Source organism: Coturnix japonica, chromosome 29 (genome assembly GCF_054131305.1).
Source record: "Coturnix japonica strain WE chromosome 29, WE-NBRP24, whole genome shotgun sequence".
In the NCBI taxonomy this organism is placed as follows: Eukaryota; Metazoa; Chordata; class Aves; order Galliformes; family Phasianidae; genus Coturnix; species Coturnix japonica.
Window position 1 is genome coordinate 5,311,798 of NC_140691.1, and position 69,793 is coordinate 5,381,590.

The 69,793-nt window shown below is 42.9% G+C and overlaps 3 protein-coding genes across 3 annotated transcripts; all 3 read right to left on the reverse strand.

Annotated features, from left to right (window-relative positions):
* Window positions 1–8,524: 8,524 nt before the first annotated feature.
* LOC146755885 (kinesin-like protein KIF20B) lies at window positions 8,525–12,287 on the reverse strand. Its single transcript, XM_085525094.1, has 4 exons — window positions 12,129–12,287; window positions 10,448–10,574; window positions 9,765–9,907; window positions 8,525–8,751 (listed from the first exon to the last, which is right to left on the reverse strand). Exons 1-4 carry the CDS (start codon window positions 12,285–12,287, stop codon window positions 8,671–8,673), a joined length of 510 nt encoding a protein of 169 aa, XP_085381220.1. The 3' UTR covers window positions 8,525–8,670.
* Window positions 12,287–19,234, reverse strand: LOC146755886 (kinesin-like protein KIF20B). Its single transcript, XM_085525095.1, has 5 exons — window positions 18,984–19,234; window positions 15,338–16,541; window positions 14,764–14,902; window positions 13,913–14,035; window positions 12,287–12,313 (listed from the first exon to the last, which is right to left on the reverse strand). The coding sequence occupies exons 2-5, from the start codon at window positions 16,483–16,485 to the stop codon at window positions 12,287–12,289; spliced, it is 1,437 nt and encodes a 478-aa protein (XP_085381221.1). The 5' UTR covers window positions 16,486–16,541; window positions 18,984–19,234.
* Window positions 19,235–33,675: 14,441 nt separating this feature from the next.
* On the reverse strand, window positions 33,676–43,791 carry LOC146755887 (obscurin-like protein 1). Its single transcript, XM_085525096.1, has 4 exons — window positions 43,747–43,791; window positions 40,784–40,844; window positions 35,476–35,751; window positions 33,676–33,998 (listed from the first exon to the last, which is right to left on the reverse strand). Exons 1-4 carry the CDS (start codon window positions 43,789–43,791, stop codon window positions 33,676–33,678), a joined length of 705 nt encoding a protein of 234 aa, XP_085381222.1.
* Between the last annotated feature and the right edge of the window lie 26,002 nt (window positions 43,792–69,793).

Genomic DNA, 69,793 nt, shown 5'->3' on the forward strand with positions numbered 1-69,793 from the left:
ATGCAGGCTCTGAATGGTGGTGAAAAGGTCAGAGAACCATCTGCTGCCATGACTTAGGCGTCCAGCCCCTAAGGTAATCCAGTCTGGACCCATTAGGGTCTTGAGACAACAAATGTTTAAAGACCAGATTAGAGCAGGAGTTCAGTTTAAAAAGATCGATGGACAGCATAATCAGGAAAAAATATCTGTTAAACAGGCCCAAGCACTGAGTATTTATAGTCCAACCTTTTCAGCCAAACTAGATGTGAATGTAATTCAAGAAGGGTCTGGATGGGGGCTCTGGCAGAGCCAGAGTTCTTTGTGAACCCCTATGAGGTTTTGGTCACAGGTTTGGCATGGAGCAGAATAAAGATACATCACAGTTGAAAAGCATTTATTGGCTACCTATTCTACACTACAGGTGGTAGAACCAGTAACTCAGATTTCAGAGGTTATCGTTAAACAACAAGGCCAGTCCAGGGGTGGGTAAAAGATCTAACACACATCTCTATGATGGGGGTGGCCCAATCACAAGCAGTGGTGCGCTCAGTTGTTCTGCTTGCCTGCTCCTCAAGGAGTTAGGAGAAATCTGTGCCTGTTGCGTGTTCGAGTGTATGTGCAATGCCATGTGGAGGGCTTATCACAATAAAGATTGGCGGATTTGCTGCGTAGACCGGTCAGAACTCAGATCTGCGTTGTGCTTCCTGCGGCACCAAATGCCCAACAGTGGCAGTTCCGTGTATTGGCCAACAGGTGGCAGCAGAGACCACGGAAAGAACGTCTGCGGGACAGACCCTGGGGATCCGTTCTCTTTTGATTATAGGGGAAGAACACAAAGATGGAAGAGGAGGGAAGGGGGAAAAAAATAAATAAAAAAAGAAAAAACCAAACCACAGCAAACAAATAAAAACTTCTCCAAACGTAGCAAATGTGAATGTCTGTCAATAAATAAATGAGTAATTGAATTGATGTCTGTTTCCCCTCTCCCCCGCCCCCCCCAACTTCCAAGATGAAAAAACACCTGGTATCAATTGGACAGATGCACACAGTGAAGCCAGGGATGGTCTGAAACGCAAAGCAGCTGAGCAGCTTTTAGAAGAAAACAGAGTAGTAACAACTTCTGTACCTACATTCACCACTCTGAGATCCTGTCTGGGTCACCCAAGGCTTGTAAATAACCACTGGGTCGGTTCTGATGTCGAGTGATTTGTTGTCAGTTCTCTCATGGTTCTCCGGTCAGTTCTCCGGTGCCAGGATCTGCCACAGGGCATTCTGACCACGGGCATCATGTTTCTACGCTGCCGCCTGCATTTAACAGGCAATGGGACTGCCCAGCATGTGCAAGGCAGCACCTCTTTCACACCACCAGAATGTTTAAGGCTGTTGGGATTGTTGTGAGCGTCCCATTAACACTGAGGCTAGAGATACCCTTAGGGTTGACATTACTATTAGCATTACTTTGATGGTGCCCTATCTGGGTCATCTTCAGGGATGTCAGGAGTAAGGCACAGTGTCAGGAGAAAAAGAACAGACTCTGTTACTTTATAAAAGTGATAATAGAGAGAGTTCATTGGAAAAAATACAACTCTTAAATAATACAAAGCATGCTTCTGATTGGATGCAGGCATCATCTGGGCTCTGATTAATGTTACTCTTAAGGTAAAGATTATTGTTACCTTAATGATTGTTTTTTGGCTTATGATCAGGGTTAAGGTTCCTTTTGCTACAAACTTCTAGCATCATTTTTGTTGTTACATTTGGAGTTAGGGACGATTTTAGAATCAGGGTAAGGGTTAGGATTAGAGTTACATTGCGGGTTAATGCTGTTGTCTTTACAGCTCCTGTAAGGGTTGGGGTCTGGGTCAGGTGTTTAAAAAATGAAATGAAAAAAGAACAAAAAAAATATATTGAAAGCTTCAGATTTCCTTAATCTTTGTGGAAATCATATAATGTGCAACTCAGATCTACCTCTGAGTGCAGTGACTGCCGGTAAATTTGCTAGAGCCTAATATAATATGGCCTTGTGCTTCCTGCTAACTCACCTTCATTTCATTTTCATTACATTTGCTTGGTAGTCAGATTTTGGTGTGTGGATATTTTAAAACAATCTAAATGACACTGGGTAAAAATTAAAAATAAAATTTAAAAAAAAAATGCACAACAGCATCGTATCAATTTTTATAGATAAGATAAAGAAGAGCAGTTTCCCTTAGTTTTCTGTGCCTCTTTACTTTCTTACCCTCTTCCCTTGTGTGAGAAACTCTCAAAGTCAAAGATTTCTAGTTAGGCAAAGATGGCAGCGATAGCAGCAGTGCTTATTCATTACTGCAATACTGCGCGCACATCCCCTGTTGGCAAGGGAGAAATTGCACACCAGTCAGTGAAATCAATTCAGTTCTGTGCCCTAAACCCAATGCAGGTGATGCTCTCATGGCTCTCATTGGTTGAGCATCACAGGCTCACAGACTCCTCGAGACTGTTGCTAGGATTCATTTCCATATAAGGTCAATTACCAACCTCTTGTTTTTAGGTCTGCCTCGTACTTTTCTGTGGAGAGAGAAGGGCAATGTTTCCAAAAGTCAGTACATTCATTCTGTCCTGTGCTGGGCTCTACCCACCCTGCGTATTTATCTTGTGCTTGTCTCAATTCTACCCATGTCAGAATGCCCCCAGTCTGAACTTAACTCTGTTCAGCAACTTTCTTGGTGGAAAAACTACTTATACAGCTGTTTTACAAGAGGGTTATACATTCAGTTAGGGCCTACACTATGTACTGAAAATACTGGAAACTTCCACTGCAAAAACACAATCTACCTCTCCCATCTGTGCAGCCTTGCAGACCCAGAGCATGCCAGGTTATTTCTGCTTTCATAGCATTTGCATGCTGTAGGGTGAGCAAAAGGTTCTGCTGCTTGATTCTTCTGCAAGAGCTGCCTACCGACAAATGGTTGCAGGGATGGAGGATGTGACAGAAAGCATTTGTCTCCACAAGAGTAGAGTTACATTCAGTGCAGAGTGTGAGAGTCAGGTTGGTGTGGAAAAGCACTGACACGCTGGGGATGATGCAGTGCTCACATGTCTAACACTCACAGACATTACTGTCAGAAGGATGGTGCTGTGTTGTGCTTCTACCTTTGGCAGCCCCTGGAGAAATGCTGTGGCACACAGAACACCTTTGTATTGCACTGACTGCTGCCATGCAGCATGGATTTAACACACCAAATCCAGAGGAGCATGACTGCATCTAACTGCCCTGAGAAAAACTACTGTAGCTGAAGAGATGAGGAGGCAGCTGCTCATCTGCAGAACAAGCAGTACTGCCAGACATTGGGCCAGGTGAGCACCTCCTGCTGCAGCGTGATGATGACAGGGCTGGAGATGATCTGCAAAGCCAGCTTAAAAGTGGGAGACATGAGTCAACACGGCAGGAGGACAGAGGTGTTAGGGAGCAGCCAAGGCATCAAAGAGTATCAAAAGGCTTTGAAAAGTATCACAAAGCAACATCCAGGAAGACTGGAATTATCATGAGCAGCAACCTGGATGCTAGAGATTATTTGCTGCCATACAAAATGGTAGAGATCTTGCTGCAGACATCCCAAAGCCAGGCAAAATGGGAACCCAGAGCTCTGCCTGCACGAACCCCACAGCCAGAGTGTTGCAAGCTGAGCTGCCTTGCTGTTTGTTGCATTCATCCCAATCCCTGTGAATGAAGACTCGGAATTCAGTCAAGGCGATGATTGAGCATGAGTGACTTTATTCAATAAAAGACAGGAGGGCTTGAGAGGTCAAGGGTGAAGATGGGACTCCTCTTGTCAAGATGAGAGTGGCTCAGAGCTTGTGTTGCTGCCTGGTGCCTGGGACTGGCAGCCTGACTCTAAGTCCCCATCTAAGATGCTCAGCTTCACCTCACTGATGCTGCCCTGCTCCTGCATGGTGGTGCTGCTGTTGGGGCACTCGGGCTGTGCTTGGGATGGGCAGCACTGCAAAGGCGCTGGGTCACAATCCAGGCAGGTGACTGCTGTGTCTGGCAGGCTCAGGTCAGCATCTTCAGCAGAGCCAGGAGATATGAGAGCATGAACGTGGATGAGCCCCTTGTGTCCATCACTGATACCATGTGGAAGGCTGTCATCCAAATTGCAGCAATTCGTGCTTAATAAGAACTCTCCATTGATGGAAACACACTGCACATCACTACTTAGTTTGGATCTTTTGGGTTGACAAGGGCTCGAATCACCTAGGAAGGCATAGAAACACAAGGGTTAGAGTCAAACATTTGCAAGTTGAATCATGAAAGAGGTTGTTGATATTTGGTAATAGAGTGGCGGTAGGAAGAAGCAAATAGGCTTCAAGCAACAGAGCCACTGTCTTGAAAGTGATCCTCACGCAGGTCCAGCTCGTGTGTTGTTTCACTGTAATCCGCTTCTTTGGGTCTACCTAGTGGGCAGCAGCACTCGAGCTGTTACTGATATCATTGAAAAGAACTGGAGACAATTGTTCTATTCCTAAGAGCTTCAAGGTGCCTAGAAGCACAAATAGAAACCAGCAGTATTTCATCACTTCACCAAAAGGAAGGTCAAACACCTGAGCTGTGAAGAGCAGTTACAGAACCTATGCATAAGATCACACCAGACATACTTTGTTCTAACAACAGTTATGGCACATAGTCCATTTCCTTCAATATTCCCAAAATGAAATGATGTGGAGCATTACAGGGAAAGAAACACTGCACACAGACACTATGACCCTGATTATACTCAAGCAGCAGACTTAAAACAAGTCAGAGTTTTAGATTCCAGGATATTTCAGGACCTATCATGTATGAAATTCAATTACACAACAGTGCCTGGGTGACGGCATTTCAAGCAACTTTCAGATCACAGCCATGTAAAATAAAAACAAATTCAGTGCAGAAATAGCAATCCTGTACCTTAATACTCATGAGATTATCCATTTTTTACTGCACTCTGACTAAGTTCTAAAACTTGCTCATCCCAGTTCACTTCAACAAGTTCCACCAGTTCAAGCAACGCAGTTCTGAGATCCTGTGTATGTTATGCAGATAGAATTGAACAGTGCAGAAATAATCTCTGACAGCTTTAAGAGCTCCGTTCTGCTTACAAACTCTCAGTCCAAAACTATTCTCAGTTTTAAGGAAATGAACACCTGAAGCAGTTGGATCATCTGCCATTTGCCGCATTATGCTTCTTGGCATCATGATTAGCACAAAGGGTTTTCTGCTGTCCTGCAGAGATGGACAAAGTCCTGCTTACAAATGGACCAAGTTCCAGTGTACAGCAGAGTTTTTACCAGACTAACAAGCCACGTCATTCAATTCATTTGCTCAGGTTGTTATGCACTCAGAAAGGAAACAGAACTGTTGAATTCTGAAGGTAATCTGTGGGGTCCTGTAGAGAGTGTTTTTTACAGCTAGTTATCTGAGAAGGGTCGTAAACACGGTGCGGTTAATCAAGCAGCCATAACACCTGCAAGGACAGTGAGAACATCAGGATGCCCTGTGATGGTGAGAAACTAGCCATGGTTCTGGGAACTCAGCAAGGGAGTATCTTTCAGGATGATAACAACAAGCTGTTAAGATACTCGGGGATGGTATGTAATTGGGAACCAATGATGAGCTCCACTTTTGCAATATGTATGAGCTAATTATCCGTATTATAAAGGTACACGCAGCCAAGGAATAAATGAGATTCGCTGATCATGTCAATGACAGGTGTGGTCGTCTGCTTTTCTCCCTCCGTTCTGCAAGAATTGGTGATCCTCGACGTTGCCTGATGATACTTTGTTTGGAGCAGGAATGACAAATTTCCCTACAGCGTACTGTGATGTCTTAGAGTAAGGCAGAAAAGAAACAATATTAAGGGGTGATGCTGACATGTTGCAAGCCTTTCCTATGTTGTATCAGCCGAATCAGGTCCCCCGTTGGGAATCCCTGCCTTATGAGGCAGTGAAGGAGCTAAGGGAGTCAGCGAGAACATACGGAGTTCAGTCAGCCTTTACATACAATCTTTTGGTTGCAAACAGTGACAGTTACTCTATGACCCTTCACAACTGGAAAACTGTGTTAAGAATGATCCTCTCTCTTATGCAATACACCATGTTTATGACTGAATACCAGCTACATAATTTGACTAATATCTTTTTGCCTCAAATTGGGACAAATCCATGTGGCACAGCACCTCTTCAACTGTGTCAGACAGATGTCACTCACGTTCCTGAATTTGGCTGTCTAAAATATGCACATGTAACAATAGATACTAATTTTTCTTACGTATTTACCACAGCACATACAGGTGAACACAGTCATGACACCCGTAAACACTGGTTATCTGCTTATGCTGCTATGGGAATACCACATACTACAAAAACAGATAATGGGCCTGCGTATACCTCTAAGGCCACTCAAACTTTCCTCCAAGAAGTGTGTGTTAAACATACTACAGCCATTGCTCATTCTCCCACTGAACAAGCTATCACTGAGCACATTTATCAAACATTGAAATCCATTCTTATTATTAAACAAAAAAGGGGGAATATGGGAGACATGCTACAAGAAATATTATGCAAGGTTTTGCTTGTTTTGCTTGTGCTGAATTTTTTGAAAATATTATGTAAGGTTTTGCTTGTTTTGCTTGTGCTGAAGTTTTTGAATCGTGTTCATAGAGATACAGCTTATGTGGATCGTCATTTTGAGGCTTCCCCAGTGCTAAAGGAACAGCCTATGGTTAATGTTTGGAATATGGCCATAGGACTTTGGGACTGTCCCCTACCACTGACAACTTGGGGTTGTGAATATGCTCGTATTTCCACAGGGACTGGCCCTGTGTGGGATCCAGCATGATATCTTCGGTCTCATCTGAAGGCAGAAAATAGCATCCAGCCTTTATAGTAATTGTAATTGTGTGTTTCTTACTTAGTGGTATTGCTTTGTAACTTGCTGTGTTATAGATAACATTAGTAATAGTTTGACATAGTGTGTGATTTTCTGTTTTACCAATGCAGTCTCAAGATTTAGAGTTTTAGGCATTAGCTAGGATGTTGTGTGCTTCTTCTATTTTAGTAATAGATCAGATGTGTATTAAACAGGATTTGATCTAATCAATGCTAGAATCTACAGGAATAGCTCTTTTAATGTTTTAGTACTGTTTGGTTATGATGTTATTAGCCTATTAATTAGCTTTTCTTAATTTGCAAAGACAAAACCTGAAAAGGAATCCCAGGCAAAGAGATGACCCTGTATCATAGAATAGATACCTCTCTTACATCCAACTAATTGGGATTTTTGAAATATAACCATGCATCGTTTTAGACAAAAGTGCATGCTAATAGAATTAAATTTGATAGTTTATTCTGTTTTCCAAGCAGGTGTTCCACTTGGGCTCTATATCACGCACTGGCCATGCGGATATGGTGTACAACTGGAAGAAATCCTTCAGACCCTGAATGCAAGAGAGAATCTGTGATGGGTGAGAGAGGAAATGTGCACCTTGAAGCAGGGGACGCCCTGCTGGCACTACCTGTCGCATCCACCACCAACATGGCTTGCTGTTTCTCAAGGGTCAATAAGTAATAATGCCCCTAGTGATACTCTAGTACGTTTGTCCTCTAAAATTGGTTCTATTTGACATGCTACTTCATAAAATTGCACGATCATTAATCAATTATTAGCCCGGATAAGTCAGTCGGTAGAGCATGGTTATGAGCATCTTAAAAGCATTTATTGCACAAATTTTAGTGGTCATTAAAATCAATACATCAGAGTATATGAAAATTGAAGACTTTTCCTGATCAGTTACAGATTAACACAATGGGACCCTCATGGATTTATTTTCAGTTTACAGAAACTTAGGTTGCAGTACAAACATGTTTGTTCTTCTTAGTGGGTTTAACAGTAATGTTGTTATGTTGTATTTGACTTGTCTCTTTTTTCACTTTTAGAGTATTGTCAATCGAGGCCTTGATTGAGTTATAATAGTTATGTTATTAATTTAAGTAGTGTTGCTATTCTATAGGCAGTATTGTAAGAAGAATTCTACGGAGCGTCCGTCATGGATCCACATGAGAAGTTCACAGAACAGCAGCTACGAAGGAGGATAAAACTACATGAGAACTGATTGAACAAATGAACTGAACTGCTTGTTAAATATGATTAATCGGTCGTTAAATCAAACCCTTTTTCAGCCTAAAAGAAAACGGGGGAAATGAAGAGAGTGTTTTTTACAGCTAGTTAGCTGAGAAGGGTCGTAAACATGGTGCAGCTAAGCAAGCAGCCATAACACCTGCAAGGACAGCAAGAACAACAGGATGCCCTGGGATGGTTAGAAACTAGCCATGGTTCTGGGAACTCAGCAAGGGAGTAGGTTTCAGTTGATAACAACAAGCTGTTAAGATATTCGGGGATGGTATGTAATTGGGAACCAGTGATGAGCTCTACTTTTGCAATATGTATGAGCTAATTATCCGTATTATAAAGGTACACGCAGCCAAGGAATAAATGAGATTCGCTGATCATATGTCAGTGACAGGTGTGGTCGTCTGCTTTTCTCCCGCCGTTCTGCAACAAACACCTATATACAAATTTAAGAACACAACGGAGTAACTGTTACTGTTTATTAACAACCAGTTTTAATAATACGATAAAAGTATGTCCTGAGAAAGGGGAACAAACATGCTTCTTCAAGGTTTTTTAGCTGTTCTGGATCTCAGCCGTCGCTTGATGATCAGATGATCACTTTCCTTCTTTTGTTCCTCAGATACCTGAAGAAAACATTTCAAAAGTTACTCATCTTTTCACACAAAACTGACAAGCTCTTCTTGACCCACGCAAACATATTTCTTCCCCTAAATGGATTTCAGAATGGCATTTGCTTATTATATTTTATTCAGAAAACTATGGGATACCGAGATCATTTTAATGCAGCTTAATCACAAGGAACAAATATGGAGAATGTACAAAATCCTGTTTATCTTAAGAAAGCACACACATCTGAGGAAAGCCTGAAGGCAGCTTTCATTTTGAAATACTTGTTTTCAAAAGAGTATTATAATACTTGTTTTGTGAAACATGAAGCGTTCAGAAAACATTTTTAGCCTCAATCCCTGTAGCTATGACTTGCCCAGAATTTCAGTTCTCGGTTCAGTTCCATGTTCTCAGAACTACAGTGAGAGAAGAAATTGTCTCATCTTCTTCATCCTCTAACAAAAAAAAATAACATTTTGGTTTCTGCCCCTATCATTCGTCAAATCATCAAAAAATTCAGAGGGATATTACAGTATGGGCAAATGATCACTATGCTGAACAGAAAAAGGACTCTAATATAATTAAAAGATGCAGTTCCAACAGAGCAAGAATGTTCTTAGCACAATAGCTGCCGACAGAGTCATGAAACTGGCACATCAGATCCTTTGCAAGTTGGCTTAGACAGGAGATCATTGTTTAAGCATACCTAAAAAGCTGTCTAAGTTGTGCTCTAGAAAAGCGTGTAGTAGAATAATGCCACTCCAACACACTGAAATTATCTATGATTCCAAATTAGAAGACATCTCCGTGACTGCTACATCACCTACTTAGTAAACTGTAAGCCAGCCAAACACAGAGATCTTTGAGGACAAACTAAAACAGAACAGCAGGAAGACCAACAAGAATGACTTGGTAGAATAAAGAAATACCTCAGTACTTTCAACCTCCTCCTGCAAATAGATGAAACCTCCAGTCTGTTTGGACTCCTTAGTAGTTTATTTTAAGCCAAGACTACAGTATAATCGCTTACCGAAGAAGCAGGTATATCTAGAGGGCCAGAAACGACAGTGGAATACAGCTTCCTTTTGGATCGTTTTGGCTTGGTCTCTCCTTCTTCGAGACTTTCAGGTTCGTTTGATTTAGGAGAACTTACTGCTGACATCAGCTTCTTGGCTAGAAGAAATTTGTTTTGATACATAAACCAATCAACTTACTGGTTTTGTGAGTCTTTAAATCACTGAATGCAAAAAAAGCTTCGTAACAAACTTGGTTTATAAATGACACGTAAAATTTAAGTGAAAATACTCAGAAATTGTATTTGTTCATCGAGGTTCTTTATTGCTTCTATAGCTGAAACAGTTTATAGCTTCAGGTACGGCAGCTTAAAGCACGCATTAAAATGGAGTATGAAAGACAATCATGGCTCAGAAGTCGCTGGAAGTCAGAAACTTCAGCAGGAGTTAAACAACAGGCCTAACTTTCGTGCTGACAGAAGCACAAGACAGAACCAACTTTCTCTGTATACTTGTAGGTTTTCACAAATGTAATAATGAATCTCTGAAGAGACGAATAAATGCATTTACTTCATAAATCAAAGGACAACTTAACATGGCAGACAAGTTCTCTAAGAACACATACATTAATAGCCTACAGCAGAAACAAGCCATTCTACAATGTCTAGAAAACATGGAATAAAACTTATTGTACACCAACCTTTAGAGTGTATAATAGAAGGAGAGGTTTGAATAAAATCTCCAACTTCTTGCAGTGTTTCATCCTTCTTTTTAGTCAGTCTTGAAGCATGTACTCGCTTTCTCAGGAAGTAGTCTTTTCCGGATTTCTGTTCAACAGAGATGTGAACATGAGAAACAAGAGCATTGTTTAAACTTCATTTTAGTTCAACGTTATTTTAAGTTGACATTTTGAGCTTTACTACTGACACCTCTGTTCATTATGCTGATGATACCACAACGGCAAGTAATGCAGACAATTTTATACCCTTTAGGGAGTTGTCAAAATCTCAGCTATTTCAAGGCATACGTTTCTTAAAGTTTCTTAATAAGGCAGTAGTTTCTTTAATAGTAGCTCCCAAGCTGTGGAGTTGTTTCTTACATAAGCTGTTCTAATTACGTAAAATAAACAAACATACAAAACAGAAGACAACAGATGGGAAAAATCTACTACTCATACTCTGACCATGCCAAGGATACTGCTATCACATGTGAACATCTGTTTTTAATAACTGCCATGCATATTAATGATATGAACCTTAGTTTAATACAAGGGCTTCACTTACAAAAGCACACGATAATACACTAAAGCTTCTCTTCCCAACTATTCAGTGTGCAATATCCTTCCCTCCAAATCATTACACAGTACAGCCATTACACGCTATTGCTATCTTTTCCCTGGAGAGAATACAGACATTCAAGCAATGACACCGTACTTAAGCTGAAGGCTATCATGTACCTGCTCATGGTCAAATGGCAGCAAATGCACAGCTAAGTGACAGGGAAATGTCAGTATGCATTTCCCCAGCAGCACTTACTGTCCACAATCCACCCAGTCCTGTTTTTCTCAACAGGAACAACAAAGTCAGAACTGAGATCACCTGGACTCCTCCTTCTCTATGGCAGGAATTCAGCTAGCATATCAAAAATGAGTTCAGATGCTGGTTGAACACATGGAAGACAGGCTGCTGGGGACATCAGAAAATGGGAGATGGCTGCTTCTACTGCTGCTAGTAACTAGCAAACTCCAGTGTCCCAAACACAGACTAGCAGCTTTTACTACTTACACTGTTCCGACCCCCTGAGGGGAGTCTTCTTCCTCTCAAAAAGTTACCAAAGATTGTAGAAAGACAAAAAGTAGTCAGAGCCACTTTATCAGGCTCTGCTAAGAATCTGAATGGAGTATCACCACCCACTGTATTTCCAAGAATTAAGTTGGTTAATAAATACTTTGTTTTTAAAATATATGTAACTGCTATTTTATGAAAGTTAGCAATTAAAAACTTATATAGGAATGATTAACATCATCTGCTAACAAAACAATATCCAGAAATCCTGCAGAGGAAGAAAATAAGTTCAATTTGCTGTGCCCGTTTCAGTGGCTCCATGAATTTTTTCCAAGTAACTTATCTAATCATGATCCACTTCATAAGCATTAACATGAGGAGAGTTTTCAACAGCACCTGACAAAAATTCATCACACAATTGTTTCAACAGCTTTTATTCCTATCAAAGGCTATAAAAACAGGTGATCTGATCACCTTGAAAGGGATAAATAAATTAAAACTTGGGAATTGTTTAGAGAACATGAGATCTTTTCCTACTCATTCCTTATCAAAAGCAATACAATCACAACATTTTCAGATCTGAAGTTTCATACTAACCTCAGATTCATTTAATGAAGTGAGGCTCCTAGAACATCGACGTGACAAATAATTGTCTTCAGCTTTGCATCTTAATGGAATACTTTCTCCAGTTTTAGTTTTGCTTTGTTGTTTCCTAGGCTGTAAATATTTAAAAGGAGTAAAGATTAGGCTATGCATTAGACCTCCAAAATATCTCGAGTTTTCTAAAGTTACAGTGTAAAACCTCAAGCTCAGACGCCACATGAACACGTAAGCTGAAACACAGCACAAGTGTGGGAAGGTAGTAACATCTATTCATTGTGTGATCTTCAGATACACCCTACTGGGTCTCACTAACAGTCTCAGGCAGTATTCTGCCTCCAAAAGAGAGAAAGCGAGACATTATTTAGGGACAAAATCTGTAACGCTGGTCGTTTTGTCATCCATTCCCCCCATACTCTGCACGCTCACAGCTGCTATGTTAGAACACCAAAGGCTAAACCTCTGCCTAATCTTCAGCATCCACATACGAATACATGGAAAACTGCATGGAAAAGTTCCATAATGTACACAGAGAGATGGTGCTCTAGTAAATAAAATATTTTTGAGAAGATGAGAGCTCATGTTTGAGTGGAAGACAAAAAGAACATACAAGTACTCATCACTGAATATGTAGTTAAAGGACTATATGCTAAGAAAAATGATTCCAGCTCCAGTATCTCCTAGGAAAACAGAAGAACAAAAAGGGGTTAACAAGATGTTAAGTACTGACTTTCTATAAATATAATCATACCTTTTCATTTACAGAGTCATTCCTTCTACTTTGTCTTTCTTCAAGTAAAGGTATTTCTGGCAAACACTGAGGGCTACTGTGGTTAATGCGTTGTTTTAATTCCTTTATAAAGTCATCTTTGTCAGCCAGTTCTTTTCTTAACTCTTCTATCACAGTTGCATTATCCTAATAAACAGTAAAAACTGCTGAGTTGTGGGATTGGCAAAAGGAATTAACACACACAAGCGGTATTGCAATTACTTAGTAGCATCAGTTTTAGAATTGCAGGCTAGAACACTTAACTATTCAAGAACAGTAACATTTCACGGATTTGTACGGTCACTGTTACAAGTGCAGTAGTCACAGAATTGCCTGGGAAGTTGTAATACAATATATTTTGATTCTTCTATTTTACTTATGTGCTTCAGCCTTCATCTTTCTTAAGATATAATAACCCGAGCTTTTATTTGTTCCCAAATCCTCGGTACTGTGAGAAAGTCGGCAGTTGTAGGGGAAGTTTTGCTATGAGAACATCTTTCTTCTCAGAGAAAGTGAATCCAAACATTCTCAAAAGAGCACAACTCATTTAGTCGTCTGTTTAGCTTCTGAAATTCTATGCTACGGCTTAGATTGGCTATCCTGATTAAAAGCCTGATTTTTGTATGGCAATAGAAGCCAAAGTTTTGAGCTGTTCTTCCAAAGCTTCTACTAACTGATCTCTCTCCTCACGCCACTTTTGAAGGTTATGGTCCTTTTCATTTCAATTTTCAATTCAATTAAGACATTTCAATTAACATATCGTGATGTCACTCAACAAGATCAGGTTATATGCATGTATTATATATGTATTTACTATGCAGATTATTGTATTTAAAGCAATCTGCCAGTGCTCTGTAGTGACTAATTATTTGAATATCTTTCATGGTCTACCACTAATTTCAGTTGGCCACTTTCATTTTGCTCCAATTTTTTTTTTTTTTTTTGACCTTTTTCCTGTTGCTTGGAAAACCTGCATCATTCATTTAATAAAAATTAAGAGCAAGAAAATTACCTGTTTAAGTTGTTGGATAGTATAGTCTTTATAATCCAGCTCATCCTTAAACTGGTTATTAATCCTTTCAAGTTCATCCATCTTATTCCTGAGGTATTCCTCCACAGAACGCATCGTGAACACCTGTAATGTAAGCACAGCACACGGTTCATTAAAAGACTTCTGTAATCCAACCTGGCCAAATACTTCTTTGTTAAATAAAGAGGAATTCACAAACAAGTTCTGAGTAGGAAAACGACAACAAGTGCAAGGTTACCAAGGAAGACATGAATTCATTTTTAAGCTTTAATTTTCCACCCCAAGCACACCCAATAAACTTTCAGACTAAGATCCTGCAAAATGGGTTTTAAAATATCTACTTGTTTAATAATTAAATTTTAACTATTAAAATCACTGAAGCTGAAATTGAAGAAAAAAATATACATGCTTATATTAAAGAGCCTCTGGAAATTAGTCTATTTCTCTTCAAGTAAATAGCATTCTTCTTCCCAGTTATCAGCGTTTTTTCACAAGATTTAGGTTTTAGGCTTTGGAGTTACCACGGATACCAATGGCAAGTCACCAGTAACGTAGAGATAATAACAAGTCCCCTCCAGAGGCAGATTAGCTATTCTCTTCACAAACCTTATTCCAGACTACCAACCAACTTTACTTTCCTCTGTTCATTATCTATGTGAAACCATGTTTTAACTTCTGGTCCTCTCTAGAGCTTCAATGGCAACTTTACCTAAGATTTGCTGCTAGCCACACTAGTGTGAAATTTCCAGCTTCACAGTTAAAGTTTGAGAAGTTTTAACAGCAGAAAGCCAAGCATAATCTTACAGAAAAAAATAGCTCAGTTGACTACAAACCTCGCTTTGTACTTGCTGAATTTTTTTCTCGGCATCAGAATGTTTGTCTTTTAGATCTGCATACTCTTCTTCTTTCCTCTGCAAATCTTTTTTCAAATTCAGTACAAGGGCAGAACTCTCAGAAAGAATATTTTCTAGCCTTATGTTAAAAATAAAGAGACAAAGAACATTACTGTTACACATCTCATGGAAACAGCAATTACAGCTTAATCCATGCCCTGCCTGTTGGTTTCTATTTGTAAATAGACTCTTAAATCTATCTAGACCAGTGATTTAAACAATTACTTTTGAATTTCAGCTTGCTTCTCATAATCAGATGCTGAAGCAATAAATTATTCAGATGCTATTCTGAGGGATGTACAACAAAACCACCAGAAATCCCCATATTATTCTTTATTTCCTTGCACACTCCTGTTTTCCCTTGGAACTCAAGTAGCATACCAAAGCATCCTAAAGTAGTAGTTTGGCCATTGATAAGCATGCAAATGCATTAAGTCAAAGGGATGTTCCCATTAACTATTTTTAACTCTAGTTCATTCTCAAAGGGCTCTAAGTTAACTCAGTGGTTACTTACGATTCTATACGTTGCACTTTCTCCATTTCACTCTTTTCCTTTTCCCGAAGAGAGTGTTTCATCTGCTCCAAGCTGTTTTTCAGCTGCAGAACTTCTTGAATCAGATTTGCTTCTTTGCTACTTAACTCTTCAACCTTTTTGTCTGCATTTGCAGACTTCTCCTGCAGAGTTGCTGTAACTGTCTCTAGATTAACAATAATAGATTCTTTTTCTTTAAGTAATTCATTGAGTTTTGACACATTGTCTTCCATTGTCTTGGAAGCCTCCAGGAGATACTCAAGCTCTCTTATTTTTACCTCACAGTTGGCAACTTCCTCCTGAAATTGTGCAATCACTCTCTGATCTTCTGCAGTCTTTTCTTCAAAGTCCTGAGTTTTCTTTTCTATTTGCTCATGTAACTGATTCACAAGATCATCTTCCTGACTAGTGTGAGTTGTAATCTCACATAGCTTCATTAAAAGTTGATGATTATGATATTCAGCATTATTCAGTCCTGCCTTTAGGTTTTCATTGTCTTGAAGCAGTGCTTTGATGTGCTGACTTTTTTGTGAGGAAACATCAACAATACTTCTGCATACTTCCCAAATCCTTTCAAGACTATAGTTAAAGGAGAGGTCCTGCACAAGATCTGAGATGGAAGAAGTCTGTGACTGAATGCATGCAGAACTAATTTGAGATGTCCCTGTCTCATCTTTTTCACAGTCTGAGGAATCCTTTGCACTGACAAAGTCAGTACTGATCGCATGAAACTCTAAGTGACATTTGTATAATTCATCTAATTTGGTCCGCATTTCTTTTACTTGTGACACTTTATCAATTATATATTCTTTGGCAACTTCTATGTTGTTAGTTAGTTGGGCATTTTTGTCTTCTAGTGTCATATTTATAGATTTCTGTTCATCCAGTTCAGAAGCAATTTCCCGATAGTCAGCTTGACCCTGCAGAATTTGTTCACGGAGGACATCAGCTGTTTCTTCAGAAAAAGAAAGCTCAATACGCAGGCTTGTTACCTGCTTACTGAAATCTTCTTTTTTATTTTTTTCTCTTCTGCATTGTTCTTCAAGCACAGCTAAATGACGTTCCAAGATTTCAGTTCTTTCCCTCAGTGCTAGTACTTCCTTTCGGTACGTGGAGCACTTTTGTTTCATGTGTTCAATTTTCTTTTGCTCTACAGTGTTCTTTTTCTTTCTCTCATTTACAACTACTGTAAAACAAACAAACAAACCAAAAAAAAAAGGGGAAAAGGAATGTAGCTCAGATTGATTAAAATCATTATTACATAGCAGTTCACAACACCAAGTAGCGACTTCTAAGTGAAACACTGTCGTAATATGCAAGCCATACCCTCACATCACATAGTATTTGATACTAGTGAAGGAATTAAAGTCCTCTGAACACGTAATCAGGTGCCTCAGATTTCTATACAGAATTAACAGCAAAAGGTTTTCAGTCTGGAAGAACACTTCTACCATGGCACTACTCAAACCTTCCACTCCACACCAGTAGAAAATCTAATTAGATTTAAGAAACATGGGAACGAGATAGATAATTCACAGCTATATTCTTTCTATCTTCCGTGCTTCAGCAATCCCTATAAGGCAGCCAGGAATCACTCCATCTACATCTAAATGGTAGATAAACAGTTCTCTAAGAAATTTCATTCCAACTCACAGTCCTCTTACTTTCAAAAGAAAGATAAAACCCTGGACAAGTTGATCACTTAAGTGTTGATATCTGTCTCTCTTATTCAGTTGATCTCTAAGCAAAATATGAGGATTCCTACTTCTGTCCACACTTACTCTTTTGCATTTAAGTTCACTCATAAAGTTGTACAAATTTGCAGATTCAAGTTTCCATAAATATTCCGTTAGCTTGGGGCTGTTTTTTTCTTTAACTGGTGAGCAATTAGCTAAAATCACATGCATTTTCTTTCTATCAAAAGCAACTTCTGCTGTATTTCATCACTGCTTTAGAATCCAGTTACGTCCATTCCATAATATGCATACATTAAGTATTAGAAAAATAAATATAAGTCAAGACTTACTAGGGATTGGGTCACCACAACAATATATTCCATGGTGATTCTTGTACAGTCCTTTTATTACTACAACTACAGAAATGCAGAATTTTATAGCACCCACGTGCAGCCTGCATTACATACAGATTCACATGTACTGCATGGAAACAGCCTCTTAACTCATCTAAGGAGTTTTATATACAGCCCTCAACTGATTTAAAAGTCACACTGAAGAAACAGCAGTGGCATATTCCACCCCAAACCAGGTTTTGGGTTTTGACTGCTGCTCCCAGCAACACTAGTGAGGGGAATATGATTTATAAGTAATCTAAACACTTTATGCTGAAAACAACAAGCAAGCACTAAAGCAAGATAAATAAGACTAGGGAGAAGATGTGTAATGTTCAGTCTAGAAGCTCCTTACACAGGAAGTAGGGAAAAAGCATTATTACAGAGCATAGGAAACAAGACCTAAAAGCTCAGAGAATGGTGTAAATACCCTGAACTTGAAGCTGAGATAACCTAGCATCTCCTAAAACACTTTTGCTCGTGCTACTTATATAACTAATTCTACAAAAGAACCAGCACAACATACCTGTGCTCATTGTTCTACTGTGTACATTTAACATAGCTAAAGAATATATATTAAGCGGTTTTTGAAATTGGATGCTATTAATACTCACAAATAGAAGAAAATTTTAACATGATTGAATACTCAGTACTTCTTAACAGAAAACTTCATGCTGACATTGTGACTATAGCTACCCATTTTAATTCCCATGTGGAGCATTGCTGTCATTAATTTTTAAATGAGAGCTTTGGTCATATGATTAGAACAAACCCACTACTATTTGGAGTATGGAGGAGTCCACATCCCTCCCTCAGTCTCTGGTAAGATGCTTATATGTGATGCCATTCAGTGGTCACATTAGGATTCAATATTTATGCCAAATAAAGGCAGCAGGGACAAATCATCCAAGAACAGCATCTCATCCAAAGAAGGCCTTGACTTTCTCCCTTGCACATATTTTGCAAGAGGAATACAAGAAAGGAAGGGAATACAGCTAAGTTTTAGATTTTCCCTTCTACACTGTATATGTCTTCCGTAATTCTAGGAACACTGATGCTCAGCTGTGCCCAGAAGTGAAGTTAAATGCATCAGAGCTTATCCAAACCATTTTGCTCAAATATTGCCCATGAGCGAGCAATTAGCAGGTCGTCAACAATTTTGATAGTTGCTTCAGGAAAAACAAAACAAACAAACAAAAAAAAGCACTTGAGCAGCTGATGCTACTCAGAAGATCAGCAACAGCAGTTGAAACAATACTAAAGAAACTGCTTTAAAACTATTACCAAATCTGCAAGTGCATCAACAGATGAGGAAAAAGCAGCAAAAAGTAAAAAAATAGTGCAAAAAACTTCTTTTCTTAAGCATTCAAAAATGAACAGCATAGGACCTTCTGAAAAAGGGATATTTACATAACAGTTACTTCTATTTACAGTTTAACACAGTGGCTTTTCTCCTTATACCATAAGGTACGTGCTTCACAGCCTTTTGCTTCCTATCCGGAATAGGAAGCAATTTATTGTTTTGGAAGACACCCTGTTCAACGATGGAAGAAACTGTACCTTTCTTTGGAGGTGGCTCTTCCACAGTAGGCTTATCTTCATCAGTACTGCGCTTTCTTCCCACTTCCAACTCAGTTTTCTCTTGTTTCAGTGCTTTAACTGAAACCACTGAAAATTGGCTGCTTTCAGTTCCTTTATTAGTGTTCTCTTCTGCCGGTTCTGCTTTAATGGTAGTTAAATGGTAGGTAGTCTTTTCCTGTATTGATATAAGATCAGTTACATTGAAGCTTAAGAAAAGGAGCACTTAAGTCTCAGTAATCTTCTGTAGGCAAATATTTACACAAAACCATACAGCTAAAATATTTACCCGGTGACTCTATAGACATCAGTTACAAATCTCAATAGCAGACAGAACAAGTACACCTTCAGATAATGACAAGTGCAATACTCGGTAGAGTATACAAGGGAAAGCAAGAGCCTAGCAGGTTACAAAGTAAAAGACTTGCACACAATCAAGAGTTTACCAGTTTATCAAAGAATTTCCTGTTTCCAAGAAGTCAACAAAATTACAAACATGGTCAAAGAGCAAATGGTCAGCTCTCATACAAGTTCATCACATCACACTTCTGCTAAGCTGCTAAAATCACTTTCATCGTGACAGATATAATCCAACCTTAAAGCTTAGTCAGCTCTGTCACGCATATTGTAGATTGTGTCCTTGACCACAAGTGAAGCTTCCTTACTTACAAGATGACGATTGTTAAGCCATGCCGGCACTGCCAAGGACTGATTATTCATCTTTAGTAACTTATGAAAAGAAAAGCCTCAGAAGTGTTCAGGCCACACAATCTCACAGATAGAGTTGGAGCCTTGTTCTTGGAAGAAGTAATAGGTGAGGACATGACTACTCTCGAATCCTTTCATTTTGTGCATTCATTTTCTTGGAAATAAAAAATAAAAAAAATTCAGTCATCAGTTTCTAATGGAGTGTTAAGTAGCTGAATTACACAATGCATTAAAGGCAAATTCAGTTAAGCTAAGCTCGGTAAGAAATCTATTAATGGAGCCTACTGGAATAGCATTTTAAGCTACCACAAGTTGGTATTAAAACAATTTTACACAACATCTTCTTGATAAAGTTACCTCAGTTGCTTCTTTAAGTTACTCATCAGACTCATCCAATTTAATCACCTGCATTTCAAAGTCTGTAACACACAGAAAAGGTTGTATTACATAAGTAGACAATAGATAGTTTATTAAGTAATCAATTTTTCCAGATATTCTAACGTTTAGGTAGCTTTTGAACAGATTAATTAATTTGCATGTGGTCTTCACTTATTGGGAGTGATTCAAAAGTTTTCTATATTTCTTGGAACGAAAACATTGCATCAACAAGACATAAAGAAGAGTAGAGATTACAATATAAAAGTAAAAATCAAGATATAGACATTTAACCCCATACTTACGAAAGCGTAAAGCTGCTAGTTGCAGTTTAAAGGAGAGGGGGAAAAAAAGAAAAGAAATAACCAAAAACCGTGGAATTGCTGAACCTGAATATACACAAGGAACAAACTATCACTTATCTACAGGCTATGGTTCCAAAGGTAGAACATCTCCTCTAATTCCTACTCAAACTGGTTATTTCTTTTTTAGATTAATGAACTATTTCTGTCTTCTACCTTTCACATCGCATAACTCACCTTTGTTCTTCTGCATCAGCTCTTCTTCAGTTTTAAGTAGTTTGGTGTTTTTCTCTGTCAGCTCTTCTTTGGTCTCCATCAGTTCAAAGTTAGTTTTCTCCAGCTGCTTTTCAAACCAGCCAGTATCTTCCTTCGGGTCCTCCAGGGATACAATGGAACTATGTGCTGCCTCAGCTTGCTCTTTAATATCCATGACATCATAATGCACAGAATCAAGAATGCCCTCAGGATCAACACAGGTGTCAGGCACTATGCTATGTTCTCCACCCTGAAACGTAATTTATAATCAGTTAAAACTGGTGAATAGCTGACTACATAATAGCTGTTATTTCTACAGATAGTCTGGATAGCCACTATGAAGACAGCCATACAAGAAGTTTTTAATTTCAGCTTCAAAACCCACCTCACAAATTCACATACAACATGACAGTGATTCGTATGGGGGGAAGATAAGTGGCATTCTAGTAACAGCTAATATATTTTATAGTATTTGATGACCACACTCCTTTTTTTTTTTTTTTTTTTTTAAATATTACCCCAGATTGATCTCCTTCAAATTTAACGTACAAGTTCGGACTCCCCTTTTCTTTGTATACAGCGTAAATTTTCATTTTGTGTTGCAGAAACAAGGAAAACGCCCAAATTCCCAAAGCTTTCTGAAACTGTTCTTAAGGCTCAGCAACTATTCCTGCTAGATGAAGAATAGATGTATCTTGCTCATCATACAGCAACACAGCATGCACTTCTTTGTAAACAGCCTTGTGTTTCTATAAGATGTGCCCATAACATTTAAATAGTAAAAAGGAAAATATTTAAGAAAAAAAAAAGGAAAATATTTAAGAAAAAAAAAAGAAAAATACCAGGGTGTCATGGTTTAATAATTTTGTAATTTTGCTATCAGTATCACTCCTGTTAAGGAGCTATCTTAGGTTTGCGATTCTGCACCTGTGAGCTTGACCTTGAAAGTCCAGGCGGACTGCCAATACTCCAGTTTATTTTATAAACACTGCTGAGCTTTGTTTTTTTTTTTTTTTTTACTTTTTTTCCCTCTCTATTGAAAAAAAAAAAAAAAAAAAAGTTCCCTCTACTAAGTGTGCTTTATAAGGTACTGCATTTCATTAGTTCCCCTTTTACGATGCTCCAAACATATTGGGCCATGTTTAAGCTAGCCTATTTTTCCTATGAAGTTATAGGAATGTATAATAGATTGAAAGCATGGTTAGCAACGCTTATTTGGTATTTGCATGCAGCTCCAGAGGGAGCAACTAATGCAACTAATGCAACCAATAGTACGGATATGGTGGTTTTTGAGCGTGCTTTTCCTTTTTTCTTTGCATCTTTTAAGCAGTCTTCGACTGACCAGTTGTCCCAGTGGACCACACTGTCAATCGTATTAATCTCCCTCAATTTGCTGTTGGTTATTGTAGTGATCTCACTCGGTATCTGGATTTATAACATCAGGAGGAAGTCTTCCTTAGAGTCAGAGAATACTGAGTGGCAGGGAGTGTGGAGAAACTTTGGAGAGACTTTTAGAGGACAGACATCTTTAGTGTCATGGAGCTTTACTCCTGAACACTTAAAGAATCCTGAGAGTTTGACTGCATATTTGAGACAGGAATGTTGTGGCTCAGGCAGATCTAAGGAGGCACAAATGACTTGGGGCCTAGCTAATGCTTATCGGGCCTTATTCAATACCATTCCTGAGAGGGAAGATTTTGAGGTTGAGAGAGAGAGTCTCAGGGCCGAGAATGAGAGTATCCAATCCAAACTCGACACTCTCCAGTCCAAGCATAACGTCCTCCGGTTCGGGTACAACACTCTTCAGTCCAACTACGACAGCCTCCAGACTGAGTTCGGTGCTGTCCAGAAATATAAAGCCTTGGTGGACACTGGTGCACAATGCACCCTAATGCCCTCAAGTCACCAAAGGACACAACCAATATATATCCATGGAGTGACTGGGGGTTTACAAGAACTATGACTATGTTGGAGGCCGAAATAAGCCTCACTGGTAAAAACTGGCAAAAACACCCTATTGTGACTGGTCCAGAGGCTCCATGTATACTGGGAACCGATTACCTTAGGATGGGATATTTTAAGGATCCCAAGGGGTATCAATGGGCCTTTGGGATAGCTGCTGTTAACACAAATGGTGTTTATCTGCTGTCAGCTTTACCTGGTCTGTCAGATGATCCTTCTGCTGTGGGGTTGCTCCAGGTAAAGGACCAAGAGGTACCAATTGCCACCAAAGTGGTTCACAGACGGCAGTACCGCACCAATAGGGACTCATTGCTCCCCATTCACAAGCTAATTCGCCAATTAGAGAATCAGGGAGCGATTAGCAAAACTCACTCGCCTTTTAACAGCCCCATATGGCCAGTGCATAAAGCCAGTGAAGAATGGAGGTTGACGGTGGATTACCGTGGCCTAAATGAAATCACACCTCCATTGAGTTCTGCTGTACCAGACATTCTAGAACTCCAGTAAGAACTGGAGTCAAAAGAAGCTAGGTGGTATGCCACCATTGACATTGCTAATGCCTTCTTTTCCATCCCATTGGCTGCAAAATGAAGGCCACAGTTTACTTTTACCTGGAGAGCTGTTCAGTATACCTGGAACCGTTTAACTCAAGGGTAGAAGCACAGCCCAACAATCTGCCATGGGTTGATCCAAGCTGTCTTGGAACAGGGTAATGCTCCCGAACACTTGCAGTATATTGATGATATTGTTGTGTGGGGCCATAGAGCAGCAGAGATTTTCAAGAAAAGAAAACAGATAATCCAAATTCTTTTGCAAGCTGGTTTTGCCATTAAGCGCAGCAAGGTGAAGGGGCCTGCCCAGGAAATCCAGTTCTTAGGTGTAAAATGGCAAGATGGACGTCGTCACATCCCAGCAGATGTGATTGAAAAAATCACTGCTATGTCTCCTCCCACCAACAAGACAGAGACCCAATCTTTTCTGGGAGTAGTGAGCTTTTGGAGAATGCATGTCCCAAACTACAGCCACATAGTGAGCCCCCTCTATCAGGTAACACGGAAGAAGAATAATTTCTCATGGGGTCCTGAGCAGCAGCAGGCTTTTGAGCAGAGAAAACAAGAGATAGCCCGTGCCGTGGCCTTGGGGCCAGTACGGACAGGACAGGATGTAAAGAACATCCTCTACACTGCTGCTGGAGAGAAAGGTCCCACTTGGAGTTTGTGGCAAAGAGCTTTAGGAGAAACCCAAGGCCAACCCCCGGGACTTTGGAGTCGAGCATATAAGGGTCTGAGGAGTGCTACACTCCAACTGAGAAGGAGATCTTAGCCATGTACGAGGGGGTTTGGGCTGCTTCTGAAGTAGTTGGGACAGAGGTTCAGCTCCTTCTAGCACCTCGCTTGCCTGTGGCCCCCCTGTCACGGACACAGGTAGATTTTTGTTTAAACCGTGACAACTACCCAGAATGCAGCATAAGGGAATTTTTGCCTAGAACTCTGGAGGACTATTTGTAACTCAGAAAGATCAGAGATAGAAAGTTCACATTGATTTCTGGGTCACCAGCCTCACCGTACATCAGCATTTTTGGTTTTTAAATGATACATAAAGTTCTCAATGGCACTGCTCTAGTCGGTAGTTCTTTCCCTTTCCGTGCATCTCGCTCTGTGCATGGCTTGTGAACCGCTATTCAGGCCAGACAGCTGCAGCCCCAAAGACCTGCCATAAATGTACAAATTCTACCAGGATAATGTCTTGGTAGTAGAGAAACAGGATGCGCAGTCATATGGCTCTCACACATACCTTGTACAACGAGCTTGGCTCTGGACTGGGCATCACCAATGTCACAGGTGTACACGTCACTGTCACTTTTCTCCAGATTTTTTATGCTCAGCTGCAGGTCTCGTCCTTTCTGTGCCCTCTTGTATTTCCTGCCAGGCCTGAGCACAGCAATGCCTTTCCTCCATATGACGAAGGATGCGGCTTTCTCGCTCTGACATGTAAAAAGTGCACTTCCACTTTCTTCAATTTTCACATCTGAAAGTTCCTTGATAAAGTAATTAGGTTTTTCTGGAAGGAAAAAAAAAAGGATGAGGGTGTAGGACAAAGGGATTTGTTACCCCAACAAGTCCCAAGCATACAGAGGTGTCCTGAATCTCCTTTGCCCTCATTTCAGAATATCACATAGAGATGCAAAGAGTCTAAGAAGACCACAGAGTCCACCCATTTACATAGGTTTGATAATTCCAGTAGATATCTGGAAAGTTCAATACCATTATACATGCGCTGGTAGGATCTCATCTGATAAACTGCATATGGTTTTGATTACACATATTCAATATAGACTAATTTAGATTGCCATCTTTTCTTGTCTCACTAACACCCAAGATCATAGAATCATAGAATGATCACAGAATCATAGAGTGGCCTGAGTAGAAAAGGACCTCAAAGATCATCTAGTTTCAAACCCCCTCCAAGGGGTCACCAACCACCAGACCAGGCTGCCCAGATCCACATCACACTGGAGAATCATTCAGTTTCCAGATTATTTTAAGGAAAAGATTTTAATCCATCGTATTTTCTGAAAACTAAGAATTGATCCTGCTCAAGGAAACAGAAGAGAAAAACATCACCCACAGGCTGCAGATATTTACCTCGACTTCTCTACATGCCATCCCCAGTGTGCTTTTCAACTCACCTTGCACAGTGACCCTGGCTTTTGTTATGGAGTCCTCTGTCTCACAGGGGTACTCCCCACTGTCCTTGGCAGTAGAGTCATGGATGATCAGAATGGCCCCACTTCCCTCCTGCTGCAAGTCGTACTTCTGGCTTTTTCTGATTGCTTTGCCATCCTTGTACCACCTGATGTTCAAATCCGGTTTTGACAGCTCACAGCTCAGGCTGATGTCCTGCCCTGCTGCTGCTGTCTTATCCTCCAGCTGTTTTGAAACCTCAGTAGGTTTTCCTGGAAGAAAACATTGCTTTTTGAGTAACATACACTTAGGGTAGGATGCCTCTCTCAAAATACATGCATCTACATGCTGGAGATAAGTTAGAGAGGCACTTGCAACAGACGCCATCCTACAGCCAGCAGTAATCTGCAAAGTACAGACAATAGAATTCCAGGCAGCATTTATTCTCTCTTAAATCTACCACATTGAGGATGATGAACCATGTCTGAAAACTGCCTCTTTCTTCTCTCCACTCATCACACTGGGAGCCTCGGATGATGCTCTCAGATGCACATGCTCTAGATAGGAATTTGTTGTACAGCTAGATGATGTGAAGGCCATCCCTTCAGCTTATACTTAGAGGATATTTGCTCCCACAGTTCCCTCAACAGATCATTCCTGATTTACTGTTAATGGAACAAGCTGTAGTGAGATCCCCATTTCCAACACTACCCCAGTGCTTTGGGTAGTTCTCACATTTGTGTAAAATGTTTCCTCCTTTTACTTATTTTTAAGAGAAATTCTCAGTGCTTCGAGGTTCAAGTAGAAGGTTGCTATTCACTTTAACCATATTATGAGTTAGCTCTCACGACAATCTTATCAGAAGACAGTTGAAGGATTCAGGCCCCAGAATCTCTCCCATCTCATTACCTTTCACAGACAGAGAGGCTTTGGAGGTTAGACCATTGGCAGTAAAAACGACTTCCTCAGTGTCAGTAGGAGTCACACTTTTGATAATGAGAGTATATTTCCGACTCACGTTAGAAGCTTTAAATCGCCCACCACTTTCCACTCTGCTTCCATTCAGTGTCCACTTGAACTCATCAATGCTTTCATGGGAGAGAATGCATTCAAAATTACAATCTTCTCCCTCCTGGATTTCAGTGTTTTTCAGCCATTTGGTAATGCCACTATTCAGCTCTGGAAGGTAAGAGATAGGTTAGTATGAGGTTTATATGGAGAAAAGGCATTTGTGACTGACAGGAGTAGCAGTACTGGTGTTTTAACTCAGGATTTGCAGAACATGGCTGCATTCCTTACTGATGTATTCTCTAAGACATTCTCCACTCAGAATTTCCAGAAAGCTATAAAAAAAAAGAGACGTAAATCTCTTGGCTTTGCTCTGGAAGAACTACAATTAGAGCAGCTCAGTCCATGGAGCAGAATGAAGATTCAATGAGCTACAGAGGGAACAACCTAACAGAGAGGACAACTCTAGGATGCTGCGTGAGAAAAAGGGTTTTGCCTATGACAAGAAATTAAATGTTTCTGTTAGCTAATTTGTTACCATCCTACCCCTACTGGTGTTCAAACCATTTCTCCATTTTAGGGATGTTTAGAAAGGAAATATTTCCAGGACATTCTTGATGTGTTTTGTGATTTTCATGGCAAAATGAGATACATTTACATTAAAAGCAATGGGAATTTTCCAGACATCACTATGCTAAATTGCAGTAATACACTTCTATTGTAGAAACTATTAAGGCTCGTGGGGGAATAGGTGTAAGACATAGTGACCACACTGAATGTGCTTTCAGCACTCCTTTACTTTCCACAGTACTTACCCTGAATGCCGACCTTTGATTTGGCAACATCAGTGCCAATATCTCAGGTATAGAAACCTGCATCTGACTTCTCGAAGTCATGGATAAGGGGATATAGGGTCTTCCCAGACTGTACCAGCTCATACTTGTTGCCAGAAGTGAGCAGAACACCGTCCTTCTTCCACACTGGTTTGACCTTCTCTTTAGAGACTTTGCATTCCAATTTAATCACACCCCGCTCCTCAACAAAAACATCATCCAAGGACTTCATGAAGACAGCAGGCTTCTCTGCAATTAAAAAGGCAAAACAGAACAATGTGATACAGAAGTTGAGACATTTCCAGTTGCTTTTAGATTTTTAAAGAGGGATAAATAAATCTTTACCAGCACTGACAACACCAATATAGAACATAAAGCGGTTTCATGTGTGTTGACTGAATGCACTTTATGGAATTCTGAACTAATCAGTAGGAGAATACAGGGAACAGGAGGGACAGCCTGCATTGCCTTGGGTGGGACTGATATCATATGAAGTAATTGGGATGCAGCTCTTCTAAAGCTGGAGAGCTGGCATTGCCCTCACATGGAGCAGAGCTCATACAGCAGGCCACAGGATTAAGAGGATAAGCTGCTGAACACTTTTGATTTTCCTGTTTTATTGACTCCTTTTATCTATCTTCTATTTCACACATCAGATGTTTATACTGGGGAAAAAACTTCCACCAAATGCAAAAGAAAGGAGAAAGAGGAAATCCTTCAAACTCTGAGCGCATAGAGTAAAAGAGCTTAATTGCTGGGGAGAGCAGATTAGAATCACAGTACCCTTAGAATTGGAAGAGACCCTTAAAGGCCATCTAGCCCAGCTCCCCTGCAATAAAAAGGGACATTCACAGCTAGATCAGGTTGCTCACAGCCTGGTCATTAGTCATCCCAGAGGCAAAACACACACTGAATGATCTCTCCCTGCAGTCATAAATCCTTGGAGACAACAGCATTGACACTGCATGTTACTGAAGCAGTAAAAGAAACTGCTCTTGTAACTCTCCTTGTGCTAAATAAAATGATGATAAAAAGCAATGGAATGCTTTGGCAGGACACCAAAACCATCCTCCTTCATTGATATCTGCTGCAATGGAACCTTCCACTGGAAGAAAGCCTCTGATGACTTTTCACCCCAGAGAGGTCAGCTTTAGAAGCAGGATTGCTGCACAATAGAATGAACTGGAGCTCCTTAGCATCTCTTACATCCAGGAGGGGTGTGATCAGACCCACCTATCACCTTCAGGTGCGCTTTCTGACACCTTGTCTGACTTCACTGTCACTGTGCCAGCATCCTCAGGCTTAACCTGCTTCATTGTCAGTGTGCAGCAATTGCCAACGTTCTTGATGTCATTGTAATTGTTGCTGTAAAGGAGGTTGCCATTCAGGAACCATTCCATGTCCTCGTCATCATGGGACAGCTCGCAGGAGAAGACAGCAGAGCTCTCTTCTTCAATTTCCACATCCTGCAGGTGCTTCGTTACTTCTACATTGCGGGCTGTGGGGAAACAAGGTGAACTGTTACCACTGTTACTATAAATCATACTGGGATGTGGTAGAATGGTTGGACTAGATGATCTTTGTGTAATCTTCTCAGTGAAGATTATACATTTATAAAGTTAGCAGGAAAGAACGGCAGAAATCAACCTCAAGAAGAGAAATCCGAGGTGAAATAGGACATGGAAGAGGCCACCCTCCCTGCTCATACCTTCAGCTGTCAGCGTGGCCTCAGTCTCTGCAATTCCTGCCTTGCACTTGTACACACCAGCATCATCGGGCTTCAGCTTCAGAATCTGGAGCTCTGCTGAATGCTTATCCCTCTTGATCTTGTACTTCTCAGAGGGCTTGATGAGTGTGTGGCCTTTGAACCATTTCACAACCTTTGGAGAAGGCCTGAAGTCACAGGACAGGATGACAGAATGACGTTCCAAAGCTGTCTTGTCCTCCAACTTCCTGGTGATTTCTATATGGTAATCTGCAAAGCAGGGGTGGAAGAGAAGAAAGGATGAGGACAATTGGAAGAAGAGGAAAGTCTCTTGCGTGTATTCCATTCCAATTAATGTCAAGTTCACAATGGTTCTCTGAACCACTCTAAAGATAAAACAAACAATTGTCTATAGGGAATGCCATTGACTACATTTCTATAAAGTAATACTGTATATTATCTACCAAATGCAAGGTCCAGCTCTTGCTCTGTGCTTATTAAATTGCTCCCAATTGTTGAGGCTTTTATTCAAATAAGAGTGAGTTGAAAATATAACAAGTACTTTAGGATGTGAATGGAGACTCTTATGCTGGGGACAACAGCAGATAAAAAGCCTGCAAGTTTCTTTCAGATAAAATCAATGACAAACTGCATCAAATTTAGGTGCTACCAAACTTAACCTTGTCTAGTTCAGAAATACAATTAATTTCACCTGATTTGACTTCTTTGGTATAGCCAAGGACAAAACCTCAGCTCTGTAGATCTGAATAGTAAGCACATCACAGCTATTCAAACAGATCTTTTACTGAGATGCAGCTGTCTCATTTAGTGTCCAACGACTTTGAACTGGAAATGGAGCAGACCCTCCAGACACACACACAATATTTCAAAGACCCCAGTGAAGGAAGGCTGTACGTTAATTAATTCTTCATCTTCATGATGTAAACCAAGCCAGGATATGTTACCTCTGACAAGCAGATTGGCTGTGGATTTTGATTTGCCAATTGAGAACTGAATGGTGCTTGTCATATCAGTGGTGGTTTTCGCTATGGTCAGCTGGTGGATGGTGCCTTCTTGCTGCATAATCAAGTTTCTGCCAGCCTGTAAGAGTTCCCCACGTAGGAATACCACTTGGGAGGTTTCACAGAAGGAATGGATATCTCACATTCAAATTTGGCTTCTTCAGGCTCAGTCACATCGTCATCACACAGCTCCTTTACAATATTAACTGATTGCTCTTTAAGAAGGATGGAACAAGAGAAAGCAGAGATTTAGAAGGAATGTAAAAAACCCTTACATTATCACCCCACTTACTCACGTCAGCATTACTGCACATGAACACTACACCTACCAGCTCAGAATGCCTTGAAACATCATTAAAAAATAACAGAAAGACAAGAATGTTGTTAAGAAGTCAGACAATAAGATTGACAACCTGAAAAGAGCCCAGATCTTCTGATTCCCAGTCCAACATCTAAATCAAACCATGACCTTCCCATCCCAATATCAAACTCCTCACATAACGAAATGGAATAGAGGTTGAATGAAACACGGACAATGATAATTACTTTGGTTAGATACAGCAACTTAGCTCTGAACAACAAGTTTTCACCTAGTAAAGGTCTCTGTAGCTCAAATGTAATGACTCTACTTAAGAGAAATTCATTTTCCAGGAAGTTCTTGCCCTTATAATGGTAACAGTGGCAAAGCTGGGGACTGAACTCTTGAGTAGTGTGCTAACTCAAATGTCTCCCTTTTCTTTATCACACTTAACATCATATATATACCCTAACATTGTATACATTTTAAAAAAAACCAAAACCCTGTGCTCTTTTCAAACAGCGAGAGAAAATGAAGAAAAAGTCAAGCTATGTTTTTTATCCCTCAACGTTCAAACACAAATCTGTAGTCTAAACGTAGAAAATCAACCTCCTAAGAAAATAATCTGTTTTACTTAGCAAAAGTGAATTCCAAAAGAGAAGCTGGATATTTTGTGGGCAGAAAGGTAGGTAGGTAGGAGTTTTTATTTCTGTGAAAGGTCCTGGTGGTGTTTAACTTCCTTGACATTAAAGCAAAGGATGTTAGCTCGTTTATAACATAAGATAATTTAATCAAAATCATCATCAGAAGCATAATTACCTTTAACTGTAAGATGGGCACAAGATTCACGAGATTCTGCCTTTTCTGCTACAGATTTTATTTCTGCTGCATCCTTGACTTGGACACGTGTGTAAGTCAGCGAGTAGCTCTTTCCTGAAGCAGAGAAACACAGAGTCACTAAGGCTGGAAAAGACCACTAAGGTCATCTAGTCCAACCGCCAGCTCATCCCTACCAAACGGTGCTCTTGAGAGCAAACCCACAACTACACTTTGCTTCCTTGAGCAAAGAGCTCTGAGGCACATGGCCAGGCTGAGCATCATCCATCTGGTTTCACAGCATCACTGCCTGTTCTCTCATGTCAATGAAACCACCCATTCCCCCACGTCCACATCCCCACAAAAGTGTAATCTAAACATGGCTTCTACAAGGACTGACCAAATGTGGCCGCCGTCACCTTCAAAGTACCTGATACAGAAGGATCACACTCACTGTCAGACAAAACCTCTTTGGAGAGGTGAACTGACTGCCCTGTTCACCCCCACTTTGGAAATAACTGCACTGATTTCCTACCTGCTCCCGGCAGTGTGGGATGGTGGGATAGCATCACACTTCCCACACTAAGCATCCCACCATGTCACTTGTTCCACCCTAAACTCAGTCCCAAAACAAAAGGGGAACTCGCTTCTGAACCTTCTTCATTTCAGATGTCTTATATGCTTGATCTCCAACCCACCCCCCACTCAGGAGAAAGATCCCCCTCTTACACCCTACCATCTTGCCGCATTCTGATGTTGTCATCAGCCTTCAGTTTGTTGTCATCTTTGTACCACTGGCTCTGAACCTCATCGTGTGAAATCTCACAGACAAAAGATGCACTCCCATATTCATTCACTTCCACATCTTCCAGTGCTTTAACAATCTTGATATCTCCAGCTGTGAAGCACTAGAGATATATTTGTCAGGATATTTCCAGAACTGAGTGCAGCATCTTTTCCTTACACATATTTGCGTAGAAAATAAGTAGGATTATGTTTTATTCTAAACCATCATCCATTCCTGAGTCATTTCTCTCTTCAACACAGTCAATGCATTATTGCCCTTGAACTAAAAGATAGACTTACTAGCTACAATGGAGCTCCCTGCAAACAGTTTTCTTGGAAACCAGAATCTCATTTATTCTGAAACATTTTAAGTAAAATTAAGGGTAGAAAAACAATAGAACTGAATGAATCTTTAAGGTCATTTAGTTCCAATCCCCCTGCTTTAGGCAGGGACACCTCCCTCCAGACCATCTCTTTTCCTCAGGGTCAAGGCTTCTCTCAAATCATTCTCCTCTAAGCCTGTGCCTGTGCTTGGGATTGCCCTGACCCAGGTGCAGGGCCTTGTACTTGGCCACACTCAAGGTCATGAGGCTGCCAAGGGCCCACCTCTCCAGCCTGTCCAGGTCCCTCTGAGTAGCATCCCTTCCCTCTAGCACATCAACAGCACCGCTCAGCTTGGTGTCATCTGCAAACTTGCTGAGGGTTCATTTGATTCCACTGTGCATGTTGCCTACAAAAATGTTAAATAACACTGGTCCCAACACCACCCTCCACCTGGACACTGAGCTATTGACTGCAGCTCTCTGAGTGTGACCATCCAGACAGTTCCCTATCCTGCAACTGGTCCATCCATCAAAACCATTTTTCTACAGTTTGGTGACCAGGATGTCATGCAGGACGGGATCAAATGCTCTGCATAAGTCCAAGTAGATGATGTCAGTTGCTCTCCCATTATCCACTGATGCTGTTACTCCATCATGAAAGGCCACCAAGTTTGTCAGGCATGGCTTGACCTTGAGGAAGCCATATTGGTTACCACCATCACATCATCTTTATTTTCCAAACTATGCCAAGGAGAAATAGACAGAACTCTACAATGTCGTGTCACTACAAACCTGTCTGAATCATTGGCTTCTCTGCATGCTCATCACTAGTCTCTCCTTAGCTTGTGTGCCCACAGTGTATGGGGAATGTCAGCCACAAATCTTACCTAGGGGACATCTTTGCTTCAAAATCCCTTGAACATCACACAATCCTTTTTAACTGTCCAGGTCTGCACTTCTTTATGTCAGAATCAGACCATATTTCTGTGCTGCTATTTCCCTTTCCTTCTGAAGGGCCTGGATACAACTTGGATTAACCTCAGGAGCAGAGTTCCTGCATAAAACAGCCTGTACTGAAACAGCAACCCAACCTGGTTGCAGACTGAGAGAGAAAATGAGAGTTCACCGCCTGTGAATAATGAGACTTCTCTTATTTCCCTGGGAAGTAATGCCCACTTTTTTACTTTGACTGAGCTCCTTCCCATCCTAGAAGGGAAAATATCAAGTCAAATCTACATTAGTCCTTCCATCTCTGCACTGAGCAAAGGGAGCCTTCAGATCTATGCTTAATTCACCCACTCCCCTAGAATTAATGGAACTGTACTTACTGGAACATATGCTGAAGCTTAAGCACAGTGCAGTGTTTTTAACATGTAGGAATGGCTATAGAACATGCATAAATTCTGGCTGACATATGACAGCTTAAAGCACTGCAGAGGACTGTTAACAAGCCTGTTTGGACATCACCTTGAATAAATGACGTTATCCCCAAGTAAGGGAAGGAACAGCTGAGCACCGGGGAGGTACACAAAGGGCCAGAGCAAATTCTCACACTGTCAGGTGCAAAGAAAACTGAGATTTCACCCTAATACTCAGTTCACAACAAGGCTACAAAATCCTGGCTGAGAATTTCTGAATGCTCACCAGTTGTTTCCAGCTCGAAGGTCATCTTCTGGCCAGCAGCCTCGCAGATGTATTCTCCAGCATCTTTCTTCTCCAGCTGCTCCACAACCAGACGCCGTGTTTTGCCCACAGATTCCATTCTGAACTTTCTGGAGGAGGCAAGCAGTCTTCCATCCTTGAACCATTTTACTCCGGTTGGATCCTGTGCTACTTCACAGCTGAGGGAGGCACTTGCTGCCAGGGCAGCACTCACCTCTTTCTGCACCTGCTCCTGGTTTATAAACACAGGTTTTGGCTCTGAGGGAAAAAAAGAAAAACAGAAGGACTGAAATGAGACCATCTTGCAGGTTTGTATGTACAGGTTGGAACAGGTTTAGGTTACCACTTGTGCCCAAACTAATAGCCTTCACTAGAGAATATCAGCTCTTCTGTTGAAACATAGTGTCAAATCTAGGCAAGAAAGAACCCAGGAACTGAAGGAACCAAGAGGGTCCTTGAACACCAGTCCCATGGTTGCAAGTCACTATGCAAACATATTGAACCCAAAAGAACATCTGTCCTGCAGGCAACCAAAACCTGAGTTCCTTTTACTTAAGACCCACTGTGAAACATCAAAATACATAAACATGCGATAGTCAAACCACTGGCTGCCTTTTCATGACCCAGAACAGTACTCCTGGCTTCCTGAACAGACTCCTCATGGCCTCTACCATTGCCACAACTGTGACTGTCGAAGGCACAAAGGAAATATGCTCACCAACGCAGTCCTTTCTTCTTTGTGTGTGATTTGCAGATATCTATCTTACTTTGAGCTCTGGGAATAGTCAGCTCTACCAGGTCTCTTACTGTGAGTAGCAGACTCACCTATCCAGATGCAGCCTCCAACATAAAGGCATAGTAAAAAGGCAGTGTACTACTAGGAGAAGTTCCTGCTTCTCCTGCCATGTCACTATTTCCCATCCCATCCTGAGAAAAGCCAAGCTTATCTCACATTCTTAGAATCATAGACTCATAGAATTACCCAGGTTGGAAAAGACCTTGAAGATCATCAAGTCCAACCGCAGCCTAACCATAGTACCCTAACACTAAAAACCCTCTATTGCATCCAAATGGTGGAATATCCTCATCCTCCTGGAGGCACATTAGTCAGGTCACTTGGGAGGCAGAGTAGGTCAGAAAACAAAACTGTTTTTCCTACTCTCGAGCCACAACATGGCAATGAATCTTGGATGACTCGCCACACCACTTTCTTCCCCTTGCTGCCAACTACTTGATGCCCCAGAAACATTAATCTACATAAAACTTTTCAGTTATATCTTCCCCATAGCATGGGACAAGATCCTCCAAGATGAATAAAAAGTGATCAGACATTGGGCTTACACCCAAATGCTCACCGTGATGCCCCCCTTCTAAATCATTCCGAGAATCAGCTGACCTTCACAGTTCTCCAGTTGTACCAGTGTGTGGGGATAGACAGGCACAAGTACAACCTTCTTGTATATGGATCTGCTCCCACAGCAATGGATAAATCTGGAGTTTTTAAAGTATGGAGCTGACTGTCCTAAGGACTTTTTAAAGCTTTATGGAGGAGATACAAAGCGAAATATATTCAGAACGCTTTTCTCCATTTTCCCAGCAGACCTGAACAATACCAGTCACGGTTTCCAAAAACATGACACCCAATAGGAAACATTCTTATAAAAGAATAATCATTTTTCTAAATATTCTAGAAATTATTCTAGAAATAGAAAGGTCAAAGAGTGCCCTTTCTCACCTGTTACATCGATCTTGAAGGTGAGTTTCTGGCCAGCAGCCTCGCAGCTGTACTCCCCTGCATCTTTCTTCTCCACCTGGCTCACCACCAGCCGACGCTGTTTGCCCTCTGACTCCACCCTGAACTTCTTGCTCGAGGTGATCAGTTTCCCCTCCTTGTACCACTTCACCTCCATCTTCTCCTGGGCCACCTCGCAGCACAGTGTGGCATTTTCTGTTGGTGCAGCCTTCACCTCCTTCTGCACCTTCTGCTTGTTGATAAAGGCATCCTCTGCTTCTGGAATTGAAGGCAAATGGGCACATTTAAGACATGAATCTTTTCTACACAGCCTTCCCCAAATGCCCAAATTAGTCTTTGGACTGTACTGTTGAGGACAGCTTTCCCACTCACATTTCCTGACAGTGCTATAAACTGAATGCCAACATCTGAACTATATCAATTGCCAGTGAAGAACTGCCAGACCAAAACAGTTTAGATAGCCCTAAACTTGTTTTCATTTCCACTAGTATCATGTTCCAAAATCTTCAAAAATTAAAAAACACCCCTTTCCCCACTGTCCAGCAGCACACCAGCATACGCAGTCATTGAAAAGTCTGTTTCATACAAGGGGACAGGCATTACATTGTCCAAACAAGCTGACAGCTGTAAGTTGCTTTGCCAGCAAAAGCCAGGTGAGGGTCAAGGTTAAATTCTGTTTGTGATTAAGTCATAGTGAGGAAATGTATTTTTCTCACCTACATATTTCTGAAAACAGTTCTAATATCTCCTGAGTTTTCAGATGCAGTAATAAAACGGTTTCCACTATGGAATCATAGAACGGTTTGGGTATAGAAGGAAGATTTAAAGATCATCCAGTCCAACCTCTTGCCGTGGTCAGGGACATCATTCACTAAATGAGGCTGCCCAGGGTCCCCATCCAGCCTGGCCTTGGACACTCCAATGATGAGTCACCCACAACCTTCACTGGACAATCTGTTCCAGTGTATCACCACCCTCATCATAAAGAACTTTTCTCATGTCCAAACTGAGTCTACCCTCTTCACTTTTGAAACCATTGCCCATTCTTATGTTGCTATAGACCCTGGTAAAAAGCCTTTTTCCACTTTCTTATCAGACTCTCCTAATAAATGAACGCCTGTCTTCCTCCATTTATGGAAAGAAAAGCACCAGCTTGAAGCCTTTCTATTTTTATGCATTTCTTTTGTACCTGCTATAGAGAAGAAAACAAAAGAAAATACGGGAAAACCTCTTTAGTTGCAGGTTTCTTTAATTTAATAGAAACCACCAATGCCGCCGTCTAGCATTGTGACCAAATGCTGTCTCTAACACTATTTAGGAAGAAGCATTTGCAGGGGTGTGCTTGTGCCCTGAAGATATCTTTAATAACCTTTAATTACCCCTGTAATTATTGACTTCTCATTTTGCTATCATTGCATCTACTTGAGATCCCCAGGGAAATTCCCGAATTATTTCCAGCCTGTCTTAAGCTGAGGCTACCCAAGTCCTCTGCGTTCATAGCTTCAGAAGGCAAACAGAAAACTATATGAATTAAACAGAATTTAAGCACCGTCTACATCACTGAATGCTGGGGTTGAATGTGTCAAACCACTTAACTTTCCCCTCCTTCTTTGTTGGGCGGTTCAATACAGTTGAAACAATTTCTCTCACCTGTGACATGAATCTTGAAGGTGAGTTTCTGGCCAGCAGCCTCGCAGCTGTACTCCCCTGCATCTTTCTTCTCCACCTGGCTCAGCACCAGCCGACGCTGTTTGCCCTCTGACTCAGCCTTGAACTTCTTGCTCGAGGTGATCAGTTTCCCCTCCTTGTACCACTTCACCTCCGTCTTCTCCTGGGCCACCTCGCAGCTCAGCGTGGCATTTTGAGTCAGTACAGCCTTCACCTCCTTTTGTACCTTGTCCTTGTTTGTAAACACGTCTTCTTTCTCTGCAGGGACATCACAACAGTCACACCGTTTTGCTGTAGTCTGCTGCAGAGCCAACTCCAGTTCCCCGTTTTCACTATACTTGCCCTTCACAGGGAGCATCGTGATGCCTCATTAAGACAGGAAAATACTTTCCCCTCTATTTTGCCTTGGGAAATGATAAGCATATCATTTCATATCATATCATATCATATCATATCATATCATATCATATCATATCATATCATATCATATCACAAAGCTAAACATTTCGCAGTCTGATAGCAGATTTGGACATGAGATTTAGAACACCTGCATGCACTGCTGAACCACCTCCCTTATCTTTTTTTCTTCTCATGTCTCTCTACATTTCCAGTAAATCAGAAGGGAACGGCCCTCTAGAACAGGTTGCCCAAGAAGACTGTGGATGCTCCATCCCTGCAGGCATTCAAGGCCAGGCTGGATGTGGTTCTGGGCATCCTGGGCTGCTGCTTGGCAACCCTGCACATAGGAAGAAGGGGGTTGGAACTGGATGAGCACTGTGGGCCTTTGCAACCCAGGCCATTTATGAGTCTGATTATTGGCATTTTCCACCTCATTATGTCATTCAAATTTTGTAACCAGATCTCTTCAACCACCTCCCCTTTTCTCACTCCTTGCATGCCTGGTGTGCTCTTGCACTGTAACCCTGCAGACACCAGCTGACTACAAGAGCTGCACAAGTTACCCTCCTTGCCTATTGTTTGTTGCAGTAATTCATTCCTGGATGGAGAAGCACATGTAGAAAAGTGTTGCTATGACACTAGATGACAAAGAAAGTCCTATAGCCAAAATGTTTTGCACCAGAGAGGCTGTCAGTTGATCCTCCAAATGCAAGACACACAAAATGAACCGTTCCTTTCTCACTGGGATTCCAAACATTTTCTCACCTCTGACTTTCACTTGGAATGTTGCTTTGTCATCTTTTGTTTCACAGCTGTAGCTCCCTCGGTCTTTCAGGGTCACATTTTTGACCATGAGCTTGCGGTGCGTCCCCTGGGAGATGATGGTTGTCTTCTGGTCCTGCTTCACCTCTGTTTGATCTTTCTCCATACGACAGCTCCGCTTGCAGCTGACACCTCACACACCAGCTCCAGGTCTTCAGAAGGACTGACTGATATTTCTGGAGTTGTTTTGGGCTTGTTGACAACATTAATGGCTTCATCTGAAGAAAAAAAGAGAAAGTGGTTTACATCCTGACTCAGGCTTATTCAGCACAGCATGAAGATACAGTTAGAACTGACTGTAATGTCTCTGCTCATTTCATTTGGGTGATCAAGTTTCACCTCTGGTGGTACTCACATACAAACGTCTGCTTGATTCTCCTGTGTAAGGAAAGAGTAAGTTCTATGCAGACAGTTGTTATTTCTTTTAATCAATTCTGTATTCTGCACACGTTCTTCTGAAGCTAAAATGAAGGCAGATAAGTAACGTGTTTGCAATGCATGAACAAACCTATTCAACACTTTGTCTCTAAGCTAACAAGAAGAGTTTGATGAGCTCATAAGTATTTCATGCCCTTCATTTCATCCAGACACAACCGGCCTGAGGAGCAAGCTGATGGCTGTCAGCTACAGGCAGACCTAGCTTAGTACTGCATTTCTTACAGCAACAACTGTTGCTTTCAGTCACTGAATATACCAAGGCCAATTGCTATGCCAGGCACATTTATGGCATCAGTGAACAAGTAATGCATTAAAAATTGTAATAGACAGGAGCCATCTATTCTTTTAAAACTAGGTGACCAAAGAAGAACAGTCCCTCTAGAGTCAAGCTGTGAAGAACTAATAGCATCAATCAATATCACATAGATAGATTACTTCCCTGCCCGAAGACCATCTTGTGACCATTTGGTGCTCCTAATTAAGCCCTCTTAATGGCTTTTTTGTCTGAGCCATGTGACATTTTGTGATAGGAGTTACTGCTAGTGTTCCCTTAACCCTACACCAAAGTAGGAAGTATCCATTCTCAGGGAATCATGCAGGCTTCCTCTGTATTTGATGCTCAGAGACAGCCCCAGAACTTTTTAAATCTTAGCTTAGCTCTCATCCAATAATGTTCATCAAACAGTGCAACTTGTCCTTTGGGGATGCCTTTGTTCTGCATCAACCAGTTCCAACGGAGTCTTCTTGGCTTGTTTTAGAACAGTTTTTCAACAGATAAAGCCAGGGTCTTTGAATTACAAAGTGAAATTGCAGAATGCATGATTCTCAACCAAACAGAACGGGAGGTGGGATGCAGGGTGAATACCTGAGCCAACACCACCTGCAAGCAATCCTTCAATATCTTAGGAATCTCTAGCCATCCCAAATCCAGTGTTGGGCTTGATCTATCATCTCTGCTGAGTTTTTAGCTAGCTGATGGTGAGCATCATGGTGGTGATGGGTGAGCAGTCGGACTAGAGGGTCTTAATCAACCTTAAGGATCCTGTGATCAGAGGAACGTGAATGTGCTGTTAAAGATCACAAGAGCTGCACTGCAGCATGAGCATACACAGCGAAAGGTTTTCAGTAGAGCTTCGGTTCATAAATGAGGACTGGGTTATGGAAAATAGGCTCAAGAAATAAACCAGAAAACAGATCTTAACGCCAGGTTCTGTGAATGCAGCCAGCTGAATTTCACAGATATTGAATTTCAATGACAATTTCTTGTGTTATTTTACCCACCAGCTCCACCCTGAACAGGAACATGTCAGTGACAAGCATTACTCCTCCAGGCTTGACCTGACAGTGCTTTACTTGCACTATGAGCTAATGGCTGTGCTTACAGCACCTCAGGGAGACACCTCAGAGATCACAATATCCTTCGGGTACAGCAGGAGACACTCAACTCTCCAAATGTGGAGTTTAATTTGTCAAAAGAGGAGACAGGATTCCCATGCTAATAACTTAGGACCATTTCAGTCATAGGTTTAAAGATGATGTAAGTGCTGAGGCAATAGATGAACTAGAAGAATGAAGCCCAGATGTCAGGGCTCAAGTCGTGACTCCAGCCCCAGCTGCAGCTAAGGCTGTCTTGAATTCATCACAACACAGTTACATTATTTGCTCATACTGTGGATTTGCATAGGAACAACAGGAAGGTCAGAATTGCTTCAATAGAGCTATGCAATCTTTGTCCTAAATACTGGAAACCCACAGCGTTGGACAAATCAAATGAATTAAGTCTGAAGTGCTTTACATGGATTGTGATCCCATGTTTGCCTCACAAACTTACCTGAGACTTTCCAATCAAAAATCAGAGTGTCATCTCCAATTTTGCAGATGTATGTTTCCTCATCTTCTTTCGTTACAGGTGAAGCCAGAAGATTATGCAGTTTCCCTTTATCTTCCATTGTGAACTTGTTACTAGTCATGATTTCTTTGCCATTTTTGTACCACTTCACCAGGACATTGCAAACAAATTGAGTCTAAAAGATGGAGATATCATTCAGGACCGAAAAGAAAAAAAGAATTCCTTTATAGAAATTAATTGGAGCTCAAAAGTTAGATGATGAAACTGGCCCCTATTAACACACACTGGAATAATTGACTTCAAAGATTCAAAATCTCACCACTGTCTTAGCCAAAAGTTTAAGCCTAAGGCCACGGTCCTATTTTACTGCGGGTAATGGAGTTTGTTTTCCAACTTCTTGTTAACATATCATTTCAAAACAGCGCACACAGCTGAGTTGGGTCTGTTGAGACAGCGCAGTCAGAGCTGCTAAAATCAAGTCCGGATTTTGCATGCATTTGTTCTGCAGTTCCAAGAACACAGATGGATAATACAAATTCAACAACATTCTACAGAACGCCTGTCTTTTAGGAGCTCGAGAGCCAGCTGATGGACACTGGGATCACTGAGATCCTGTCAATACATTTAACTCCATCCTATCATACAGTCAAATTTCATTCATTTTTTCAGGAACTGTCTCTTATCATTGTAGTCCCCTCACCACTGCTGGATGTGAGCCCAGCCACACAAAAGCAGCTGCTGGTTTTCACTGCAGATACTGCAGGAAGGAGGAACAGCCTCCGGACTGGACCAGCTGAGCGTGGCCCTACCAGGATTTGCTCCAAAGGTCTTATTACCAGTAGTGCTTCCTGATGAAATACATGGGGGTCCTCCTTTGATTCCAACCCCAACCCACCCCACCATGCCCCCTGATAACATCCATCAGGGCCACATCTCCACAGTTCCTGAACACCTCCAGGGATCCCACCACCTCCCTGAGCAGCCTGTGCCGGTTAATTCTGGGGGCAGACCTGCCAGTATGAAATATTATGCTAACATGACAAAGAGAGAGAAGAAAAGCAAAATTAAGACTAGCTGACAAGCCTTGGCAGGAAGTTCTGCTCTCCATCAATTTAGTCCCTGTGACTCTTCACAGGTCTCTTCTACATTTTGGATCACTGCAACAAAAAGAGCTGTTGACATCATCTCTCATGGCCACCCTGAGAGAAGAGCAGGAAGGCTGGGATGCTCTTTTTCCTATCTTTCCCTTGACTTCCTCTATATCTTAGGGACGAATCACAGGACAGAACACAGAAATCAAATGGCTCTACAAAGCAGATTGGCCAGTTCAAGTCAAAACAGCCACTGAAAACACCCCAGATGCTGTCTGACAACAGCTGGACTGTCGGGGAGTCAGGTGAATGCAGTCTGCTGGCCCTGGGCAGGAAGAGGACAGCCCAGACTGTCACATACCTTTCACTGAAAGCTGATAGAGCATTTTATCCCCCTCACAGATGCACTGACAACTTCCAGCATCATCCATTGAGACGCTGTGAATTTTCAGGGTGTGTTTCTTCCCCACAATGTGCAGTTCCTATTTTTCACTGGCCTTGAGCTCCTTCCCATCCTTCATCCACTCCACAGTAGCGCCTGTGTCTGAAAGCTCAGCTTGCAGTTTGGCTTCCTCACGCAGCCGAGCGGAGATCTTTTCTACATCTTTGCTCTTATTGGTAAATCTCACTGCAGCACCTGTCAGGAGCAAAGGCCTCATTATTTCAATTGATATCAGGCTAACGTGGTCAATGTTTGCTGCAAGATCCCTAAAAAAGTATCACCTTCTGTTCCTGCACTCATCATTGTGTCAGTGCTGAGCAATTCAAGATATTTCATTTGGTCTTCTTGCCGGATTTACTAAGTAAAAATCAACCAAACATCTCCTTCTACTGATTAATAATGCTCTAAACATGCTTCTGCAGAGGTTTCCACCCAATGACAAACAGGTCCTCCCATCATGAATCTTTGTTCTATTTTGTCATGCAAAGCTGATTGACAGAGATATTATTGGAATGATTGCTCCCCTACTTCTAAACTATTCCAGTGCAATCAGAAAGGCTATCTGAACCTGGAGCTGAAAGTACTGCTCTATGGTGATGCAGTGGTAAACCTGCTGACTGAATGCACTGGCCAGTAGCTGTGAACTGCAGACATTCATCAGCTGGCATGAAGCAATCTGGTTCAGATACCAAGCAGCTGGGTAGACTGGCTTACCCTACACTCAGTGCTATCATGTTTAGGTCATTACCAGGACTCACATCAGTCCATGGGATGCAATTTCAGGTATTTGGTACAGGCAGTGAATGCCTGCAGCCCCAGTTCTAATCATCAGATCACAGCAACTATGCCTTGACTGTAAGAGGAAAGGAGAAGGATCAAAGCAAACACCTCTCACTCTCATCTTGCTGCTGACATCAACATTTTCGGCAACAAATTTCACTTCTGCTCCATCATCGTTCTTGGTGACGTTCTTTATCATTAGGCTGTGAGTAGTTTGGGTTCTCTTGATGATGCAGGTCTCGCTTTCCTGTAAGACTTTACCACTGAGGTACCAAGTGCTGCAACACATTGTTGTAAGATCAGTAGTAAACATGGCATCCCCTCCAGGTACAGCTTCACCAGTTGTTAGGGGGGATTTCACAACCAGGACTGGTCCTGAGGAAGAACATGGAATGCTCTTTAGATGCAAGTCTGGTATCTCATTTAGAGATGGAAGATTAAATCATGGGTACATTTCTACTTCTCCCTTTGCATGAGTGCTAGAAGAAGCACTTCTATGCTTAAGATCTGTTACAGAAAGTTCTGCCTCTTGCACATGTGAGATATCAAAAGATAAGGATATTCACGTCTCTGTCACAGAAACAGAACTTGTATCACTTTAGTGGTAGCTGGAGGTTGATAGGAGATAGGAGAACTAGGAATAAAGGAAAGCCTTTGGTGTGTTAATGCACTGCTATCCTTAAAGTCAAATGAAACATCTTTAGGGAACCAACAGAGCTGCTCAGCACACACTGACCCATTTCCATTGGGGTTTTTGTGCTTACGAAGGTGCACGCTTCCTGGGAATTCCAGATACAGGCTCTATCCATGTGCATTGACTGCAGACACTCGGAACTGATCATCAGCCTCTTCAGACAGATTGCTCACCGTGAACTCTGGGACGGGGACATGAGACTCGTGGCACCTCACCCACGTGAAGCCAGTTAGTTTCTTGCGTTCCACAATGTAGCCATCGATTGGAATGGGGGTTGCATCTTCGGAGGGGACCATGCCAGCGTCACTGACGTTTCTGTTTTATTTTTCACCACGGGGTCAGTTGGGGGCTGGGTGGGAGGTTTTCTGGGAGCTGAACAGAAAGAAATACAGAAATATTAGCATAAGGTCATGTAGGCTGGAAAAGGCCTTCAAGATCAGCAGACTCAACTTTCAGCATGACCTACTGAGTCCCACCATTAACTACTGTGCTACCTGAGGACATACATGACAAGCTTATTCCTGCAGGTATTTGCATAGTGAATATATTCACCCTCTGGTTGCTTTGGAACATTTTAGAGGTTAAAATCCCATCAGACTTTTTCACTGTGTGCAGCCACTGATACAGGCAGGAGGCTGGGAATTACCTGATGGGCTCTAGTTACAGACTACTGACACAGTAAAGGATTGATTTCATTTCATTTTGGCCATCAAAAAGTTTGGAGTCTGGTTTAAGTCATCCATCTAGACTCCAATTATAATCATATGGAGAACAGCGCATTTAGGAGAACTCATCTCATCTTAATAAACCTGAATGAAATCACAGAATCATAGGATCACGGGAGGGCTTGGGTTGGAAGAAACCTTCAAGATCATTAAGTTCTAAACACCCTGCCATGGGCTGGCTGCCCACTAACCAGCTCAGGCTGCCCATCACCCATCCAACCTCGCCTTCAACACCAAGGACAGGCACCCACAGCTTCTCTGGGCAGCCTGAAATGGAAGCAATGAGCCACATGTTGAAGATACTCAAACATTCGTGACTGTAGAGAGAGCCAAATACTCCATACATATTGCCTGCCTGGTCAATGGTATTAAAATGCCAACAACAGACTCATCCAGCTCATTGAAAATGGTGTGAACAAGGCGTACAGGATTCTTCCAGCAGCGAGTTAGATCTGCAAAGTGTAAAAATAGGAAATCTCAATGCAATGCAATTTTCCCTCATAACATAAATAGACACATAACTGTTTTGGGGTGCACTGTTACCAGCCTGTCAGTTGCTGTTAGTCAGTGCTAGATGCCAAAGGTCCCACTAACATAGCATGAAGCTGAAAGCTAGACGCTGGAATCAGATCTCCTGACCTTACCATCAGAAACTGAGATGTCATATTTTGCTCAGAGGTGCCTGCTTGTAGGAGGGACAGCTTCCGAGCTTTTTCTGCTCCAGGAACCAGCTCGAGCTTCAGAATTTAAACAGCAGTCAGAAATTAAACTGAGCTTTGTCACCTCCATCAAACAGAAGGAGTGGTTGGGTGGTACAGCTTTCCAAATACCTTAGAAACTGGCACAACAATCAGATGCCTACCTTTTCTTTTTGAACTTGTTAATACATAGAGCTTAATAGCATCAGAATGCCCCAAGCACTTCAGATAACACGACAGCTGTAAACCCTTCTTTAAGGATTCCTTTGTTTAACCACTGAGTAACTAATTCAGTGGTGCTGGTGGGAGAAGGGAAGTTCTAATCTTCCCAGATGGTGAATAGAGCTGATGTTCACATGCAGACTGGTGCTGCAGCAGAGCCAGAAACCACTCATTTGGGAAACACAGCACCAAGAAAATAATGGGAATAGCTTCATAAAATCAGGCAGCTTCACCCAAATTTCATGTCAGGTCCATTATTCTTCCTATTTTCAGGAAGAAAGGTTTTCCCTTTTTCTTGTAGTTTTATTTTCTTTTCCTTTCATGCAAGCAGCTTTGTAGCTTAAAAAATTGTTTTCTAATCACCTCCTGGTGTGGACAAATCACACAGGTTTGACTCCATGTTTTACATAGTTAGCATTTTATATTTGTTCCAGTATGGAACTGTACAGCCATAGAATGGCCTGGGTTGAAAAGGATCTCAAAGATCATCCAGTTCCAACCCCCTGCTATGTGCAGGGTCGCCAACCACCAGACCAGGCTGCCCAGAGCCACAATCCAGCCTTTCCTCATAGGAGAGCTGCTCCAACCCTCTGATCATCACAGTGGCCCCTCCTCTGGACCCACCCCAACAGCACCACAACCTTATTGTCCACAGAAAGCATATAACCCTCATTCAATTGCCCTTCCACTCAGCTTAGAGCACTACTAAAACCAGCATCTTCACCTTAGCTCGTCACACTGCTGCAGTTCCTTTTACAAGGATTTCACTGGCAAAAATTAAATCAAAGCCATCAGAAGGGATTTAGCACAGTTACGTGTTACTGGCTACGAGAGCTGTCAGCACAGTCACCTGTCAGGCTTTGCTGCTGTTCTCTTTATGTAGAGGCACAACAAGGTTCAGACACCTCACAGTGCAATTCTCACTTGGACTGTAAAGAAAAAGGAGGCTTGAAAAGCAGCGTGTGGAAAACAAAGAAACAAGAATTAGAACAACAGTGGGGCCATGGCACTTGTAGGAATTGTTCTGCCTTTAACAGCAGAGCTTTTCAAGAAGTATGAGGGCATTGCAAACCAGACCAGTTTGGACAGATTAACAACTGCAAGTAGTGGGTTCCAAAATTCCAGACATGAAATCAAAGATAGAAAAACTCTTCACATTTTCATCTCTCAATTTTTCGTACATTGTGCATTACAGTACAAACAAGTCTTCACATACAACTTGGAAGCTAAAGACAAGTCTGACAAAACAGACTGCACAAAAATGATGGATAATTAACAGAGCAAATTGCTCTTTCAAAAACAGAGTTTATGTCTTCTGGTCATAACACTTCAGAAGCCTCAGAGGCTTCTTCTCCTTTGTATATTTTCATTAATCTTAGATTTTGTTTTCATTCAATGTGACCTCACTAAACAAATATTGTCTAAGACCATGAGTATCACATAAATGTGCAGATCTCAAGCTGCTCACTTATCTAGTACCCTTGGCATGATGCTTTATTTTCCTCAGCTGATCATCTAGATTGTGCCTGTTGATTGTGCAACAACAGCCTGTTGGTCTCGATTACCTGTGAGAGGGCTCTAACTTTGGCCAGGAAAAATCATTTGAGGACAAGTAATTCTCTTGGAATCAGTAAGGCAGTCTTCCCATTCTTTCTTACCAGCACCCATCTTACACGTTAATAAAGGCTTCTGGAAATCAGTTTGAAGATCAAGAAACAATTCAGTTCAAGCATATGCAATCACAGGATTTGTACGTCACCTGCAAAAGTCATTTTATTCTATCCACAATCTCATCCTACATGCAGTTCCTTAGAGGGTTCCTTAGGCACACCAACCCCATGCTCCTATTACAGACCCTTGCATAAGACAGGTGATATACCTACAAGATTATCTACAGCTTAGACTATGAAAACAGGGAGTCTAGCTAGAGAAAATTATCTACCTGTGCTTCTGAGCAATCTGTTAACCACTCTCATACAGTTCAGGCCAATCCAAACAAGATGCAATGACATGTCAGCCACAGAAACAGCTTGATTTTAAGGAGTTTGTTTGGACAAGCCCCTGTTGCATACGGTGGTCAAACATGCATTACTTGGGGGCACATTGTATTTGATTTAACACATCCTCTTACCTCTGGCTTTGCACAGAGTCCAAAGTCTATCAGCTTCAAATTGTCAATCAGCAGATTTTCCCGGTGGATGAGAAAGCAGTCAGGAATGATTTCCACCCAAATGCCCAAGGAAACATCTTTTCTCTTCTCTTATTTCCTGCTGTAGACAGTGGTTCCCAGTCTACTCAAAGCTCGCTCGCTCTCGCTGTCTCAGAGATCTTCACTGACTGCTGGCAAGTTCCCATCTTCCAATATCCCAGGTGGGAAATACTAGCTTGTATCTGTTGGAAAGGACCTGGGGACTAGGAGGACAAGTGGTGAGAGACCACAGGCTGAATGCAAGCCAGCAGTGTGCTCTGACAGAAAAGAAGTACAACAAGATCATCAGCTGCATTAAAAAGCAGCACAACCAGACCAGGACAAGTCATTCCTGCTTCAACACTCACTGGACCACATCTACAATACTGTATCTGGTTTTTGGCCAGGAAGGATAACAACCTGAAACAAACTCTGTGGATGACATCCAGCCTGTGCAGGGGGCTGAAGCTCCCACTCAGAGAAGAAAAGCTGGGGAGAAAGATGTTTGTTCAGGGTGCAGAGGAACCACATGGCAGCTTCTCAATGCCTACGGGGTGGGGAGAGGGGGTGCGTATGAAGATTGACTGAGGCTCTGGCCAGCAGGTCACGAAGGGATTGTGACAGGAAACAGTCATACACCTAAACAGCAGACTAGATAGAAGGAAATAGCTTTCCAAGCACTGAACATATTACCCAGAGAGAACATGCAGCCTCATCCCTCGCAGAAAGTGATGATGAGAGTGGGAAAAGCTCTTGAGAAACTTGGTCTCACGATTCCCAGAGCAGCAGGTTCAGGCACAAATCTCTACAAGTCACCTCCACACCCAGTTCCTGTCCAAGCCCATAAATCCATCAGCTTCTCAGCTGGAAGCCAGTTGCTTCTAAAACATACAGACAATGATTCATTTTTCAGAGGGGAAAGGTTCCTTAGATAGAGGGATTTCATAAGATGCCTAGGAAAATGCTCGTGCTGTAATGATTTGCTTTACTGAGTGATACCAGCAGCTTACAAAATGCCAAGCTCTAACCTATTGGTGAGGAAATATTCAAGCCTTCCAGTACCTAACCTGTGCTTCAAGACTTCAGTGACAGAAAATCCATTGGATGGGGCCAGAGGAATGCATCTCACCCCATACCCTCTGTACAGCCACCATTTGTTTAAAGGATCACTCTTCCTTGAGGCACAAAACTAGAGCAGGTTACACAACAGACTGACACCACAAGGGCTTCTCTCGAGATACAAACTGCAGCAAAGAGCATCACAAAAATGTGAAACCAACACTCAGATCAGATCTGTGTCTCTGCTCCGCTCATTAGGAGCATCATGTTTTACTCCCCTTTCAGAGGAAGATACTTCTTCAAGGATAACAAAATCCAGCTCAGCTACAGAACACAGTACCACATAGCAATAAATATCTAACATTTCCTGTAGGGAAAGAATCCTAAGCACAAGTTATTGTCTGAGTTTCAGCTGGGACTGAATTATCTTCTTCAGTGTCTGATATAATACTACGTTTTCATTCTAGAGAAACAATGGAGATAGCGCAGTGATGCTTACAGTTGCTGCCAGGCAGCGTTGTACAGAGCCACAGTCAATCTCAGCTGAGAGCCCAAGGAAGTGAGAAGGAACAGAACTAGGACAGCTGACTTAAACTGGCCAAAGGATATTCCATACTATATGACATATTGTGGAAGGAGTTTTGAAGGGGGTATAACTTCATGTAAATCTCTTCCACTACTAGGAGGCTAACTGGACACTGATTGGTAGGTGGTGAGCAATTGCTTTTGCATTCATCATAACTATTATCCTTTTCTCTATCTCAGTACATAATTCTATCTCAACCCATGAGTTCTACTTTGTGTTACTTCTCCCCCCTTCAGTTCTCTCCTGCAATCAACTGGAATGGAGTGGAGTACTGTAACTCTCTCTGCCAACAGAAAAATAAAAACACATTCATTATTATTTATGGAAGACTGACTGCAGTTCAGGCTCACTGGTTTGAGGTCTCTGGGCATAACCCTGACTGTGAACAGAAGCAATTGCTGAAACAGTCTGTCAAAAAAAGACTGGAGCTTCCTCTTCCAAAAGGCGGTCCTTAGAAACAATGCAATCAAACAGCTTCCCTGTAAGATAAGGTTATCTGAAAATGCATTTAGAGAGTATCAGAGAAAGATAAGTAAGAAAGACAGCACAGAAAGCAGAAACTATTTCTTACCTCTATGACTATAAATATTTCTTTGATGTCTCTCTTACGTGATCCAATGGGCAAACATGTTGATGACTTCAGTTCTTCATGGCATCAATTTCTGTTTTAGCATGAGGCAAGTCATCCTTAAGAGACCATAAAAGCAAGCGATGAAATCGCTAACTACTGTGACATACCAGGTACCACATCTGACTGCTGTGGAACAGAACAAGCACATATGGGACAGTACACAATTCAACATCAACTCAGCAATGACTGACATCACTCCCATAGAAATTCTGAAACAGAGCTGTGAAAAATGAAAAGTAAAACATTCAGCATTTTCATTGGCATTTTGGTAAAGTTGCTGTAATAATGTAACAATAATGTAATGTAATGTAATGATGTAATAACTTCCTCCATTTTAAAGCCAGAGAATTCTGCCCTCTGAACAACCAGCAACAAGATTTGTGGTGCTCTGTTAAACTTTTTCCAGCTCTACAGCATCTTTCAAAAGGCAATGGGACCAGTAGGCTGCATTCGTATGTACCATCCCACCTGCCCCCGTGTTCTTGAGAACTCCACAACTCCAACAGAAGATATTATCATATTTAAGTGCCTTTTGGCTTACCCCTACAGTAACTTTCTCCATGATTTTTAGTGCAACTTTTTCACCAGTAAGAAGATGCCGCCCGAGTTTTACCTTGGCAAAACCACCTACAAATCAAAACACAGATGCTTAAAGTTGAGTGTGAATTCTTCTCTAATATAACATTACAATTTCCAACTGGTTTTGAAAAACGAATTTCAAATTTATACAAATGAAACCTGACTTAGAGAACTGACAAGAGCTGTTAATCTATTCTCAGATTAATTCTAGAGTGGTGAGACAGACTGTTAGGCGTGCTGTTTCTGTACAAAGATGACACTTACCCGTTCCAACTGTTTCATGGAATTCCTAGTACTTGAGAATTTCCTCGTAGTCACTGACAGACATCCTGAATGTGCAAGAACTGAAGATCCTCCAACCACGTGCAATGAGGAAGTGCCAGCAGTGTTCACATCCTACTTAGGACATATTCTTAGAGGCAGAAGGGACACTCGTGGCAGATCCGGCAATGCTCATCTTCTCACCAACGTGCATCCCCCTCTCACCCAGCAACAACAAAACACAGTGCATGAAGCTGGCTTCACTTAGGTTAACAATATGGAACATCCCTCAGGGCTTTGTGCCACAGAGCAGTAGCAGGGCTGGTCTACAGCTTGAGGAAGCAGTGGAAGCCTTTCCCTGTATGGTTACAGTGTCCCTGCACACACCCCACAGCCAGAGCGTTGCAAGCTGAGCTGTCTTGCTGTTTCTTGTACTCATCCCAATCTCTGCGAATGAAAACTCAGAATTCAGTCAAGGCGTTGATTGAGCACGAGCGTGCCTTTATTCAATAGGAAAAAGGAGGGGGTGTGAGGTCTGGAGGAAAGATGGGACTCATTCTCTGTTGTCTGACGAGAGTGTCTCAGAAGTCATGCTGTTGCCCGGAGCCTGGGACTCTTGGCCTGATTCTACCTCCCCCTCCAAGATGTTTGGCTTCTCCTCTGTAATGCTGACCTGAGCCTGCATGGTTGTGCTGCTGTCGGGGCACTCGTGCTGTGCTTGGGCTGGGCTGTCCTCGAAAGGCACTCGGTTCAGGCTGGTGCCTGAGGAGTCTGGCAGGCTCAGGTCAGCAGCTTCAACAGGTATGGGATGAACGAGAGCTTCAACGACGATGGCATTCTTCTCTTTATAACTGATGTTATACGGAAGGCTTTCATCTGAACTGCAGCATCCTGTGCTTAGTAACAGTTCTTCATTGATGGAATCACAGGATGCTGCATCGTAACATGCCTGGCGTCTTGGAGATATACAAGGGCTCGGGTCACCTAGGAAGGAGTAGACGCACAGCAGTTAGTGTCAAAGTTTCACAAGATGAATCATGAAACAGGTTCTTGACATTTGGCTATGCAGTGATGGTGAGCAGAAGCAAATAGGCTTCTAGCAACAGTGTCACTGTCTTGAAAGTGATCCTCGTGCAGGTCCAGCTCTTGTGTTGACAAGAGACTCATTTGGGAAAGACAGGGGTCAACTGAAGATGTCAGGCACAGGCTTGAATGCCAGAAGGATGTACAAGCCCACTGAAAGCATGAATTCTACCTGTGTTGCTGACAAGCAGTGTTTTGAAAGCTGGATTTGCATGCTTACCTGCCAGGACCAAGACTTCAGCTTCAGAGGGCTCCCTGGCACTGCTCTGCAGTTGGTTCTCGGCCACAGGGGATGGTTTGCCCAGGCAGAAGCAGGAACGCCAACTGCAAGCTGCTGACTCTGCCCTCTTACTGGGAGAACTCATTCTGCAGAGAAAACAGAGCATGCTGTCAGTCGTGGTGCAGGGTGAGGGAAGAGCTGCACCGAACCCTTGCCAATAGTTGCCTGTTCCTGGCAATGCCTGGTTTCTGCTGAAACACAGCTTAGAAAAGCGCTCTGTTTCAAACAGCAGAGGATGCTTCCATTCCTACAGCTCAGCCCTCAAGTCCTTTTGGCTAAATACCTCTCAACGATGTCAAGCAGGGACATGGATCCCGAGAATGTTGGAGGCTCAGGCTGCTTCGCTCTCCTGGGGCAGGCCTTCAACAGGGAACGAAGGCAGGAGATGAACTTGCCCCGTTTCTTTGGCTCTGCGCAACAAAACAAAAAAACAAGTTCATTTCAGCCCTGGCTCGGTTGGACGAGGCCGAGTGCAACACATTCAACAGAACACGTAACAACAGAAAGCATGTTCCCAACACAGACACGCAAGAACGGATTTTCCCCATCCCTGGAGGTGCCCAAGGAGCTTAATGCAGTTCTCTTTCTAAGCTTGCTCAACTCGGGCATTAATGAACCCCCTGAAAGCCACGTTCAGACCCCATTTTACTAACCCGCATTGTCAAATGTAAAATACGCACCTGGCTTTGGCAATGAATGTAGGATGGACTCGGGCAGTTTTCCCCTGATGAGTTCCACGCACTCACCAGGGAAAAAACCAACCTGTAATAAGAACAAAAAGACAGGTGGGCATTAGCCCAAGCCCAGAGCCAAAGGGAAGGTCCTCTGACACCGACACAGGGCAACTGTTTGCATCCAGAAGCCATCCTGTGCAGGCAGAGCAGCTCCAACCGGAGATTCCCGACTCTACTGAAGCTGTGCTCTCTAGTCAAAAATGTGTGCCTACCTCAAAGCCAAGCTTGCCTCTCCAAAAGGGGCTCATCTCCTTTGGTGGCATATCAACAATGCACACGATGTCTCCAACCTGCAAAAGATTGAAACATCAATCCCAGCTTCAGCACAGCTAAAACAAAAGCCTTCTTCTACAACACAAAATATGAGAGTATTCCCGAGGCGTTCACACTCTATACTAATTCTGTGCACAACAACAAAGAACGCCTGGAACTGCTTACCTCCAGAGAGAGCTCATCCGGCCCCTGGGCGACGTGGCTCCTAATAACATGGGCTGCCGCAATCGCTGGTACGTTTAAAGATGACATAGCACGCACCAGCTGCGGCTCCCGCATGTTATCAGCCTGCAAAACAGAGCACAGGCCGTGGTCAGGAGATGAGGACAAACCAGGAGGATTTCAAGGTGAGGAGCACATCTGCAAAGAAAGCTGCAGCAAATGCGCTCCGTCCTTATCAGGAGCACTTCAGAAGGAGCTGCACGTCTCATCACAGTTATTTCCCTTTCTGGCGTGCATTGCCAGGCCATGCAAAGATGCATCTCTCTCTACCCAGACTAATCAGCAATGGCACTGGCACAGACAGGTGGCCAGGCCCTTTTTGGCCCATTCTTTCCTGCAGGAGAGTACACCTGCAGCTCCTTCTAATGGCTCAACACAGGGAAAAAAGACCGGCCAGAGCTTCATACTGTACCTCCGTCGCCGCCAACTCAGGCTCACGGCTGATCCCACTGCACGCAGCACCCATCACAGCAAGTGTGAACAGCTGGAACAGAGCAGAAACACACTTCTGTTTTCTCTATTCACACAGCACAGTATGGACAGACTTCTTCAGAGCTACCCGCGCATACCCTGCGGCAAAACCATGCGGGGGGACAAAACATGGCACGTACCTGGCAGTGAGATCACCTCAAGCTATCTGCAGCAGTTCCTTGTCGCTTTGCTCGGATGAAATGAGAGCAAAAGCTGCACCGAGGCAGTGGGTGGAGGGCGAGGAGAGGAGAGAGAAAGAGCAGGTCAGTGAGCAGGGCTAAGACAGTCATGGAATAACACACACAGCACAACCGTCCCACCCACTTGCTGCAAGACATGCTGAGTCTCAGGCTACGTGATGCCTGTCCGCCCAGCAACTTTACAATGCTTCCACTACTGAGCAAAGACAATGGAAGAAGCACGGGACAGGTGCCAACTTTACTGATACCCCCTTTGGAACGTGTGTACCGGGGAAAATTACGTCTGATGGTCAAGAGTAAGCAATACGGTGCTGTGAGCTCAAACAGCCAGCAGTTCTCAACACCTCACTGCCCACCCATCCATCCCACGTCAGCTCAGCTTACCTACAAGCTGCTGCACACGACGGTGAGAAGAAAAAGCACTAAAGATACTAACTAAAGCCACTAACTAAAGGCACTAACTAACTAACGGCACTAACTAACTAACGGCACTAACTAACAACAGTAACTAACTAACAACAGTAACTAACAACACTAACTAACTAACAAAACTAACTAACAAAACTAACTAACTAACGGCACAAAAGGCACAAGAACAACAAGACAACCAACCACTCCGACCACTAGCTCACCCACAAAGGAACACAGAACGCACCGCTCCTCCCCTCATTCCAGCCGCTTATGACATCACCAACGGCCAACAGCCTGGTCCACCATGACCCCCCACAAGGCGGGGAGCCAAGACCACGTGGTCACATCTGATTCCAACACGGCACCACAACATTCCAGGACTCAGTGTGGGCTTGGAATTCTATCCTGGTGTGGCAGCGCAATGGGAGGTGTTAGGGCACAGCTGAAGAGCTGACAGACAACGGACGTTTCCAAAGGAGGGTGCCAGATTAACTCTCAGCATTCTCTTGCGGGGCTCTTAGGAATGCTTCAAACCCATTTTCACTGCCTAGCTCATTTCTAGAAAGTCCAGTTGAGAAATGCTCACTTTGTCTGGGGAACGCCTCTATGCATCATGAATGAAAAATAAAATAAAATGGGCACGCGACCCTATGAAACTTACCTCTCTGCTCTTGCTGTCAGCCAGACACCTCAGATGAGCATGACGTGTCCCTGCTCCTGAATGAAGATTCACCCAAGTCTGTGTTCCTCTCTGCTCCATCTCTGGGTCTAAAAGAAACACAGACAGAGATGATTACAAGATCCTTTGTGCAGACGAAAGACAAGGGTGCACATGAATTCTGTTTAGCAAGAAATACTACATTCCCAATGGTAGTACTTGAATCCTCCTTTGGGGCTGGAGCTCAACAGGTCAACACATCAGAAATAACACAAAGTGCATCTGGAAGATGTGTCTCAAAGCCCAGAAAATCCAACACGGGAGGGGGCTGGACAGTGGACCACAAGTGTCCATTTCCATTGCAGCTCCCTGTAGAGAACAGCACCAATCAGCAGGTGTGAATCAGTTCATTCACAAGCTGCACAATGACTCTGTTCTTTACATGATAAAGAAACACACAGAGATTCCTGACCAAAAAGTTGGGAGTTAATAACGACCAAAGAGGTTCCTGTTCCTACGCCTCATCCTCTCACCCCAACTCCTGGGTGATGCCCACAGGCTTCAAGTCAGCTCTCAAATCCATTGAACTCCAGTCACAGAACTCCATCAAAAAGGATGTCACACATGTGACACTTACATACATTTTGCATCAGAAACAGTGACGCCAGCAGGAGCAGAGAGGTGACTGTCCCCCTGTACTCAGCACTGGTGAGGCCACAACTCTAATTCTGTGTCCAGTTTGTGGCCCCTCACTGAGAAAAAGACACTGAGGCATTGGAACGTGTTCAAAGAAGGGCAACAAAGCTGGTGAGGGGTCTGGAGCACAATGGGGCCATATGAGGAGAGGCTGCAGGAGATGGGAATGTCCAGCCTGGAGAAGAGGTGGCTCAGGGGAGACCTCATTGCTCTCTATAACTTCCTGAAGGGAGGTTGCAGTGAGCTGGGGGTCGGCCTCTTCTCTCGTGTCATTACTGATAGAACTAGAGGGAATGTTTTCAAGCTGCGGCAGGAGAGGTTCAGGCTGGACATTAGGAAATATTACTTCTCAGAAAGAGTGGCCAGGCACTGGAATGGACTGCCCAGGGAGGTGGTGGAGTCACCCACCCTGGGGGTGTTCAAGGAACGTCTGCAGAAATCCCTGCTGAAATCCTGACCTCTGCCACAGGTGGCTAAGTGACACAAAAGCTGTGTCCTTGGTTCCCGGCCTTACCTTTACATGCTGTTCATCTTGCTCTGCAGCTCCTGTTCTGAATAGTCTTCTTATATTCCCATGTGATGTACCCTGAAATACATCATTTAGTGAGTCTGAACAAAACATAAGACATTAATTGGAACTGTGAAGAAATGTTTTTTGCACTTTACTTGGAGGATGTTACATGCTATACCTTCTTTTCTCAATTGTAACACATGATATTTATTAAAAGAAACATAGCAAGTCAGCTCTTCAGTGTGCATATTGATGAAACTTGGTGAAATACAACTTTAGAAAAAGGTAATTTGAAAATTTAAATATTCTTATCAGAATCTCTGCTATTAGTTACCGTTCCAATGTTCTGATTTGATGATGATTCTCTCAGAGCTGTTTTGTCACTCGCCACCTCAAATGCACTTCAAGTGCTTTAGGAGCATCACTGGAATTTTGAATAAACTCGATATATTTTAGGAAAGCTGCTACAGATGCACGACTGCAGTACTTTGGAAAAATATAATCTTGATTGAACGCTGAACAGTGTTATTTAATTATAATCCAGGTAATTAAATTAATTAAACCAAGGGAATCACCTCCCAGTCAGTCAGCTCCCACCAGGGAACTCGCTTCCCTGCCAAGCAGATGCAACCAACACAAGCTGCTACATCACTCTAGGGCCCCACTGAGTCTTCCCAAGGGGTCTCCAAAGGCTTCCCTGTTGACTTCTGGGAACCTGGAAACACTCACATGGAAACCAGTGCCCCCTAATGTGCCCCAGAGGTTTCTCAGGGCCCTGCAATTAGCTCTACAGACATCCAGACATACCCCAGAGCAAGTATGTGTGCTGTAGGGAGCCCAAGAGACATTCCACAGTATGCTAGTACTCCTCAGTGCGCTCAAGGGTTCTTCACCTGTCTCTAAATATGCCATACTTGACTTCGTTTTCTCTTCTGGAGCTTAGCTCTCAGCTTTGCTTTCTCATGCCATTTATCATTCAGTTTAGATATTATTTTAACTAAAATATTTTAATCCACCATATTTTCTGAAAACTAAGAATTGATCCCGCTCAAGGAAACAGAAGAGAAAAACATCACCCACAGGCTGCAGATATTTACCTCGACTTCTCTACATGCCTTCCCCAGTGTGCTTTTCAACTCACCTTGCACAGTGACCCTGGCTTTTGTTATGGAGTCCTCTGTCTCACAGGTGTACTCCCCGCTGTCCTTGGCGGTAGAGTCATGGATGACAGGAATGGCCCCACTTCCCTCCTGCTGCAAGTCGTACTTCTGGCTTTTTCTGATTGCTTTGCCATCCTTGTACCACCTGATGTTCACATCTGGTTTCGACAGCTCACGGCTCAGGCTGATGTCCTGCCCTGCTGCTGCTGTCTTATCCTCCAGCTGTTTTGTTACCTCAGTAGGTTTTTCTGAAAGAAAACATGCTTTTTGAGTAACATACACTTAGGGAAGGATGCCTCTCTCAAAATACACGCATCTACATGCTGGAGATAAGTTAGAGAGGCACTTGCAACAGACGCCATCCTACAGCCAGCAGTAATCTGTAAAGTACAGACAATAGAATTCCAGGCACCATTAATTCTCTCTTAAATCTACCCCATTGAGGATGATGAACCATGTCTGAAAACTGCCTCTTCCTTCTCTCCACTGATCACACTGGGAGCCTCAGATGATGCTCTCAGATGCACATGCTCTAGATAGGAATTTGTTGTACAGCTAGATGATGTGAAGGCCATCCCTTCAGCTTATACTTAGAGGATATTGCTCCCACAGTTCCCTCAACAGATCATTCCTGATTTACTGTTAATGGAACAAGCTGGAGTGAGATGCCCATTTCCAACACTACCCCAGTGCTTTGGGTAGTTCTCACATTTGTGTCAAATGGTTCCTCCTTTTACTTATTTTTAAGAGAAATTCTCAGTGCTTCAAGGTTCAAGTAGAAGGTTGCTATTCACTTTAACCATATTATGAGTTAGCTCTCATGACAATCTTATCAGAAGACAGTTGAAGGAATCAGACCCCAGAATCTCTCCCATCTCATTACCTTTCACAGACAGAGAGGCTTTGGAGGTTAGACCACGGGCAATAAAAACGACTTCCCCAGAGTCAGTAGGAGTCACACTTTTGATAAGGAGAGTCTCTTACCAACCCACGTTAGAAGCTTTAAATCGCCCACCACTTTCCACTCTGCTTCCATTCAGTGTCCACTTGAACTCATCAATGCTTTCATGGGACAGAATGCATTCAAAAGTGCCATCTTCTACCTCCTGGATTTCATTGTTTTTCAGCCGTTTGCTAATGCCAATATTCAGCTCTGGAAGATAAGAGATAGGTTAGTATGAGGTTTATATGGAGAAAAGGCATTCGTGACCAATGTGAGTAGCAGTACTGGTGTTTGAACTCAGGATTTGCAGATCATGGCTGCGTTCCTCACTGATGTATTCTCTAAGACATTCTCCTCTCAGAATTACCAGAAAGCTATAAAAAAAAAGAGACGTAAATCTCTTGGCTTTGCTCTGGAAGAACTACAATTAGAGCAGCTCAGTCCATGGAGCAGAATGAAGATTCAATGAGCTACAGAGGGAAAAACCTAACAGAGAGGACAACTCTAGGATGCTGCGTGAGAAAAAGGGTTTTGCCTATGACAAGAAATTAAATGTTTCTATTAGCTCATTTGTTACCATCCTACCCCTACTGGTGTTCAAACCATTTCTCCATTTTAGGGATGTTTAGAAAGGAAACATTTCCAGGACATTCTTGACGTGTTTTGTGATTTTCATGGCAAAAGGAGATACATTTACTTCAAAAGCAATGGGAATTTTCCAGACATCACTGCGCTAAATTGCAGAAATACAGTTCTATTGTAGAAACTATTAAGGCTCGTGGGGGAATAGGTGTAAGACATAGTGACCACACTGAATGTGCTTTTAGCACTCCTTCACTTTCCACAGTACTTACCCTGAACGCTGACATTTGACTTGGCAACATCAGTGCCAATATCACAGGTATATAAACCTGCATCTGACTTCTCGAGGTCATGGAGAAGGAGACATAGGGTCTTCCCAGACTGTAGCAGCTCAAACTTGTTGCCAGAAGTGAGCACAACACCGTCCTTTTTCCACACTGGTTTGACCTTCTCTTTAGAGACTTCGCATTCCAATTTAATCACACCCCACTCCTCAACAAAAGCATCATTCAAACACTTCATGAAGACAGCAGGCTTCTCTGCAATTAAACAGGCAAAACAGAACAACGTGATACAGAAGTTGAGACATTTCCAGTTGTGTTCAGATTTTTAAAGAGGTATCAATAAATCTTTACCATTACTGACGACACCAATATAGAACCTAAAGTGGTTTCATGTCTGTTGACTGAATACGCTTTATGGAATTCTGAACTAATCAGTAGGAGAATACAGGGAACAGGAGGGACAGCCTGCATTGCCTTGGGTGGGACTGATATCATATGAAAAAATTGGGATGTAGCCCTTCTAAAGCTGGAGAGCTGGCATTGCCCTCACGTGGAGCACAGCTCATACAGCAGGCCACAGTATTAAGAGGATAAGCTGCTGAACACTTTTGATTTTCCTCTTTATTGACTCCTTTTATCTATCTTCTATTTCACACATCAGAGGTTTACACTGGGGAAAAAAGATCCACCAAATGCAAAAGAAAGGAGAAAGAGGAAATCCTTCAAACTCTGAGCGCGTAGAGTAAAAGAGCTTAATTACTGGGGAGAGCAGATTAGAATCACAGTATCCTTAGAATTGGAAGAGACCCTTAAAGGCCATCTAGCCCAGCTCCCCTGCAATAAACAGGGACATTCACAGCTAGATCGGGTTGCTCACAGCCTGGTCATTAGTCATTCCAGAGGCAAAACACACACTGAATGATCTCTCCCTGCAGTCATAAATCCTTGGAGACAACAGCATTGACACTGCATGGCACTGAAGCAGTAAAAAAATTTGCTCCTGTAACTCTCCTTGTGTTAAGTAAAATGATGATAAAAAGCAATGGAATGCTTTGGCAGGACACCAAAACCATCCTCCTTCGTTGATATCTGCTGCAATGGAACCTTCCACTGGAAGAAAGCCTCTGATGACTTGTCACCCCAGAGAGGTGAGCTTTAGAAGCAGGATTGCTGCACAATGGAATGAACTGTCGCTCCTTAGCATCTCTTACATCCAGGAGGGCTGTGATCAGACCCACCTATCACCTTCAGGCGCGCGCTTTCTGACACCTTGTCTGACTTCACTGTCACTGTGCCAGCATCCTCAGGCGTAACCTGCTTCACTGTCAGTGTGCAGCAGTTGCCAACGTTCTTGATGTCATTGTAATTGTTGGTGTAAAGGAGGTTGCCATTCAGAAACCATTCCACATCCTCGTCATCATGGGACAGCTCGCAGGAGAAGACAGCAGAGCTCTCTTCTTCAATTTCCACATCCTGCAGGTGCTTCCTTACTTCTACATCGTGGGCTGTAGGGAAACAAGGTGAACTGTTACCACTGTTACTATAAAGCATACTGGGATGTGGTAGAATGGCTGGACTAGATAATCTTTGTGTAATCTTCTCAGTGAAGTTTATACATTTGCAAAGTCAGCAGGAGAGAACGACAGAAATCAACCTCAAGAAGAGAAATCTGAGGTGAAATAGGACATGGAAGAGGCCACCCTCCCTGCTCATACCTTCAGCTGTCAGCGTGGCCTCAGTCTCTGCAATTCCCGCCTTGCACTTGTACACACCAGCATCATCGGGCTTCAGCTTCAGAATCGGGAGCTCTGCTGAATGCTTATCCCTCTTGATCTTGTACTTCTCAGAGGGCTCGATGGGTGTGTGGCCCTTGAACCATTTCACAACCTTTGGAGAAGGCCTGAAGTCACAGGACAGGATGACAGAATGACATTCCAAAGCTGTCTTGTCCTCCAACTTCCTGGTGATTTGTATATGGTAATCTGAAAAGCAGGGGTGGAAGAGAAGAAAGGATGAGGACAATTGGAAGAAGAGGAAAGTCTCTTGCATCTATTCCATTCCAATTAATTTCATGTTCACAATGGTTCTTTGAACAACTCTAAAGATAAAACAAATGATTGTCTATAGGGAAGGCCATTGATTAAATTTCTATAAAGTAATACTGTATAGTATCTACCAAATGCAAGCTCCAGCTCTTGCTCTGTGCTTATTAAATTGCTCCCAGTTGAGGCTTTTATTCAAATAAGAGTGACTTGAAAATATAATAAGTACTTTAGGATGTGAATGGAGACTCTTACACTGGGGACAACAGGAGATAAAAAGCCTGCAAATTTCTTTCAGATAAAATCAATGACAAACTGCATCAAATTTAGGTGCTACCAAACTTAAACTTGTCTACTTCAGAAATACAATTAATTTCACCTGATTTGACTTCTTTGGTATAGCCAAGGACAAAACCTCAGCTCTGTAGATCTGAATAGTAAGCACATCACAACTATTCATACAGATCTTTTACTGAGACGCAGCTGTCTCATTTAGTGTCCAATGACTTTGAACTGGAAATGGAGCAGAACCTCCAGACACACACACAATATTTCAAAGACCCCAGTGAAGGAAGACTGTACATTATTTAATTCTCCATCTTCATGATGTAAACCAAGCCTGGATATGTTACCTCTGACAAGCAGATTGGCTGTGGATTTTGATTTGCCAATTGAGAACTGAATGGTGCCTGTCATATCAGTGGTGGTTTTCAGTATGGTCAGCCGGTGGATGGTGCCTTCTTGCTGCATAATCAAGTTTCTGCCAGCCTGTAAGACTTCCCCACGTAGATACTACTTGGGAGGTTTCACAGAAGGAATGGATATCTCGCATTCAAATTTGGCTTCTTCAGGCTCAGTCACATCCTCATCACACAGCTCCTTTACTAGATTAATGGATTGCTCTTTAAGAAGGATGGAAGGAGAGAAAGCAGAGATTTAGAAGGAATGTAAAAAACCCTTACATTATCACCCTACTTACTCACGTCAGCATTACTGCACATGAACACTACACCTATCACCTCAAAATGCCTTAAAACATCATTAAAAAATACTAGAAAGAAAGGAATGTTGTTAAGAAGTCAGACAATATGACTGACAACCTGAAGAGAGCCCAGATCTTCTGATTCCCAATCCAACATCCAAATCAAAACATGACCTTCCCACCCCGATATCAAACTCCTCGCATTACGAAGCTGGGGACTGAACTCTTGAGTAGTGTGCTAACTCAAATGTCTCCCTTTTCTTTATCACACTTAACATCATATATATACCCTAACATTGTATATAGTAAAAAAAATAAACAAACTCTGTGCTCTTTTCAAACAGCATGAGAAAGTGAAGAAAAAGACAAGCTATGTTTTTTATCCCTCAACGTTCAAACATAAATCTGAAGTCTAGCGGTAGAAAATCAACCTCCTAAGAAAATAATCTGTTTTACTTAGCAAAAGTAAATCCCAAAAGACAAGCTGGATATTTTGAGGGCAGAAAGGTAGGTAGGTAGGAGTATTTATTTCTGTGAAAGGTCCTGGTGGTGTTTAACTTCCTTGACATTCAAGCAAAGGATGTTAGCTGGTTTATAACATAAGACAATTTAAGCAAAATGATCATCAGAAGCATAATTACCTTTAACTTTAAGATGGGCACGAGATTCTGCCTTTTCTGCTATAGATTTTATTTCTGCTGCATCCTTGACTTGGACGCGTGTGTAAGTCAGCGAGTAGGTCTTTCCTGAAGCAGAGAACCACAGAGTCACTAAGGCTGGAAAAGACCACTAAGGTCATCTAGTCCAACCGCCAACTCATCCCTACCAAACTGTGCTCTTGAGAGCAAACCCACAACTACACTTGGCTTCCTTGAGCAAAGAGCTCTGAGGCACATGGCCAGGCTGAGCATCATCCAACTGGTTTCACAGCATCACTGCCTGTTCTCTCATGTCAATGAAACCACCCATTCCACCCCAACCACATCCCACCAAAGCTGCTTAGTGCTCCCAAAGCGAATGCTCACCAGTTGTTTCCAACTTGAAGGTCATCTTCTGGCCAGCAGCCTCGCAGATGTATTCTCCAGCATCTTTCTTCTCCAGCTGCTCCACAACCAGACGCCGTGTTTTGCCCACAGATTCCATTCTGAACTTTCTGGAGGAGGCAAGCAGTCTTCCATCCTTGAACCATTTTACTCCAGTTGGATCCTGTGCTACTTCACAGCTGAGGGAGGCACTTGCTGCCAGGGCAGCACTCACCTCTTTCTGCACCTGCTCCTGGTTTATAAACACAGGTTTTGGCTCTGAGGGAAGAAAAGAAAAAGTATTGACTGAGGGACTGAAATGAGACCATCTTGCAGGTTTGTATGTACAGGTTGGAACAGGTTTAGGTTACCACTTGTGCCCAAACTAATAGCCTTCACTAGAGAATATCAGCGCTTCTGTTAAAACTAAGTGTCAAATCTAGGCAAAAAAGAACCGAGGAACTGAAGGAACCAAGAGGGTCCTTGAACACCAGTCCCATGGTTGCAAGTCACTATGCAAACATATTGAACCCAAAAGAACATCTGTCCTGCAGGCAACCAAAACCTGAGTTCCTTTTACTTAAGACCCACTGTGAAACATCAAAACACATAAACGTGTGATAGTCAAATCACTGGCTGCCTTTTCATGACCCAGAACAGTACTCCTGGCTTCCTGAACAGACTCCTCATGGCCTCTACCATTGCCACAACTGTGACTGTCAAAGGCACAAAGGAAATATGCTCACCAACGCAGTCCTTTCTTCTTTGTGTGTGATTTGCAGCTATCTATTTTGCTTTGAGCTCTGGGAATAGTCAGCTCTACCAGGTCTCTTACTGTGAGGAGCAGACTCACCAATCCAGATGCAGCCTCCAACATAAAGGCATAGTAAAAAGTCAGTGTACTACTAGGAGAAGTTCCTGCTTCTCCTGCCATGAAAGGCTGCACGTACAACATGCACTCCAGCCTCACTGCACATACTTATCTTAGTCAAATGTTTCGGTGAACGGGAATTACAGTTTGGGATCTCAGGCACAGGAGAGATTTGAATAATATCTTGAATATTGCTTCCACTGTACATATATCAGTAATTATTATTCTACAGACAGACTGAAACAGGTCTTTGTGCCATACTAAAACCAAATACTTTCTACAAACCCAGGCAATCAAGTCTAGGGAAAAAACCTCAGCACAGACTACTGCAACTGGATCACTGTATAATAGAAACTAGATTTTACTTGACTGTTCTCTGCTGTATTTCAGACAACACCTGTCTTACCTGTGACATGAATCTTGAAGGTGAGTTTCTGGCCAGCAGCCTCGCAGCTGTACTCCCCTGCATCTTTCTTCTCCACCTGGCTCACCACCAGCCGACGCTGTTTGCCCTCTGACTCCACCCTGAACTTCTTGCACCAGGTGATCAGTTTCCCCTCCTTGTACCACTTCACCTCCGTCTTCTCCTGGGCCACCTCGCAGCTCAGCGTGGCATTTTCTGTTGGTGCAGCCTTCACCTCCTTCTGCACCTTCTGCTTGTTGATAAAGGCATCCTCTGCTTCTGGAACTGGAAAACATTGGGTAAAATAGACATTAGATATGAACAGCTTGTGACTGGAAGATATTTAAAGTTGCTTCTGTGTCGTATTGGGCCATTTCCTGGAGCAACACTACTTCACAGTGTTTATCACACATTATAAAGCATCCTCAGCACAGTCCATATGGTCATCCCATCCCTCTGGGTAGTCTTTACTATCAGCTGGGACTCTTTATTTTCAGATTTCTTCGAATGAAGACAATGACAGATCTATATATATAGATATATATATACCACACCTACACCCCCACAATCTGTTACAACTCCATATTCCTCCCCATATTTGCCCCCGACAGCCCCCAGTAGCCCCATATCACCCTAAGGCCCCCACAACCCTCTATCTTTCCATACACCACCCCTTAAAGCCCCATACCTGCCCATATCCTCCAATAGCTCCCCACAACCCCTACACACCCTCAGAGCCCCCTAGAGCCCCTAGTCCTCCTATGGCCCACCACAGCCCCATATTCCCCCTACAGTCCCCCTCAGCTCCTTTTACAGCCCCTGCACAGCTCTATAGAACAGTCTGATAGAACTACCTCTAGTAGAAGCAATCTCCACACAGAGATCCTTTCCCAGTGGCACTCAGCCCTTCAGTGGGGTCTAAGAGAGCTGCAGCCAGACTCAAACACAACTGCTCACACAGCTCAGCTGCCTTCACCTGTGCTCCTGACGCTGACACATTGCAGCCCCACATCCCCCTCTGCCCCCCCACAGCCCCACACCCCCCTGTCCTCCCCGCACTCCCCATCAGCCCATCCCACCTCAGTGCTGCCTCTGTCTCTTCTCTCCTCTCCCCGTCCCAGCGCCGGCCTCCCCCGGCCTCCCATTGGGCAGCGGCAGCTCCGCCGGCTCCGATTGGCTGAGCTGCAGTGCGCGGGAGTGGCCATTGTGGGGGGGGGCAGAGGGGGATGTGGGGACTGCTTCCCAGTTGAGACTACCTCAGCTTTCTGGTCAAGGCATCGACATTGGTGAGTTTTCCTTTGCTAATAACTTTTGACTACAAAATAACAAAATAAATAAATAAATAAATGCCACAACACAAAGCAGAACACACACACAAAAACCCACAAAAACAAGGAACTTGGATTTAATGGATGCTGAAGATTCAACACCTGTGCATTTGTCATGTGAGTTACTTATTTCTTTTGCCCTTAGTTTGGACACAAATGGCATTATTTTCTTCACAGTAACAGAAATGGGAAAAGGAACTGAACTTCTGAAGTTCAAACTTCTGGGTTGTTTTTTTTCCTTTTCCTTTTTTTTTTTTTTTTTTGCCTCTTGGAGACACCTGTATTTGGTGGTGGAATGGAATTCCCCCATCCCATTTTAGTGCAGATTTTGTTGTGCTCGATGTGGAATAAACCCTACCCAGCCTGTTCCGCACCGTTCCCTCTGTTTGCAGTACGTAGCCTTTCAGGAGTGTTTATTTGTCATTTCTTGTTCTATGTGACCCTCTGTTTGGCTGACTTTCTTTTTAATTCCGTGCTTTAATCAAGCATGTTGTGAGCTTGTTAGTGCACCAATTATTCTGGAGGGCCAGACTCAATAAAATGTCAGGCTGAGAAGTTGTTTGGCTGTGTTATGTGGGACAAGACCAAATTCATATAGAATCCAGCCCCAGAGAAAAGCAAATGTAGCCAGCAGGACTTGAGGGCTGAGCTGTAGGAATGGAAGCGTCCTCTGCTGTTTGAAACAGAGGGCTTTTCTAAGCTGTGTTTCAGCAGAAACCAGGTAGTGCTGGGAACAGGCAACTATTGGCAAGGGCTCAGTGCAGCTCTTCCCTCACCCTGCACCACGACTGACAGCATGCTCTGTTTTCTCTCTCCAGACCAAGTTCTCCCAGTAAAAGGGCAGAGTCAGCAGCTGGCAGTTGGCGTTCCTGCTTCTGCCTGGGCAAACCATCCCCTGTGGCCGAGAACCAACTGCAGAGCAGTGCCAGGGAGCCCTCTGAAGCTGAAGTCTTGGTCCTGGCAGGTAAGGGTGCAAATCCAGCTTTCAAAACACTGCTTGTCAGCAACACAGGTAGAATTCATGCTTTCAGTGGGCTTGTACCTCTTTCTGTATTCCTGCGTTCGAGCCGTGCCTGACATCTTTGGTTGGCACTTGTCTTTCCCAAATGAGTCTCGCAAGCTGCTTGAAACCTGCTTGACAGGCAGCACCAAGCCTTTGCCTCCTTGGATAGTGAAAGTTTACACTAACTGCTGTGTATCTACTCTTTCCAGGTGAATCCATCCCTTGCCAGTGCAGGAACACCCCGGCAAGTAGTGATGATGCACGGTGTGCTTCCATCAATGGAGTGCAGTTAGGATGCATGAGTCACTGCAGTTCCAAGGACAGCCTTTCACGTGACAGCAATGATGGAGAGGAGGAGGTCTGACCTATTCAGTTTTGAGCCTCTCCATGCAGGAAAACCTTGCGGTTCTGGAATGTCTTCACCTACGAAGGTAGTGAGGGATTTGGAGCACAGGCCTTACAAGGAGCAGCTGACGGTGTTGGGATTGTTCAGCCTGTAGAAGAGGAGGCTCAGGGGAGACCTTATAACTCTCTATAACTTCCTGAAGGTAGGTTGTAGTGAGCTGGGGGTTGGCCTCTTCTCTCGAGTAATCAGTGATAGAACTAGAGGGAATGGTTTTAAGCTGCGCCAGGGAAGATTCAGGCTGGACATTAGGAAATATTACTTCTCAGAAAGGGTAGTCAGGCACTGGAATGAACTGCCCAGAGAGGTGGTGGAGTCACCGACCATGGGAGTGTTCAAGAAACGTTTGGATGTGATGTATGGAATATGATTTATCCGGGAAGTATTGGCAATGGTTGGACCAGATGATCTTCTAGGTCTTTTCCAACCTTGATAATTCTGTGATTCTGAGCTGAGAAGCTTTTCTTGCTCAAGTCCTGCTTCCAAGTTTAACCACCTATGGGGAAGTAGATGTCACTTTTCTAGTGTCCTTCAATTCCGCGTCCGCATTTTCCTAAAAGTAAAAGAATTTGGAGGTAACCAGCTGCAGTGAAGTGAGCGATTTCAGTGCCTGTTTCTGATGGTGGCAATGAGTTCAGAGGTCATACTTAATTGACGATTCCTGTTTCCATTCTGACAAAGGCTGTAGTTGCAGCTGACTTCCTGAGGCTGCCATACGTGGTGGTGATGCAGCCTTGGGCTTCTTGGGGATTTGCATGACTCCCACCTTTCCTTTCTGTGTCTTGCAGGTCAGCTGGTGCTGGAAGCGGCCGGTATCTGAGCAGGAATGAAGGTGAGTGCAGGAGCAGCTGCTGAGGGGAGGAAGGAAGTCCATGCTAATGAGCTCTGAAGCATCTGCAGGTACGGTACCAAAGGAGGCAGCAGTGATGCAGGGGGCTCCCCAGCAGGAAGCTGGCTGATCCAAATGCTTGCTGAGAGTTTGGAAGCCCAAACCCTTATGGTCTCTGTAAGGGTGGCTAATAAAAAGATGTTAACCAAGATGGTGGTAAATAGTCAAAGGTTGTTAGCAAAGGAAAACTCACCAATGTCAATGTTTTGACCAGAAAGCTGAGGCAGTCTCAACTGGGGAGCAATCTCCAAGAGATGCTGCCTCAGTGGTGGTCAGCCTTTAAATGAGGTCTCAGAGGAGGTGGAGTCGAGGTCCACCCCTTCTGTGAGCACAGCTCCATTACTCTCACCTGTGCTCCCGCAGCTGACCCAACACTTGCCTCAGCTGATTAATCAGAGGTTCAAGGTGTGATTTCCCATACAATCTCTAAGCTGAAGGCAGCATCTCCTTGATCTGATGGTGGTGTGCCTGAGTGAGGGAGTGATCCAAGCTGGATGCAGAAGAGTCATCTTGATTTCTCTCCTATTTTACTTCAGATGACACCTATTGGGTGTTGGTTTCTTAAAATTTGGATCTAGGAGGTGGCCTCTCCCTTTGCTTCTGGTGAAAGCTGCAGCAGGAGTAGAAGACAAAGAGGTTTTCTTGGTGGCAGCAACACCAATTATTTGATTCAAATGTAGAACTGTGATGAAAATGCTGAAGAACAGATCTGCCTCAAAGACATGCTTGATCATATAAGGAATGAGCATGTGATCCAAGACAGCCAGCGTGGCTTTAGCAGGGGAGGGCCATGCCTAACCAATCTGGTGCTCTTCTATGATGGAGTGACGGCATTTGTGGACAAAAGGAAGGTAACAGATTTCATTGACCTGGACTTGAGCGAGATCTTTGACATGGCCCTCCACCACATCCTTATCTCTAAACTGGAGGGATGTGGATTTGACAGGTGGACCACCTGGTGGATAAGGGATTGGTTGAAAGGCCACAGACAGAGGGTGGTGATTCATGGTTCGATGTCCAGGTGAAGGCTGATAACAAGTGGTGTCATCCAGGAGTCTGTCTTGGGACCAGTGCTTTTTAACATGGTTATCAGTGACACCAATGATGCAATGGAGTGCACCCTCTGCTGTTTGCTGAGTGGTGCGGCTGATGCAGTGGAAGGAAGGGATGCCATTCAGAGGGAGCTCAACCGAGAGGTTGGCCTAGGTGAATCTAATGAGGTTCAAGACAGCAAAGTGCAAGGTTTTGCACTTGGGCTGGAGGAATCCCAGGCATTTCTACAGCCTGGGAGGAGCAGTCCTTAAGAGAAGCCCCGCAGAGAAGGACCTGGGGGTCCTGGTGGATGAAAAACAGAACGTGAGCCATCAGCGTGCTCTTGCAGCTCAGAGAGCAAATGGTCCCCTGGGCTCCATCAGAAGAGGGGATGGCCAGCAGGGACAGGGAGGCGATTGATCTTCATGATCCTTGAGGTCCCTTCCAACCCGGGCCATTCTATGATTCTGTGATTACACTCACTGACAGAAATAATGGCAGCTGTACAGAAGCTGGATATATTTTGAGACAGTTCTTGTAACCAGCTGATTTTAAGACCTTGCCCAAGTTGTGAGTCTTAATTGCATGTCAGAAGAAAGCTGGGAAAGTGGTTATTGCTCATTCTTTCTCATTTGCTGATTCTTTCTTTAGTGTTCCTTTTCCAAAGGAGATTCTGGTGATGGAA

Excerpts from the sequence above, each read along its gene's own strand:
- LOC146755887 (XM_085525096.1), bottom strand. The coding sequence starts at position 43,791 with ATGGATAGAGCCTGTATCTGGAATTCCCAGGAAGCGTGCACCTTC. Across the intron at positions 35,752-40,783 it reads TGGCAAAGAAATCATGACTA|AAGCAGAGGATGCCTTTATC; the intron begins GTAACAAGTTCA and ends CTTCAATTCCAG. Across the intron at positions 33,999-35,475 it reads CTTCAAGATCGATGTAACAG|AGCCAAAACCTGTGTTTATA; the intron begins GTGAGAAAGGGC and ends TTTTTCCCTCAG.
- LOC146755886 (XM_085525095.1), bottom strand. The coding sequence starts at position 16,485 with ATGAAACAAAAGTGCTCCACGTACCGAAAGGAAGTACTAGCACTGAGG. Across the intron at positions 14,903-15,337 it reads AAAGTGCAACGTATAGAATC|GCTAGAAAATATTCTTTCTG; the intron begins GTAAGTAACCAC and ends TTTTAACATAAG. Across the intron at positions 14,036-14,763 it reads TTCAGCAAGTACAAAGCGAG|GTGTTCACGATGCGTTCTGT; the intron begins GTTTGTAGTCAA and ends CTTACATTACAG.
- LOC146755885 (XM_085525094.1), bottom strand. The coding sequence starts at position 12,287 with ATGCATAGCCTAATCTTTACTCCTTTTAAATATTTACAGCCTAGGAAA. Across the intron at positions 10,575-12,128 it reads CTTCATTAAATGAATCTGAG|AAATCCGGAAAAGACTACTT; the intron begins GTTAGTATGAAA and ends TCTGTTGAACAG. Across the intron at positions 9,908-10,447 it reads TTCTATTATACACTCTAAAG|CCAAGAAGCTGATGTCAGCA; the intron begins GTTGGTGTACAA and ends AATTTCTTCTAG.